The following is a 54,038-nucleotide window of genomic DNA, read 5'->3' as shown; positions in this document are numbered from 1 at the left end:
GGTTACAGAGATCATGCAAATTCACTATTCTTAAAATCCAAAAATTCACAGATCTGGTTCATTTTCTCACTGCACAGATTATGTATAAAGCAATAAATAACCTGCTTCCTGACAATATTCTGAAACTGTTTTTTAAAGGGGAACAGAGAAACAATTTGAGGGGGGAATTAAATTTAAACTTGTAGTAGTAAAATGTTTATTTTTAAAGATGGGGTTGATTTACTGTCATAAAACAAGCATTTTGTTGCTGTTTCTCCCTCTCATGTTAACTTTGGGCAGACAAACAGGCTGTCTGGTCAATCAAATTTAACTTTCAGTTGATCTCCAGTGATTACCAAGGCAAAAAAACTTGAGATAAAATGATCATAATGCAACATTTTGTTTTATTATGCTGTTAGTGGTTTGTCTTTCAGTGCACTGTTTCCTAGCTGCACTTCCTGCCGGGCTGTAGAAGGTTTGCTATAGAAACTAATAGGGTCAGCTGAATTATGATTATGGTACAAAAGTTCCCTTGTCAGAGGAAACTTTCAATAAATCTGACTTTTGTCCAACAAATTACTATTTTTCATCTGCCTCCATCTCACCCCATCTCTAGCATCCTCCCACCACATCACACCAACCCTCTGTCCTCCTTCATTCACAAACCTCCTCTGAGGTTGTCTTCTTTTACTCCTGCCTGGCAGCTCCATCTTCAACATCCTTTGACAATCCTTCCTCTGCACATGTACAAACAAGCTCAACTTTGCCTCTCTAACTTTGTCTCCAAACCGCTCAACCTGAGCTGTCTATTTACTTGTACTTGCTTATAATCCTGTTTCTCCAGGTCTCTGACAAACAACAATCATAGCATCTTTAAATCTGTAACCTCCACACACCCACACACACACACACACACACGTGGTCACTCTACAGGACATTTAATCTAGGCCGTTAACTTTTAATTTTAGCATGTTGGTGAATTTTAAAGCACAGAGGCTTTCATTTCTGAGAAAACATTTTCTGCTGTTTGACAGCAGCTGTTTGAAAGCTCAGTACGCTCCCTTGTGTTCAGGGCATAGACCCCTGCCTTTCCCTAGATTTACATTTCACCTTACTTTTGCACAGCCTACTTTATCTACTCTATGAATACAGTGTCTACCCTTCTCTTATCCCCCTTTACACTGAAACAATACATGAGAAACATTTCACTGAGACTCTGGATGGGACCTGATATTAAATTGTATCAAGTATGTGATGGTTTATAAGCTAATTTGCATGAAAAATAAAAATTAAAACCACCTGAAGCTGCATCGCTGTATCACTTTAGTAAAAGTTCATGCAAAACCATAGATAGAGGCTGTGCCCTGAAATGAGGCGCCATCTGGTGGTTAAAAGTGGGTCTCAGGCTCAGAAAGGCCCCTGCAAGATTCTGGGTGGAGGCGGGACCTTTAGACAGACAGGCTGTGTGTGAGTACTCTGCTGCAGTCCAGGCTGAAACAGTGGACACTTTCATTTGTCATGTCTGCGAGGTTTGTATTTTTATTTACTGACTGAAAATTAGTTTGTTTACTCCAACGCTTCACTGGCTGATGAGCTGAACAGGTTTTATGCTCGCTTCCACGCTGCAGCAATGAAAACAATGAAAACAACAAACGGCTGGGCGCGCTCTGAGTGCACCAGTGAAGACGATACATTCATCATCACAGAGCATGCCGTGAGGAACACCTTCAGGAGGGTGAACACCAGGAAGGCAGCAGGACCAGATGCAATCCCTGGCCGGGTCCTGAGAGCCTGCGCTGACCAGCTAGCACCGGTGTTCACTGAGATCTTCAACCTTTCGCTGGCCCAAGCAGTGGTTCCAACAGTCCATCATTCTCCCTGTTCCAAAGAAACAACAGCCCGCTTGCCACAATGACTACCGTCCAGTAGCACTGACTTCAATTGTAATGAAGTGTTTTGAAAGACTGATGAGAGATCACATCACTTCCTGCCACCATCGACTCACTTCAGTTTGCTTACCGGACTAATCGTTCCACAGACGATGCCATATCTCACCTGCTCCACACATCCCTGAGTCACCTGGACACTGGCAGAGGGAATTATGTTAGGATGCTGTTCGTGGACTACAGTTCAACACAATGATTCCCTCTAAGCTTTTCACCAAGTTGACGGATCTAGGACTCAGCTCATCACTGTGTCAGTGGATCATCAACTTCCTCACAGACAGACCCCAATCAGTGAGGGTGGGAAAACAAATCTCCATCTCACTCAGCACTGGAGTGCCTCAGGGATGTATTTTAAGCCCCCTGCTGTACTCACTGTACACTTATGACTGTGTAGCCACATCAGACACCACCTCCATTGTCAAGTTTGCTGACGAAACTGTTGTTGTGGGCCTGATCTCCGACAACATTGAGACGGCCTACCTGGAGGAGATTAGGAACCTGGAGACCTGGTGCCAGGAGAATAACCTCCTCCTAAATGTCAGCAAGACTAAGGAGCTGAACGTGGACTTCACTACAAAGCAGGCGAGGAATTACAAGCCCCTCATCATCAGTGGCACGCCAGTGGAGAGAGTGGACAGTTTCCAATACCTGGGTGTCCACATCACTCAGGACCTGTCATGGTCCTGTCACATCAACACCCTGGTTAAGAAAGCCCGTCAACATCTCTTCTTCCTCAGAAGATTTAGAGACTTCCATCTGCCACTGAGGGTGCTCAAGAACTTTTACTCCTGCACCATCGAGAGCGTCCTGAAGGGAAACATCTGCACCTGGTTTGGGAACAGCACCAAGCAGGACAGACGAGACCTGCAAAAAGTGGTGCGCTCGGCCGAATGCATCATTCAATCAGAGCTCCCTGACCTGCTGTCCATCTACACCATAGGTGTCAAACTCTGGCCCGCGGGCCAAATTTGGCCCGCAGCCTAATTACATTTGGCCCGCGAAGCCATACCAATTTACTATCAGAGCTGGCCTACTGGTATTATACAGCTAATGTATATATTGTTTAGTATTAAGCTTTGCTTGTTCCATATTCAGTTTTTCAGCAAAACGTCTTTGAGTCCATAAGAAAAGATTCATTCTTATATCTGGAGGAATAAATATATTTCAATAAATATTAACGTTAGCCCGCGACTTTGTTCCAGTTTTGAATTTTGGCCCACTGTGTATTTGAGTTTGACACCCCTGATCTACACCAAGCGGTGCAAGGCCAAAGCTAGGAAGATTATGATGGACCTCTCCCATCCCAACAATGGACTCTTCTCACTGTTGAGGTCTGGGAAGCGCTTCCGCTCCCTAAGGCCAAAACAGAGAGAATGAGGAGGAGCTTCTTCCCCCAGGCTATTTGGGCCCTGAACCAGGTGTGGGGCTGGACTCTCCCACACACATCACATCACTATAAGACTGGACTCTCACACACATCACATCACCACACGCACTCTGGTTTTTCTTCATGCACACTTCCTATAATTTTTAATCTCTTTCTGCTATTTGCACATTTTTACTGTAAATTTCTAAGTTAAATCTGTAAATTTTGTAATAGCCTGTAAATTGTAAATACTGTAAAACGACTGTCATTTAATGGTCGGGCATTGCGCAGCTACAAGCATTTCACCTCATGTCATACTGTGTATGGTTGTGTGTGTGACAAATAAAATTTGAATTTGATGCACGAGCAGCTGAATACAGGTCAGAACATTGCTGCTTTTCCCATGTATAGAAAATGTTTTTACATCTGTTATATGCAGGTTGTTCTGTGGATTTCTGCTCCTTGCAGTGTTCCTCAGTGGACTGAATGGATCAAGGTACAGTGGTATAAACCAAACTCTGCTGATGTTTCCTCTATTTGTGTGTGCATGCGTCAGATGTTTGCATAGCCTCTGTCTGACACTTTCTATAACCGACCAGCTGTAAAGCAGGAGCTGTCAGCTATTCTCAATGAGCTGTGGAGTTTATGTGTAAATCACATGACACCTGGGATAGACTACACAATCTCTGTTCAGGTGACAAACCTTTTCTAGTTTATTTAACGCCTGCTATGTCTTGTGCTTGTACAAAGACGTGTTCTATGTTTGAACTGCCTAGGGTAGAGCAAGCTTTTTAAGTCAGGGCAGCCTCACGGTGCAGGATCACGCCTCCCAGCCGCTCTTCTCCAATGTTAATGAGAACAAACTGAGAAATGTAACCACTTTCTTTAGTGTGTACTTTCAAACACTCTGAGCTTAAACATTCAGAGTTTGCAGTCATCACTGTAATAAATAGGATTTGTGGGCTCGCAGGTTACATGGCAATCCTGGACAACTATGAGCGGTCTACATTAGCAATAATTAACAGTATCAATGAATTTTATGCATCTTTGTTTTTGTGCAGTGACAGAAAAACAAATAAACTCCCTCTCAGCTTGTTCATGGCCAAAATGGCCACCTCCTGTTTACGTACACAAAATGCTATCAAATTAGTATATATTAAATCATTTTCCTACTTTCATTGACTTGATTTTTTAAATTTGCAACGGTGCTAGTCATGAAAACCAATATATAATTCAAATTCAGAAATTATACCCTTTGAATACCAGTCAGATTACATATTATTACTACATTTTTGGGGGGGAAATGGCAATAAAGTTCACATTTTTTCATGATGAAACATGTTAGGCTTGTCTAAGTACAAACCTTGTTGGAACAATTGAGACAACCTACTGCAACTAGAAAAAGCAAGATGCAAGGCAACAGAGCAGTAGTGCTCCTGAACCCGAGGAGCTTGTTTCTCCAGTCTCAGAACCATCTACTGATGTGGTCCCGACACAGGAGAATCTTGGTCCTCAACCTGAAGAGCTTGATTCTCCTGTCTCAGAACCGCTAGTACTCATCATCAGCGGTGATGCAGTCAGCCTCTCTGACCAGATCATATAGACCAGGGGTAGGCAACTCCAGGCCTCGAGTGCCAATACTGTGCCGATACTGTCCTGCAGGTTTTAGATGTGTCCTTGATCCAACACAGCTGATTCAAATGGCTAAATTACCTCCTCAACATGTCTTGAAGTTCTCCAGGGGGCTGGTAATGAACTAATCAATTGATTCAGGTGTGTTGACCCAGGTTGAGATCTAAAACCTGCAGGACACCGGCCCTCGAGGCCTGGCGTTGCCTACCCCTGATATAGACAGTGCTTGAAGCAGTTATGACCTTCTTGCCATATTGGCAGAATAAATGACCTGGAAGCTGTTGCACTGTCTATACCTGTAAACTCCAGGACACGTTTACAAACAATTTTCGTTGTTATTTGCGCTGCAGCTGCAGGTTAGGATGGAGTTACTGTGTGTGTGTGTGTGTGTGTGTGTGTGTGTGTGTGTGTGTGTGTGTGTGTGTTTACAAGTAGTTTTAAACCTTGTGATCCACAAAACAGCATAACAGTAAAAGAAGAATTGACTGCGTTACAGTCAGTGCGGGAACGGCGGCTTTGCTCGTGCGCGATTCATTTGCAGTTTGGGCGCACGTGAACATCTCCTGCCCTGATAGCGGCTGGAGGAGGACTATCCTCCGCCTGTGAGCGCTTTGGCACGAGCGAGGTGCCCATGGCAGCACCCGCTGCTTGTTGAGAGTAAGAGCAACAAGCGCTTTCACGTCAAAAGTTGTCATAAATAAGCCTCCAATAACACCAGAAAAAGTCGCCAGATTTGTCGCTACACTGTAAAATCGAATTAGTTCCCAGAACTCAAAAAAATTAAGGAAACTCGTTGCCTCAAAAAAATTGAGTAAAGCTTAGCTAAAAATGACTAAATTAGGATAACTTATTTATTTTGAGTACTCTGTACAAGTTCATTTGTTCCCAGAACTCAAGAAAATTGGATCAAGTTTATGTAAGATGACCAAGTTAGGGCAACTTACTCATTTTGAGTACACTGTACGGCCTTGTTAGTTCCCAGAACTCAAAAAAATTAAGGAAACTCGTTGCCTCAAAAAAACTAAGTAAAGCTTACTTAAGATGACTGTTAGGACAACAGCCATCATTGCAAGTCTGCAGTATTAAGAATAACTTGATATTTCTGACTATACAATACTAATTGTTTACTTACTGACAAACATTTCAAGTTCAACTAAATGAAAAAACAATTTGTGGTAACCTGAATGTGATTAAAAATAATTAACAACACTTTTTGTAATGATGTTAAAATCAGCCCAACTTTTATTTTCAAACACAACAAAGTATAACAGCCAACATACTGGACACTGTTCTGCTGAACAACAAACAATTATATTGCCATCATGGTTATAATCTCACAATGAAACAAAGTCTCAGATGTAATTATTCTGAAAATAAGTTTAGGCCTACCTCAAGTTTGTTTTGTACTTACATTACTTATATAATCAAAATAAAATATTTGTTTTTCTGTCACAAGTGCAGTCTCTAATTTAAACAACACATTTGTTTTGCATTCCAACACATGAGCTGGAATGTTGTATTATTTTAAGGATGGCTTGTTTCCAGTCCAGGCATTACTGCCTAAATGACTATCATGGATCGAGGTGATCCAAATGTAGGTGCAGAAGAAAGTCTTTAACTTCCCTTAAGTACAGTGGCAGTGGATGTGGGTTGGAGATGCAATGAGCTTGAACCTGCAGGCGACCATCTTCACTGACCACACCATCTGTGACGGAGGACTCATCTCTCCTGTTGTCCTGCAAGCAAACAATCATATTTTTTGGAACATGAACTGAATTGCTTTCTTAAAACATTTTTTTCTGCATTTGGTATAAAACAGACTCCAATTTACACAATCTCAGGCACCCTCCCCACCAGAGAGGTGACATTCAATGTCCCACTGTCAGTCTGGATAGCTGTGACCACCACCCAACACACAATAATGTCATGAAAGCATCATTTTAAAAAGGGCTATGCAAACATGGCCAATAACTTTCATTCTAATGATGTGCAAAATGATTTGGGCACAAAACAAATTTTGCTGTTAGAAAACTTGCAGACGTCACTATATACAGTGTAGACCCTCTAAACTAAGTTTGGGGGATGTGATCTTTCAAGAAATGCAGACCAAACTGTTGTTGTTTGTTTACTTACACAGCATGTCTTGTAGAATTAACTGGAGTCAACAGCAACAGCATAGTGCGGTCATATCTCAAGTCTAATAACAGAAGACAGGAAAAGATCAGTAAAGAAACAACTTCCCCAAACCAAAGCACAAATAAAACAATAAGTAAAACAGGCTGATCTAAAGTATGATTAAAGTTCAGCCTGATTAATATAAATGTCACTGACAGTTGCTAATATATTGGAAAACCAAAATACTTACCACTGAGTTGATGTCTTTCTGTCCAACAGCAGGAGTGCTGGTCCCGAGCCTCAAAGACAGTAAGAAGCAAGCAGAGGGAGAAAAAGCAGAACATTTTTCAGAAACTGATTTGATCCTTAATGGCTGTGCAATTATTGTAACATAGAGTTTGCTTATGTTGTTAAATAAAGGCTAGATTTGACATTAATAGATGCCACAGATGTTCAAAAGCTGCCACAAAGCATGAAAAAATGGATATCTCTGAAAACGTTGGAGCATTTTTACAAATATGTGATGTCTTGATAAATTGAGCATATATTTGAACTTTACACATCTACATTGTCGCCTGAAAATATCTTAAAAGTTTATTTTGTGACCCAGAAAAAGTAATAAGTTTTTTAGCCGTGCTCCTCCGCCATTGCCTACAAATGGATCCGCCTTTTCCCCAGACTACCCTTTCTGGGTCACAAAATAACCTTTTAAGATATTTTCAGGCAAGAATGTAGCCGTGTAATGCTCAAATATCTACTTAATTTATCAAAATATCACATATTTGCAAAAGTGCTTCCACATTTTCGGAGAGCTCTGTTATCCACCAGCGGGATAGCTGACCGGGAGGTCAAGGCTCAGAGTCCGCGAGCACAGCTAACTCATGGCTTATTCTTTTCAATCCCCCTGCACTCTTTTGCTACTCAGGTTAAACATGATATATATATATATATATATATATATATATATATATATATATATATATATATATATATATATAGTTAGTTATGGCTATGGATTGAAAATACCCCCCACACCCCACCCCTAATGGCTGCACCTCCCGAAGAATTTTGTCTGGGCCTTTATTTCACTTTTTTATTTCAAACAATCAACAGAAAATTTCACAGACATAGTTTTATGTAAGGTTTTTAAGGCTGTGGTGTTAATTTTTAAGTAACATGAGCCCAGCGGCAGCAGCAACGCTAGGCTAACACTAACTAGCTAGCAAGATTATAAACCTGGTGCTAAACTAAGAGAAGCCACAAAATCAGTTTGAATAAGAGTAAACATTTACTCACCAAGTCAGTGTATCAGGTAAAGATTCACAGCAATGAAAACAATAATATCTTGAGCTGACGCTTTTCCAGGTTTGCTCAACATACTCCATAACAAATGCTGGCACCATAAACATGCGGACTGATCCAAGAGGGAGGAGAACGGTAGTGACGGGGCATTTTCAAAACACACCTTTCATCCTTCCGCACTGAGAAACAAAACGTCCATCTTACTTAGTTTCTCTAAGTTAAGACAACTCAAATAAATTGAGTTTATCAGCATTTTTGCATAAAAAGTACTGGCAACTTATTTAAATCGAGTTATGATAACAAATTGATAAAAACTGAGTTCAGCCTATTTAATATTTTTAATTAAACACAATATTACATTTTACAGTAGTCGCTTTTTAGAAAAAAAAACCGACGCTAAGGGGGTTTGAAAACTCCCTAATATAGCGACAAAATCGCTAAGTTGGCAACACTGTTTTCAGGGTATTTAAAAAAATTCAAAACAAAACAAAACAAAACCGTGCATCTCAATGGGCATTCTCTGAGCATGCGCAGAATTACGCACAGCTGTCCTGTGATCCTGTGATCGAACAAAGGATCAAAGGCTCAAAGAGCACTGACGTCAAATTCGCGGCCACAAAAGTCCTTAAATACCCCCTCTTCACCTTCGCAAACACAGTTTTACTTGGAACATTTTCGGAAACAGCGAGTTGTGTTTTGCAAACCAGAAACCTTTCAGAAAGGGACTATTTTTAAACTTAAACAATTAAGCAAACATTTTTTCTTGTCGACACTTTGCATTAAACCTTTAAAGAAATGTCACACGAAACATTTAATAATTCACAGTCTGACAGAGAGATTCGAGAGGAATCACAAAGACTGTATGGGTTGATGGAGAGAGAAATACCTGACCCTATGGAGCTTCAAATGAAAATACAAGAACTCCAGTTGGAGTTGAGCACCCTAAAGTGCAAAAAGAATTATTATAAAGATCATTTCCATCAGTCAAGAGATAAGCTTAAAAACATGAAGGCTCAGTTGTCTCAGATTGAAAGTGAGAGAAACGAGCAAAAGAAAGAGAACACAGATCTCAAGGACTCTTTAGAGAGACTTGAGCAGCAAGTGGGAGAAGCTCACCATAAAACAATAAAAAAAGAAGAGATAATAGAAAAACAACATAGGGAAATATTTCAGAAGACAGAACTCACAGTTGAGCTGAAAAGAGAAATTTGTACTCTTCAGCGTCAGGGGAGACAGGCACTGGATGAAAAACAGTCACAGGTGGAATCTCTGGAGGCTAAAATGCAGGAGCAGGTAAGCACAATTCAGAGGATGCACCATGACTTTAAAGAGAAAGAAGAATATCTCCTTAAAGAGAACAGCAGCATTGCTGCTGAGATAAAAAAATTAAAAACAGAGAACACAAATCTCAAGAAACATTTAGAAAATCTTGAGTATCAAGAAAAGACAACAGAAAGTCTGACACTACAAATATTTCTGCTGGAAGAAAAAGTCAAAAAGCAGAATTTCAAACTTGTTCATAAACAAGATCTCATAGATGAACTTTATGAACATCTTAACACGAAAAGAGAAATAATTAATAATCTTAAGGATGAGCTGACAAGGGAGGAGGAAGAAAAAGTATTAGCTGCTGTTCACAACATCACTGGTGAACCTCTGCAGCAGGAGAGTCTTGCTCATGAACTTGAGGGGCTTGTTTCTCCTGTCTCAGAACCATCTCCTGATGTGGTCCCGACACAGGACAATCTTGGTCTTCAACCTTAAGAGCTTGATTCTCCTGTCTCAGAACCATCTCCTGACGTGGTTCCGACTAGTAGTGGTTCATGGCGTCATGGTGCCAAACGCCTACTTAAAATAGGTTTAGGTGTTGCCGCAGTAGGCCTTATTATACCTGCAGCTTACTGGGGCTTTTCAATGCTTTACAGTGATTGCCTTTTTAACTCTGCCTATAGCCTCCTTGAGCCATATTGCTACCTTAGTGATGGATTAGTTCCCCTTTAAAGACTAGTAATGATGGACTGCTTTTCATCCACAGTCCAGAAAACCATACGTTGTTCATGTTAGACAACATGAGCAACATTTAGCTAACTCGTGCTCTCATTTTTCTTTTCTTTTGCCTCTCACCCCCAACCAGTCGTGACAGATGGCTGCCCCTTCCTGAGCCTGGTTCTGTCAAAGGTTTCTTCCTGTTAAAAGGGAGTTTTTCCTTTCCACCGTGCCTAGTGCTTGCTCACAGGGGATCATTTGATTGTTGAGGTTTAATTTGCTTGAACTAAAAAAGTTCAACATTCTGGTGAGGGGTTCACATAGTAGGGAGCACTACAAAAGCTACAAATCTTTTAAAAAGATTTGTTAGCGGCAAATAAAAATAAAGAAAACAATTTTTGAAAAACATCTCTTACGGCTCTGTTTATTTGCTTAAATGAACACTTGTATTTTTTGTCATAGAAGAATATACATTGTCTTAAGTAAGTTTAATAATTTTAAATTTAGCCCTGTCACGGTTCTGGGTCAGTTTGACCCAGTACTTTGAGTTGTTATGTTTTGGTGTGTTTTTGCATTATGGATTGTTTTCTTATTCTCTTGTGGTGCTTTTGTTGGTTATGATGATGATGATGATGATGATGATTATTATTATTATTATTATTAATAATCCATGTTTTAGTTATTCTTGTTTAGGGATTAGTTCTTAGGTTTTGTGTTCTCGTGTTTATTGCTGGTTTAGTTCAGTGTCTAGTCTGTCTCTCTCTGTCCAGTCCGTGTCTTAGTTTAGTGTGTATTGTTTCCTGTTTTATTTTGAAGGATTGTGTCTTATGTCAGTGTGTCCAGCTTTGATCCCCTGACTCGTTAGCCCCAATCTCTCCCAGCTGTGTCTCCCTCCTGTTTTCCATTCCCTGATTACTTCCCTGTGTATATTAGCCCTGTGTTTGCCCTTGCTCAGTGTTGCGTCGTACCATCGGGTTATACTTGTGTGTTTTCGTGTTCAGTATTTTTGTGTTCAGTTCATGATTTGTTTTCTCCAGCAATGAAGTTGAGGTTTTGAGTTACAATTCTGTGTTCGAGTCCTGCATTTGGATCCTCATCTCCGCCTGCCCGCACACATAGCCCTGACATTACCAGCATAGAAGCATTCACAGTCATTACACTGTTTGTACACCATATGTGAAAAAAAGAAGAAAAACAGAAAGCCAAATTAGAAATACCTCTAAGCAGTAGAAGGTTGTTGACAGTAGCAAGCTACAGGTCTATCAATATCTTACTGTTTAACTTTTGTGTTAACTAGATTGATATTAATGAAGTCAAGGTTAAGTTCGTTTTTAAATTTTAGTAATGGTGGTTTCAACATATTTTCAATGCACTGATAGGTGATCCAGAAGTAGAGGAGTCATCAGTGAATAATGAAACTGGAGATGTCACTTCTAGAGCAAGACATCTGACTTAAGTCTAATGAACCACGTGCCATTCATTTCTCTTAAAATTTTATCACAGTAGTTCATTAAAGAAAACACGAGAGTGCGAGATCAGAGAGAATATGAACTTAGATTAAATAAATGAATCCAATAAGACAGAAAACATTTTAAAGTCTCATTGTACTGTTTTTTGCATCGCACAGTTACTTTTTTGTGACGCAATCGTGAGTAACTGTGCGTTACAATACAATATTATATGAGGTAATTTTTAAAAAGTAGAACGATACAGTCCTTTTGAGTTACAGAATCGGAACGCTTTTCTTGGTTCCGGTCGTACGGACGTTTTAGAGTGCAACACAAAGGAGTCACGCTTGCAAGATATCAACACTGACAGTTGGTACAGGTTTTTGTGTGTTTGCTGTTAAGCAGTGGAGTAAGCAGTGGAGTAAACCATGGAGGTCCTGGGAGGACAGTTTAGCGACATGACTCCACAGGAGCTGGCGGCTCCTGTCAACACCGTCGCTGTGAGTATGAAGACTGGAAAGGACCGAAAGTGTAGCAGCACGAGCACAGAGATGCTAACGCTAGCGTGGAGGCTGTTAGCTCATAGAGATGCAGAGTGAAGGGGAACGTCCTGTGTCCCAGTTTGTTGTTTCTGACAGATATTTTTTCTAGTGTACAATTTGGAGAAAGTGCATAAGTATGTACACAGTTTGAATAGTTTTCGCGTTATGAATAAAAACGGACTTGTTGTTTATTTGCTCTTTTTCCCTTTTTAACAGGAAAAATGGAAGTTGTTACCAGCCTTCCTGAAGGTAACAGAACACACCAGCCCTTACACACTTTTACTAAATTTTAATGCTGCTTGATTAAAATATGTTTAAAGTATGGTAGAAACTATAATAGTGTGCTGTCATGTTTATAAAAACAGTTTGAGGTGATCTGAGCTCTGTGAGATGGTGCGTTACCCTGCTGGAAGCAGCCATACTGTGGTCAGCACCAATCCTCAGCAAGCCTTGGTGTTTAAATGGTGCTTAGTCAACTGGGGACTGAAGTGTGAGAAGATAATGTCCCCCAACCAGCAGCCCCATGCTTTCATGATGTTCACACCAAATTCTGAAATCAAAACTCATTAGACCAGAAAACCTTTTTCCAATCTTATATTGCTGAGTCTGTGCAAAATGTAGCCTCAGTTTCGTGTAGTGGTGTAGTAGTAATTTGACTTACTGTTGCCTTCCTATCACTCCAAAGCAGTCAAACAATAACAATGACATGTTTATTTAAATAGTACAGGTCATTACATAGAATAGAATAGAATTCAACTTTATTGTCACTGCACATGTCACAGGTACAAGGCAACGAAATGCAGTTTGCATCCATCAAGAAGTGCTTTAGCCATAATATAGATGTATTACAAATATTTATTAGAAATAATATAGATATGTATGTATATTACAGAAATGGATCTATTATGGTATGTCATAATGTACACGGTATGAAGGTATGTTATGAATATGCTATAACTATAAATATGTACAGGCTGTAGTGAGTACAAGCTATGTACAGGCTATGAACAGGATATAAATATGAAAATCTATACAGAAATATGAAATTAAAAAAACTATACAGAAATATGAGATATACAGCTATACAGAAATTTTACATATTTTACAGAATGATTATTTATACAGAATTACATGACAGCTGAAAAAAACCCTTTGTAGGTTTATGATGTCTTAAGGCATTAAAAACAATTAAATAAAACAACAGCATCTATTAGCTGTGGGCCTGTGCGGCTAAAAAGGTTTTGAGTCTGTTTTTCAATGTACACAGAGATGTAACTGATCCTAGGTCAGCAGCCTGCTCCAAGGAACAGAGCCAGAATATCTGAAAGTACCCTCAACACACTAAGATACGATTTTGAGAACAGATCTGAAACTGATGACCTGAGATGTCTGTACTGGGTACCAAATCATCAAAAGCTTTGTGATTTCTGTGTACCTGTAAGGATTCCAAGGCTAGATTTTAAATGAGTAAGGGAAATCCAACTGATAATTTGGGGAGTCCTGAAACTAGAGCGCTGCAATAAACTAACCTCCCCTGATGTCCAATTTCTCACAGTCAGTTTGAGATAGGGATTTTCTAATCTTATATTTTTTAAGTTACATAAAGCAGTTTTGGTAAGCTTATTGATGTGGTTATCTGGTCATTTTTCTTCTGATTCCTTAGCAAGATATTTTTGGCCAAAGAAATACATTTAGTAAAAAGTGAAACATTTGAGTCCAGTATGGCCATGAAATAATGAAATATTGCCATAATGACCAAATATACCGCGTACAGCGTGTCTTGTTCTGAGTCCAGTATGGCCATGAAATAATGAAATATTGCCATAATGACCAAATATACCGCGTACAGCGTGTCTTGTTCTTTTACCCTGTCAAAGTTTTAAGTCATGGACCTTCTTTAAATTACTTTTCTTTGTCATCAAATATCAAAGTATCCTCCTGTGTGATGATGACAGAACAGTTGGTGGGTCTACATCTGTGTGAGTAATATTATTTGGGAGAGTAAACATGTATATCATGTGTGTTTTGCAGGTGAAAGGTTTGGTAAAGCAGCACATCGACTCATTCAACTATTTCATTAATGTAGAGGTAAAACACGAGCATGTCTTTGTCTGTTGCTGCTTTTTCATGTACATTTGGATTTTGAGCATCAATGTCTCATTTGTTCTTCTTCTAGATCAAAAAAAATTATGAAGGCAAATGAGAAAATCACAAGTGATGCTGATCCAATGTGGTACCTCAAGTAAGTCACTGTGTGCATCCACCATCACTGACTTTAACACTGCAGACATGCACAACAAGTTGTTTTTTTGTTTTGTTTTTTATTAAAAGAGGAAATAATGGATTTTTAAATATTTGCAGATACCTCAATATCTATGTTGGCATGCCGGATGTGGAAGAAAGCTTCAATGTGACCAGACCAGTCTCTCCCCACGAGGTGAGAGTAGCATGTGTTTCTGCTGTTAAATATGAACCATTGTTTACTGTGGTTTAATTAAAGTTGAATAAAGCCTTTGAGTAATCAAAAACACAGCTTTAAATGAGTTAAAATAATAATAATAATAATAATATATATATATATATATATATATATATATATATATATATATATATATATATATCATTACACATTAATTCTCTACACTTTGGACAGATAATCACACATTAAATACAGAGGGAACATGTCTCACTCAGGCATCTCTAGACTCAGCTAGCATTTAGTTGTAGCCCTCAGAGGTATTTCTTAATTAATTATTTTTGTTACTTATATTTGAGTGCCTACACCTCCAATACTTTCCTTTAAAGATGATGAGATATAGCTGAGAGTCATCTGTTTCATCCCAAAGTGTCGTCTCAGAGATATGACCTACTCTGCGCCCATCACAGTGGATATAGAGTACACCCGTGGCAGTCAGAGGATAATTCGCAATGCGCTGCCCATTGGAAGGTATCTTTTTTTTCCCCCTCCCCTGCTTCTTTTCTGTGATGCAGACATATTTATGTTACATTTATATCAAATCTACAAATTTAAAACCTCTCCAGCAAAGCTCAGTAAGCCAACAAGTGCTAAAAAAAGATTTAGCTTTTGTGATTTTTAAGCTTTGTTTGCTGATAAACTGACCTTCTTCACTCATTTGTGCTGACGTATTCTGCTTTATAACAACACTGAAGCAATATTCATATTTTATTAATGAAGATAACTCTGCTTTTCTCAGGATGTCCATCATGCCGCCGAAGCTCGAATTGCGTTCTCACGGGAAAGACGCCCATGGAGTTTTCAAAACTCAACGAATGTCCCCTGGATCCAGGCACGTAACCATAGCACTCTCATTTTAACTTTTTCCCCCTGAAGGGCCTCACCTGGACCCTTAATGATGAGTTTTGGCATCTCAGTATATATCAGTAAAATGTTTGATGACCATTCAGGGCTCTAGAGTGCGACTAATTTGGTCGCAAATACGACCAAATTTTTCAGTGGTGCAACTAAAAAAAATATTTGGTCGCACCAGTGTGACCAACTCTTCGGGTAACAAAAAAAAATCTCTGCAACTCTCTGTGGTCAACAACAGACACACAGTATGCCCCTATCGTGGACTAAACCATTCAGAGATAGTCAGGGGCGGGACCTCTCTGATTGGCCGTGGTCCAGTTGAAAGTGCAGGTGGATAGAGAGAGGTGAGTAGCTTGAATAAAGCGATATCGATTCATTAAATCCTGAAACGACTTTTAAATAGAACTGTGTTTTGCCAGAAACGCCAGATTCTCAGATTAAAGCTCACAAAACTAATTCAACAACCACCAAACAGCAAATGAGAGCAGGTACACGGATTCCACACAAAGACGTAAACACAGAGCGGACTCGATGCATCAGAATCAGCTTTCTCTTTCTCGGCTTTCTCACCTGATGGCCTGTACACGGACACGCTGTCGGAGCTCACCGATTCTGATGCGTCGGGTCCGCTCTGTGTTTATGTCTCTCTCTCTCTCTCTCTCTACTTCAAACACCCATCTCAAATCTCTGTTTTCTGCATTATTCATTTGCTTATTACCCACAAGTCTACCATTTTTTACAGCGCTGTCGGCCGCTGTCTTTTTTTTTTCTTTTTTTTACTTAAATGACCTCGGACAAGAAAGCCTAATTTCTGCTGTTCAATACTGAAGAAACTAAAACTTTTTAAAATTATGCAAAATTGCAGAATCTTTTTAAGGTTGTCTGCTATAAAAATCCAGGCAGAAAAATCTCCTTCATGTTTTTTTGTTTTATTCTCAGTTACTTTCACACAAAGGCATCTGCTGTGATGTTCACAATTCTGATGAAAACATCACAAACATAAAAAACAGACCAGCAGACTCATATCTTCGACTAGCAGCTGGTACTTAGTTGTCACCCAGTTGTAGTCCAGCTTTCCCTTATTGTCCTCCTCTTCTGAGCCGAGGGCCTGAAGAGCCAGCTGGAGCTTCTTTCTGTGCAGTGGCTGTTTGATGCCCAGCTCCTAAACATCCACAAGTTTGGATTAAACACACAACATTCCCCAGTTACTGCACAGGAAGTTCAGGGCAGGAATGCTTTTCTTCCAGTGTTGGTAAATTTATTAAATTCTTCTGCTTCATCGCACCCTCTCCAGGTCCAGCTGCGAGGCCTGTAGCAGCGTCTGTCCAGAGGAGATCCACACGCGAGCCATGTTTACATAAAGACCAAGACCCTGCTCCTGCAGCCAGTCGCACACCTGATCCTTCGGCCAGCGTGCAAAAGCTGTTCTAATTTACTAATTTCTAAACTGCTTTTCTGCCTGCAAAAGCAAAGTGAGTGAAATCCAACTTTGTCAAAGTGTTAATTGAGCAGCTTAACCATGCACTGAGCAGTATACTGTGAACAGCAGCCGAATCAAAGCTTGCAAGGATGTTAACCAAGGATCCAAAGATGGCTCTGATGTTATAATTGTGTTAACAAGAGAGTGTAATTAAATAAAAAATGTACATTAGTACCCCTGCACATTACTGTAGCTGATATTATGTCAACTATTTCTTAGTTCTAGCTTCTAAATTATATTGACTTTTGAATTCGTGCTGCTTATTAGCAAACCAAATTCTTATATAAACTAGTATGATTTGTATAATTAATCAATTAGTCAGTTTAGTTTAGATTTTAGCTGACAACCATTCAAAGGTCATCCCTTGCAGGGTTTCTAATGGGTTGCAATTGTTTTTTCGGGGTGTCTACACACACAGGCATGAAATATTTATGGATATATGTGCAGAAATATTTGTATACCAGCCCTCGTCCTTCCATGGAAACATTGTAAAATGCTCGAATTCTGCCCTGCCATTTCTAAATGTCAGGTCTTTTGCAAAATGTGTAGTAAGCAGCTACTGTTGTTACTGAGAGAAGCATCTTTACACACATTCAGGATTTTACTGTTGGAAACCACCCAGCACTTTACTGTGGACCAGTGGCATGCTGGGTGCTCATCTCCTCTCAGTCTGCTGTGTGTTGTGTCGAGTCTTGTGTTTTAGTACGTGCTTCTTTTACACATAATGGAAACTGTGACTACAGAAATGCTTAAATAACAGTGCTCAGTCTGTGGGTGGTTTCCATAAAGTCTGAAACTGGTGGAACGTCCCAGTGCTGGGCACTCCCAGGATTGAAGGTAGCTGAATAAAGAAGAGGTGTCAGTGGATGTTTGTGTGCACATGAACATCTCTATTTGCATGCTTAAACATGTACAAATATACAGCAGGGTCTTTCGAACATCAGAAGAGAAAGGGACTGCTGTGTTGTTTGGGCAAATGTAAAGACTGGGACACGGAAATGCATCTTTATTTCAATCCAAACAAAGTTCCCACTGTCCTGTTGATAGGACATTCAGAACACCAGTGTTTTAGATATTGGTTTAATTTAATATTAAACAACTGGCATATCAAAATATGCATAACATCAGATCGAAATCAAAATTCTTAGCAAAACACAATTTTTATCTTCCAGCACTACGGTGCGCTAGGTTTCTGCCACTTTGCTGCCATCCATAAGTCAAAATTTGTAATCATTATCCCAACTGGGTATCTCACAATTTTGATTTGCCTCTGCTAATCAGGAAATTTTATTTTGTTTCGTTTTGTTTTTTGTGGCTTAAACAAGTTTTTAAAAATATATGTCTGGTTAAAGCTGTAACATTCAAAGATCATCCTGCTCAAGAGTGAACTGGAAATACATAACAATAAAAGTTTATTTTATGTTCATGAGCAAATGAGCAGACATGTTTGGGGAAAAAAAAAAAATCTGTAACCTGTAAGTTGAAATGTGAACTGAACTGTAGTTTAAAAAATAGTTTTAAAACATTTACTGTGTTTCGGGGCTAACCCTTTAAACTGGTTTTATTGGTCTTTATAGGTTTGTCAGTGACTGAAGATGATGTCTGATGCCAGCGACATGTTGGCTGCTGCTCTTGAGCAGATGGATGGAATTATAGCAGGTAAACCTCTCCCGTTAAAAAGTATCAGCGCAATATTTTACCATGACTTTTAGTACTTGTGAAAGCCTAAAGCAACAAAGTCTCTGCAGGTCTTCCAGGTTGAGTCAACATTGATAAGCCCTTATCTGGTGTCTTGTTATGGCTTGTTGCACAGCTGACATTCAAGCTGTCATGTGATATCTTGTGCTCCATCTAGCCTTTATTCTTTGCACTTTGAGTCTGTGTAACTCTAAACCAGTGGTTCTTAAACTTTTTCTACCCCTTTTAAAAGCTGGGAAAAGTTAATGCCCCACCCCATGTATTTGTCAGTCTTTACCAATAAAAGAATCCAAGTGAAGGTCAATCTCATAGCATCATTTTTTTTTTTTGGGGGGGGGGGTCGTCCCTTCTTTTTTTCTTTTTTTCTTTTTTTTACCTATGTAAATCTCATTCAGTCACCTATATGCATTACATTTCTCTCCATATCCCTTCCCCCCTCAGTGGGTCTATGCCCAGATGTCTGTTCACCTGTTCAGAGTAATGTTACAATGCTGGTATTTGTGTGTGTATGTGTATAACACAAATGACTTGGCATGACATCATTTGACATGAACTGGTGAAAAGTCGAGAGAAAAAAAAGTTCTTTAGTCTGATCAATCAGTATTGATGTGACGAGGTGTATTAGTGCTTGTGACATGGGTAACATGCAAATCTGTAAAGGTGCTATCGATGCTGCAGCATAATTGTAATGTGTTCTGCCATCCAGACAATGTCTTTAAGATCTTTGATTATGTTAGCAAGATTATGCCAAACCAGATTCTACTTTAATTAAAGTAGCAAAGGTCTATAAGAAGGGTCCAGAAAGGAGAGGCAAACCTGTTGTAAGGATGGAACATTTGTGACTTTGCCAGCCTTTTGTGTCCTCATCAGAAGGCTTAAAATGTTGCTTAAAAAAGGAGGTGATGCAACACAGTGGTAAACATGTTCCAACCTTTATGAAATACACTTTTTTTTTTTTTTAACATACGCTTTTTCTTTTAATGACAGTTATTCAGTTTCAACATTTTTATAAATTGTGTATTCAGTGTTGGCTTTAAATAATGTGATTACATTTTACACAGCATCCCAACATTTTGGAAAATTATATTGTGTTCTTCAATTACTGTTAGTGCCTGAGCCACAAAATGATTGATGTCCTCTGTAATCTAGCAGATGAGAACTTTTACTCACTAAAGCTTGTCAACAAACATCACATGCAGCATAAGATGACACTGCAGTCTGTCTCTGGACTAATTTTATCCTCATATTTATTCCTGTTGTGATTCTTTTGTCTCAGGTTCCAAAGCTATAGACTACTCCAATGGTTTGTTTGACTGCCAGTCGCCTACGTCACCTTTTATGGGTAGTTTGCGAGCGCTTCACCTTTTGGAAGACCTAAGAAGTGTCCTAGAGTTGATGGACTCGGAGGAAAGGGAGAGTCTACGATGCCAGATCCCCGACTCCACAGCTGACAGCTTTGTTGAGTGGCTCCACGGTCACATGGTAAGACCCTTACTTGTGGATGTTAGAAATATCAGTTGGATTCATGGAAAGAGATAAAGTTTATTAGCAGGTCTTTAGAAATTAAAGCAAACAGACCACTTTTTGCTCTTCTGCCATCCAGAAAAGTGTAGCCTCAGGGTAAACCGTTGTAGCGCTCGTGTTGCATTTTCTGTTTTTGAAATCGGTGCAAGTTGTGTAATCTTGCCAGATCTCTCTTGGAAATTAGATTTTTAATCTCAATGAGATTTTTTTACCTGGATAAATAAAGGACTAATAATAAATCAAAAAATCATGGAAGGAGTTTCTCCTGTGATGGCTGGGCATGACGTCCTTCAAACAAACTGTAGCACAGCTGGTTTGATTCTGATTGTTGCGTGTGCCAAATTAAAGCTGTATTAATACAGAACAGTGTGGGCAAACAGTCTTGTATCCAAGTCCACAAATGGCTTGTTTGCTAAGCGAAAACGCAGAACAATTGTCCTGTACTGCTGGGTTCCCATGGAATCCAAGATGCATTAGCTGTATTGGTGTCACAGTTGATGTGCAGCAAGAAACGCACAGACTTCTTGTGAATCAGAGCAGTGACTGGCTGCAGGCCAGTGAGAGTTTTTGTGTAATACTGTAACCCACTCTGTGTACAGCAGTCTGAATGTGAGCTCTCCATTTCAACCATGTAAGGTTTTATTTGTGCAGGGTGAAGTGGTGTAGCTGCTCAGGCACTTTGATGTGAAGAATTTCAGCTGAGAACATTAGTAGACATTAAAGAGTTCTTCTAATAATTTATTTTTCTCTCCCCAGTCTAACGGACACATTTCATTGGGTGGAGGTGACCACTACCAGGAGAGGCTTTCACGACTAGAGAGTGATAAGGAGTCTCTTGTGCTTCAGGTACCTGTCTAGCAGTAATTCCATAATTTTACCATCTCCTCCACCGTCTATTTTCTGTAAAAGTCCTGTGAAGCTCATCGATGTTACTTCTCCCTCTCATCGACCAGTCAAAAACAAGAAGGGGCAGGACTTGCGTTATCAACACTGTAAACAATGGCGGGCGAGAAAACCATTTTTGTAACCTAGCAACATCAAGCATTGAAAGAATGCTTGAAGCTCTAAAAATTAAGTCAGGGGTTTGACACACAAAAAACACTTACTGATAAATATTGTTTTACTTAAGAAAATACTCCTAGTACTTAAACCAACGCAGAGTTAAAAGGTGAAAATGGAGCACAGCCTGACGTCCTTAATAAACTCAATAAATCTGCTGCTGCTCTGAAAACGTCAAGAAACCGCAAATTTCTGAATAATAGTTCACATAATGCTTTATTATTGAATTCATTTTTGTTTATTGATTTTTAATGAATTTCCCTGGGGTGGCAAATGGTTACTAATGTAATTATTAGCCAGTGTTTGTATAATTTATGGGTAGCTACAGGTGGACTCTCCAGGATCTGGAAAGGAACTGAAACATTGTAAAACCTAACTGGAGGTTTCAAAGCTTGCTCGTGTTTCTGCCCCACATGCAAAAGATTTATTGCACTTGAACTGTGATCAGATTTGTTTAGTTCTCTCCCTCACTGTTTTTAGGAGCAGGGTATCTGTATATGTTGATTGCATGATTCTAAAGCTGCCGCCACCCCTGACGTACTAAGAGAGATTTCTCTTCTGACTTGAAACTCTTAAAAATCTATAATAGTACAAAGAGTGGAACTGATAACTTTGGCTCATCATGTTCTTTAATAACTTGGCCCTTGGTTTGTTTAATATCAGGCTTTGCTGTCCTTTCTAAAAATGTGTTACCTTGTGTTCATGCAGGTGAGTGTACTGACAGACCAGGTTGAGGCTCAGGGGGAGAAGATTCGGGATCTGGACTTGTGTTTGGATGAGCACAGGGAGAAGCTCAACGCCACAGAGGAGATGCTGCAACAGGTCTGTGTGTGTTTGTGTGTTTGTCTTACACTCTGAGGACGGGAAAGTTTGGGTGGTGCTGACTCTCAACTGGAAGAGCTGAGTTCACACCCTCCTGTCAAGTAAACATCTACTGTGTGCACTGCTGTGCTAAGTTTATAAGTGGGTGTAACAGGGGCGTCTTGTTAAAACTGTTACTCATTGAGGCTTTGCAAATGACTTTTTGTGTCTCCACCTTTACACAATAATTCCTGTACTACCAGTGTTGTTTACACAGATTATTTGTTTGTTATTACAGGAGCTTCTGTGTAGAACTACTCTGGAGACTCAGAAGCTTGAGCTTATGTCTGAAGTGTCCAACCTTAAGCTGAAACTCAACAGTATGAAAAAAGAGAGGCTTGACTTTGATGACGGATTTAGGGACAGCGAAGTGAACTAATCCTCTTTGTTTCTGAATGTTTCTTTTCTATCTCACTTAACGCACACAGACACACACACACAGACACACACACAGGCTCAACAATAATGAAACACTCATTTATTTTCTCCTAAATCTCGGGGAGAGAGGATCCCGTCTTATTATCAGTCTCAAAGTCATTTTTATTCCTTGTTAGTATTTGCTAAACTAGCCATTGACGGTATACCCACATTATTGTAATATTAATTGGATTTTTTTTTTGTTACTTTATTAGACAAGATTTTTATAAAGATGTTGTCAGTCATTTGTTTACTAGAGATGGGAAGCTCTCTGCTTCCCAGATAGACCGAGCAGAATGTCTGGAAAGCTTTCAAACACGTCATGGTCTTGTTGTAGCAGCGCGGCCATCTCTTCCACCCCGCTGGAACAAAAAGCTGCTGTCCGTGTTCCGCCTCACAGCACATAAATCACTTCTTTTCTACAAGCAGCTTCCCCTCATTTTGTCACTGCTGCTGCTTGGAAGCACTGATTTGCTGCTTTCAAATGCATTTGTAGTCACTTTATAGAACTTTTTGCTGATACAAGTCACATTTGCAAGATGGGAGCAGTTAATGAGATGTTAAAATGATTCACTTAAATTTCATTTTGGAATCTTAGAGTTAAATTTTTATCTAGAGGACAAAAAAATGTGTGTGGGGGGGGGGGGGGGATTATCCTTCAGTATTTAAGGTGTGACCTGTTCTTTGTTTCTTTTGTCAGGATTTGATTCTTGAAATTAATGAGCTGCGGTACAGACTGACTGAACTGGAGACTGAAAAACTACAGTATGAAAAGAAACTTAAATCCACTAAGGTGAGTCATCCCAGAGCACTTTACTGGCTGTGTATGTATCTTAAGGACTAGTTTTACCCTTTTCTAAACAGCCAAAATCCACCATTCTGTTTAAAGTCAATACTTAACAGCTGAAATGTTCTTTTATGCCCTTTAAAAAAATATAATATCTGTACATCTCTTGTTACCTGGATAAAGTTATTCATGCAACCATTTCAGCTGCTATTTGTCTAGTATTATGCTGTAGTCACAGTAGGGAAAACAGTGGTTTGAGACCACAGCACAGCCAGAATTTTTGCAACTATGCAATGAGCATTTGGATCTTGTTGCCTTGGAAATGGTTCCTTTGCAGATGTGGACGAGGACTGTGATCACTCAGTCAGCTGGTATTTGCAGAGCGGCTTTGATGGATCAAAATGGTGATAATACAGTGTCGGTTTTAAATTGAAATGGGGTTGAGTTGGCATTTACAACCCTAATTCCTAAAAAGTTCAGATGCTGTGTAAAATCTGAAGGGGAGGGGGGAAACTGAATGCAATCTATTCATCCATCCATCTATGTTTTCTTTCGTTTATCCGGGGCTCTGTTACACTATTGGAGCAGCAGCCTAAGCAGAGAAGCCCAGACCTCCCTCTCCCTGGCTAACTCCTCCAGCTTTTTCAGGGAAATACCAAGGTGTTCCCAGGCCAGCTGAGAGATATGTCTCCAGCATGTCCTGCATCTGCCCTGGGACCTCCTCAAGGTGGCGGATGTCTCACCCAGGAGGCGCCCAGGAGAGATCCTAGTCAGATGCCCAAGCCACCTCAACTGGCTCCTTTCAACATGGAGGAGCAGCGGCTCTAATCTAAGTGTCTCCCGGATGGCTGAACTCCTCACCTTATCTCTAAGAAGAGGCCAGCCACTCAGTAAAAGCTAATTTTTCTGCCCCTTGTATCTGCAATCTCGTTCTTTCAGTCACTACCCAAAGTTCGTGACCATAGATGGGACGTACACCGACCGGTAAATTGAGAGCTTTACATTCACGCTCAGCTCTCTCTTCACTACAATGGACCCGCACAGCATCCGCGTCACTGCACCCAGAGCACCAATCTATCTTTCGATCTCCCACTCAATTCTCTCCTCCCTCATGAACAAGACCCCGAGATACTTAAACTCCTCAACTTGGGGCAGGAATTCATCCCTGACCCAGAGTGGGCATTCCACCCTTTTCCGCCTGAGGACAATGGCCTCAGATTTGGAAGTGCTGATTCTCATTCCCACTGCTTCACACTCTGCTCCAAACTGCTCTAGTGTGAGCTGGAGGCCATCATCTGATAAAGCCAGCTTAATCACATCATCTTTGAAAAGCAGAGAGGAGATTCTGAGACCACTGAAACGAAAAGCTTCTGCCACTTCTACACCTCCTATGGACTTTCTGTCCATAGGAGTTCTAACTTTTTGGAATTTTTTTGTACTTGCAATGTGTTTGTGATTAATCTGCAAAAGTTGCAAATCTGTTGACATATGTGGCCAATCTGTTGCTGTCTACGTACACAGAATTTTACATCAAAAATGTATTTATATTCAGGGTCCAGCCAGAACATCATAAATTTGAAACAGAAATTTCAAAGTTCCTCCACAAATGGTGCCACACTGCTGCAGGATGGTGATTCAACTTCTTCAAAATGACACTGGTGCTCAGCAGCCTTCCTTTTTTATGTGGGATATAACCACAATGCAACCACTGACTTGAGTCCTCTATTGCAAAAAGGCTCATCATAGATGATTTGCACTCACTGGAACAGTGACTCTGATTGATTGCAGTGTAATGGGGTGTTATGAATTAGATGACATATTGACAAACCTTTACCAAATTGTCTGAGAAGGAGTTCAGTTATTTTGAGTCAAATTGCCTTTTGCCAGGTAACTGATGCAATTGCTTTGAAGGTGGTCAGTCAGAGGCTGGGGGATTACTAACCACCATGTTTTTTTCCTCTCTCCTGGTCACAAAGAGTTTGTCACCCTTTTGCCTCTTAATCCAATCCCATTAACAACATCTAAGATTTTTTCGTGTTATTTAGGATTTTTTTTCCTTCTCATTCAGAGATTCTCATGGCTGTTTGAATGCTGTGAATTTAGGTTTTGGTTGCAAAAGGAAACGAGTTCAAATATCAAATGGACCCTTAATTGTTACAACACAGACAAGAAAATTGTTTGTTTTACAGTTTGAAAAGAGAAGTTAACCAAGAACACAAAAAGCTAAACTAAACTAGGTGAAGGCCAGCTGACTATCAGACTGCCACCACCCTTTTATATGCTGACGTTAGAAAAGGTGAAGGAGGGACTCTGCTTACTAGAATTTTCCAGATGATTGCTTTGGATGTTTTCTATCGTATGCTTCTTGAACTGCATGTAGTAACTGCGTGTAGCTTTGGGGGTTTTGTTGTTTGTTGCGGTGCCTACTTTTAATCTGCTTTAGTGGTCATTTTCCTGGAAATTTAGATATTCAACATTTCTTGATCTCTTTTTATCTTCTCTCCTTCCCATTTCTGTTTTCTTCTTCTTTCCGTGGCTTGTCTCTTTACTGCTAGTCACTAATGGCCAAACTTTCTAGCCTGAAAATCAAAATGGGCCAGATGCAGTATGAGAAACAGAGGAAAGAGCACAAACTCCAGGCGATGAAGGTCGGCTTTTCCCAGGATGACTGTTGTGCTTGCTGTATGATTATGGTTTTTTGACCTCTCCCTTTGGCACCTCTTCTTCTTCTTCTTCTTTTTAATTTTTGAGGCATAAAACGATTAAATCTGGTTAGATTCTGTTTTCACGCTCAAAAATGTATGTATTTTTGCAAATAATTTACTTGACCACGCATTACTGCATTTTGCTATAATGCATGGTTAAGTCAAGTGCAATCAGAAACACCACTTCCTTAAGTCTGCATTTACTAGGCACCAATTTTATAATTTCTTGTCCTGTTTAGTCTCTCATCCAGATGAAACTCTTAGAAAGAGGCTGAAAGAAAAACGTAAGGGGGGTTTTTATGTCCGTGATTTTATTATTGCACTCACCTCCACCCCTATTTGCATGAACGAGCATGAGCCATCTGAACTCTGCTTGTCCATTATAACCAGTTGCAGTGCTAGTACCCGACCACAGCGCGCCACATCTCAACTTTTTTTTTTAATGGCACGAATCTTGTCACTGAGTTTTTAATGCCCGGCTACAACAGCAACAAGAACAGTTTGCCTTGTGTTGTTAGCAGGAATGAAGAATGAACTGTTTGTTGTGACCCTTCAGACTGCTTACTCCACCTTCTGACTCATGTCTTCCAACGTTAATCACCTACCTCTCTTCACCAGCAACCTGTGTGTGCGTGTGTGCGCACCCTGCTAACCTGTCCTGCTGTTGTGCTTTTCAGTTTCTTTCATGTACAGCTGTCTTAATAAATGTCCACTTTCCCATCAGTTATATATACTATACTCTACATTCATCTGTATAGAACAGTTTCATTTTTCATGCACAGCACACGCACTCTCCATGATTCTCTATATTGAAGTACAAATTACAAGTGTCCATTTTAAGAATCCTATTGACTAAAGCAAAAACACAAGCTACCTTCATGTCTTGAGCATACCTTTTAAACATTTACAGTGCAGGTGAGGAAAAATAAGCGAGGCCCCCGAGTTTAATAACTAGTCAAACTTTTCTTGGGTAGAAGTAACCTTGAATAAACATTTGTAGCTGTAGACCAGACCAGTTTAATGTTTAACAGACAGTTTATCCTTAGGACTGCTTCTGCTCAGCCAGATTCTCAAAATGTTTCAGTATAAATGAGTTTCTTGAGGTCATTCTGCAGCTTTTCTATCAGGTTCACTCCAGAAGAAGGATTTTCTTTGTTTGTAGTCATCCTTGAGTAGATTTATCTCAAAGTTTTGGCCTTTTGTTTCACTGCCAACTAGGGATGCAACGATACCAATTTTTTCAAACCGATACTTGGATCTGAGTACTTGCCGATACAGAGTACAAAAAAACGATACTTCTACCACACACACACACACACACACAAATACAATTAATTGGAAGACAGGTTTTATTATATTCCCTGCCGATAAAAAATAAAATCTTAATAAAAATGACCACAAAAAAATTTCAAGTGAAAAATAAGCACTTCTGTTAAATTATTGCAGAGTCTCCACTTTGTAATTTTACAAAATATCACTGAACTATTGGCACTGTCTCGAGCTTTCAGAATAATAAATAAACACTTCTGTTTGGAATAAAATAAATACAAATTAGGTTTGCGAATAAAATAAACTTTTAAATTATTGCAGAGTGTCCATATTGTAAACAAACAAACAAAATAATTATTATTAAATAAATAATAAAATATAAAAAATTATAAAATAAATAATAAATAAAATAATAATTGGCCCCCTAGTGGCCAATCTAAAAAACTACAACAGAAATGACAAGCCTCCCTCTGATTAATGAAATAAGTTGGTATCGGTTCATGGTATCGGTTAACTTTTACGAGTATGAGTACACACACATTTTACAGTATCGGCCCCTGATACCCGATACCAGTATCGGTATCGGTGCATCCCTACTGCCAAAAATAACAGTTTGAGAGATATAAGCATAATTTGCAGTGTAAAAAAATTAGGAAACTGAACAAGTGGAGGACAAAAAAAGTTCTGTTCATCCATCTGTTTTCTAAAGTATCAGAAATGTTCTCAGTGAAAGGGTGGCTGTGAAGAAAGAAGGGAAACTGGTAGAAAAGGCTGAGGTATGCCAAAATACACAAGTACTGAAAGGGACCGCTATCAGAGTGTGTGTCAGTGTGTTGAAAAGTGGAAATGTTTGAGCAAAGGTTAACATGTAAAACACCCGCTCACACCAACACTGTGTGTACGTTTGGTTTCTAAAAAGCAGTGTGGCCGTGATGTTGCTGGACTGACAGCCTGTAATGTTGCATCCTGTATGTTTAAATTTTACATATCCTCACATTTTAACACCCTCAAACTTCACACCAGGAACTCTTTCATTAATCTTTTTCTCTCCTCTCTAGATGTGGAAGTCCAGAGGATGAAGAAGGCAGTGGAGTCTTTGATGGCAGCAAATGAAGAAAAGGTACATGTGACCAACTAGGATTCACCGTGTATCACATCCCAGCTACCCAAAGCTGCTCGGGGGGGGGGGGGATAAACTGACCTCATTTTTCTTTTTCATTACCTTTTCCTTTGCAGGATCGTAAAATTGAAGAACTGAAACAGTCACTGCTGCGGTACAAGAAAGTACAAGACATGGTGATGTCCGTGCAGGGAAAGAAAGGTTACAATCTAAAAATTTAAGTATTTTGACAAATTTACATAAAATTTGATTCACAGCATTTAAAAACTTCAGTCTATCCAACTCTTAAATCTTAATGTTGATTCAGATTCACACTACAACCTGGGTTTGCATCTTATCTGTATTTAATTTAATAACAGTACAGTACTTTGTTTTTTAGTAAGCATTGTTCTTAATGTAAATATGTAAAAATTGTGTGTGTTTCAGTTCTGTGTCTTGTGTACTGTTTGTTCGTATGTGTCTTTCTTGCTATTGTTACATCCAAATTTCCCCTTGTGGGACAATTCAAGGATTATTCTATTCTATGTCATTTGTTCTCAGCCTCTCCCAGTCAGAGCTTTTCTCCATGCCTGTCTTACTGCACATGATGTTATTAGCACAACCACTTTAAAGGTGATAATTTAGGACTTCATCAATAATACAGACAGCAATGTAGTTAAACATCTTACACTTCATTTTATTGGGAATGAACTTAACCTACATACACATTGTATTTATCACTGCTACTCATTACAATATTCATTTGTTAATATAAATAATTAAGTTTGCTCAAATGTAATTAATACTTTCATTTTTCTAAAAATACCTCAAAACACAATTGTATGGAAGTAATAAAACGCAAACAAATCAGTAAAATATGTATTTTACAAAATTGTGCTAGATAACATTCTGCAGTATTGCACAAACTCTTTCCAATGACAAGTAAAATAAACTATTTTGACCACTTTTTTCCATTTGACTGCATAAAAATGAACATTTACAACACATCTGCTATATCCTGAACATTTAACACATCTACACAGGCATTTGAAGAAGGAGCTTGAACTGTCACATGAACTGTTAATTTAGACTTCATCATTATGCAATGCATACCCTGCTGCATCTAAGCCCAAACCAGTAACCAGGCAGAAGTACAGAACAGTATCCCTGGTAAATGAAGAGGAATCAAATGGGGCTTGTGTTTGTGTGTATTTGTGTTTTAATACATGTTTGTTAAGCATCATTTTTAAGACCCAAAGGGTTACTTTGGATATTTAGAAGTCCGCTTTACCTCCAAATGATCAAAATTTAGATATCTATACATTTCCAAGAGATCATAGTCATGTTTCCATAGTCAAGCGACTAGTCTAAATTATGCGTGATGACACTGCACTATTTCACAGAACCAGACTTCTAAAGGTCCAAACTAATCCTTTAACATTATATAGAAACATATATGCACATTTACAAAAAACAACAAAAAGGAAAACAAAACAAATCAAGAACTCCAAGGATGTCATCTGACTTCCTGAGGAAGGCCAGTGGGCCGGAAAAAAAACAAACCCTGTTTTAAAAAAATAAATAAAAATGTATCCCATCCAAAGAGCACCTCTGAGCAGAAGTAGTGAATCCAACAAGCGCTCCTTTACAAACCCTTTTTTCCAAGTTACACATACAGAACATTCTGTTCTTACATCCCGTCATTGTAAGCATGAGTTCAATTTAAGGGCAATATCCCATATCCCCAAAATAAACTAAAAACACACAATCCTTTTGCACATTTTAGATAACATGGAAGGCAAACTCATGTTGTAAATATTATTTTATTGGGTGAGGAAATTGTGCAATATAATTTACTTAAGCTGGTAAAAAGATTGAGCATTAACCCTTTAAGACCTACCATAGAACCAAGTCCGCCAGAGCTTGTATTATATTTTTACATGCTGTAGTGCCATTTTTGGGAGCATTTCAAGTTGCTATACATCAATACAACCATTATAGCCCAGATTTTAATAATATGTCTGCATTAAGTGCATAGTAATTACATAAATTGCAAAAAAGTGCAATAAACTACAAAAAAAATTGAAAATCATTTGTTTTTTTAACATATATTTCTAGTTAGAGAAATTTAAGAGGCTTATCCCTCAAAACTGTAAATACAAAAAAGTTGCACAAAATAGTTTCCCACCACAGGAAATTTATTTTGAGTGTCTTCATAGTTTTATTTTTGAAATACACCAATTTTATATACTGCAGGAAAAACAAAAATAAATCTTATAATGCAAATTTGCAAAAAAGCAACATATGCATCAAAATAAACTATTTCCAGCAGAGCAATATGAGTCCTAAGCATCCCAGAAAGTCATAAAGTCAAACATAACTTTTAAAAACACAGTATAGGCTCATGAGGCCCTGATGGTAAAAAACTACATTTCCACGAAAATGACATCACTTCCGGTTTCGGGCAGGTCATGGCGGACTTCACGCTGACGTCTATTCTTACTAGGAAGTGTTACGAACAGCTGATCGGATCGGCAAAGCGTGTTTCTGGAATATTATGTTTTTGTTGCTGCAAGCGCTTTTTATGCAGTTTTTGCAAAGCTATATGTGGAAGGAAATGTTGACTGAGGACAAGCTGATGGCATAAGATGTAAGTACAACTCCTCTGGTTTCATATGAAAAAATTTTTTTTGCGCTAGCTCACGTGGTTGCAGTTCTACAGGGATTTAAAAATAGTTGCGCAAAGCAGAACAAAAGGGTTAAACTGGCTGGTGTCTTTTGGGTAAGAGGGTCTAAGAGGGGAGAGATGATATAGAAACATGACGTCGTTGGCCTCTTTAATAAGGAACTGACCTGCCTAATGTAGAACAAAACACATGTAGATTTTAAGGATTACTGTAACTTCAATGGCTTCAAATAAACCTTTGTTTTACAGATTCATTTATGTCATGTCACATTTTTTCATACTGCTTAACTTAGTACAAGTTAAGCTTTGGGGTTGTGGAAGATATCCTTCACAAAACTAAAGTGTAAAGTATATCAACACACACACACACACACACACACACACACACACACACACACACACACACACACACACACACACACACTGAGGGGGAGAGGGAGTCACCTTTATCAGTCAGCAAGTCTGGTGAACCATGTGAAGGAAAAGCTGGAATGCCTTTAAGGACTAAAAAGCACTGACATTACAGCCTCTGACAGAGAAATTCATAAATAAAACATCCTCACCTTCGTAAACACAGTTTCACAGCGAGCTGCTTTTGCAAACCTGGAACCTTTGAGAAAGGGAATACTTTTTCTTTCAACACTGCATCAAGCTTTTAAACAAATGTCCCAGGAAACATGAATTAATTCATGTTTCCTGGGACATGAATTAATCAAGATTTTCTAAACATTTCCTGAGATTTGGTTTCCCTCGGTTATGAACAATTTTGAAATTCTGCTTTTTGACTTTTTCTTCCACCCTAAATATCTGTTGTGTTAGACTTTCTGCCGTCTTTGCTTGATAGTCAAGATTTTGTAAACATTTTTTGAGATTTGTGTTCTCTGTCTTTAACTTGTTTCTCTCAGGAAACATGAATTATTCATGTTTCCTGGGAATTAATTCAGACATGAATTCATTCACTGTCTGACAGAGAGATTTGAGAGGAATCACTGAGATTGTATGAGTCGGTGGCGAGAGAAATATCTGAGCCTATGGAACTTCAAGAGAAAATTTAAGATTTCCAGCTGGAGTTGAGCACCGTTAACCTCAAGAAGAATTATTATAAAAATAATTTCCATCGCTCAAGAGATGAGCTTAAACAGATCCATTCAGTTTGTCATGAGAACAATTTAAACATTAAGGAAAGCGCTTAAAAGGGAGACAGTTTAGGACAGTGGTTCTTAACCTGGGTTCGATCGAACCCTAGCCGTTCGGTGAGTCGGTCTCAGGGGTTCGGCAGAGCCTCCACCGTGACATGCACGGCTCATTTTGTGCACCAATATCCCATATCTATGTCTTGAATTTGAAAAAAATCATATTTTATTTTTCACTAAAGAGGGGTTCAATGCGCATATGAAACTGGTGGGGTTCGGTACCTCCAACAAGGTTAAGAACCACTGGTTTAGGATGAAAGCTGGCTTGTAGATGGTGTCAAAAGCTCTTTCCAATGAGTTTGGCTGTATTGTCGATCTAAGATGAGTCGCGCCCCTGAGCATCATCATAACCAATCACTAATCAGATGTTGAGTTGAAGCTTTCAAGCTTTGAGTGCATTTGTTAAAAATATGCTCCTCATTATTACCTGTCAGGCTTCGCTAGTAGATGTGCATGAGAAGATGGATGAGAAAATTTGACGAAAAGATGGAAGAGTTTAAAAGAATGACTCAAAAGTCAGATGACATCAAAGATCTGATCGTGGCAGAGAACGAGAATTTGCGCGCAGAGGTTAAAACCATTCAGAGGATGCACCGTGACTTTCAGGAAAAGGCAGGATCTCTCCTTGAGCAGAACAGCAGCATTGCTGCTCAGTTGTCTAGGAATAATGGAATAGGACTCCGGTTCCATTTTGTGGGTTTTCTCTCTGAACTGGGGCCATGATTAAGTAGGCGTTTGACACCATGACGCCATAAACCACTAGTCGGAACCCCTTCAGGAGGCTGTTCTGAGACAGGAGAAACAAGCTCCTCAGGTTCAGGAGCAAGATTCTCCTGTGTCGGGACCACATCAGGAGATGGTTCTGAAATAGGAGAAACAAGCTCCTCAGGTTCAGGAGCAAGATTCTCCAGCTGCAGAGGTTCACCAGTGATCTTGTGAACAGCAGCTAATACTTATTCTTCCTCCTCCCTTCTCAGCTCATCCTTAAGATTTTCAGTGATCTCTCTTTTCATTTTTAGATGTTCATAAAGTTCATCTATGAGATCTTGTTTATGAACAATTTTGAAATTCTGCTTTTTGACTTTTTCTTCCAGCCAAAATATTTGTAGTGTCAGACTTCCTGTCGTCTTTGCTTGATACTCAAGATTTTGTAAACGTTTCTTGAGATTTGTGTTCTCTGTTTTCTTAATTTGTTTATCTCAACAGCAATGCTGCTGTTCTCTTTAAGGAGATATTCTTCTTTTTCTTGAAAGTCATGGTGCATCCTCTGAATTGTGCTTACCTGCTCCTGCATTTTAGCCTCCAGAGATTCCACCTGTGACTGATTTTCATCCAGTGCATGTCTCACCTGACGCTGAAGAGTACAAATTTTTCTTTTCAGCTCAACTGTGAGTTCTGTCTTGCGAACAATTTCCCTATATTGTTTTTCTATAATCTCTTCTTTTTTTAATTCTTTTATGGTGAGCTTCTCCCACTTGGTGCTCAAGTCTCTGTTCAACAGTCTCTAAAGTTTTCTCGAGTTTTGCATTCTCTTTCTTTTTTTCGTTTCTCTCACTTTCAATCTGAGACAACTCAGCAGCAATGCTGCTGTTACGCTCGAGGAGATATTCTTCTTTTTCCAGAAAGTCATAGTGCATCGTCTGAATGGTGTTAACCTGTTCCTGCATTTTAGCCTCCAGAGATTCCACCTGTGACTGTTTTTCATCCAGTGCCTGTCTCACCCTACACTGAAGAATACATATTTCTTTTTTCAGCTCAACTATCTGTTCTGTCTTGTGATCTATTTCTCTGTTCTGTTTTTCTATTATCTCTTCTTTTTTTGTTATTTTATGGTGAGCTTCTCCCACTTGGTGCTCAAGTCTCTCTCTCTCTTCCTTGAGATCTGCGTTCTCTTTCTTTTGTTCATTTCGCTCACTTTCAATTTGAGACAACTCAGCAGCAATGCTGCTGTTCTGCTCAAGCAGAGATGCTTCCTTTTCCTGAAATTCATGGCGCATCATCCGAAAGGTTCTAAGCTCTGCTTGCAAATTTTTATTCTCTGCAACAATTAGAGCTTCGATGTCATCTGACTGTTGAGTCACTTTTTCAAGCTCAACCATGCTTTCCCTAAAATGGAAATTCCTTTCATGCGCATCTGTACCATTCTGTTCACGCTCATTTTTAAAGCGATAGTAATTTTTTTTGTAATAATTCTTTTTGCGCTTTAGGGTGCTTAACTCCAACTGGAGTTCTTGTATTTTCATTTGAAGCTCCCTAGGCTCCGATATTTCTCTCTCCATCATCCCATACAGTCTTTGTGATTCCTCTCGAATCTCTCTGTCAGACTGTCAATTATTAAATGTTTCGTGTGACATTTCTTTAAACGTTTAATGCAAAGTGTCGACAAGAAAAAATGTTTGCTTAATTGTTTAAGTTTAAAAATAGTCCCTTTCTGAAAGGTTTCTGGTTTGCAAAACACAACTCGCTGTTTCTGAAAATGTTCCAAGTAAAACTGTGTTTGCGAAGGTGAAGAGGGGGTATTTAAGGACAAAGGACTTCCTAACTTTGACAACCCTGACTTCTTTAGTAAAATATTCAATCTTGTCTCACAATACAATGACCATAATATCATTGTCGGTGGTGATTTTAATTGTTATTTCGATCCATTGTTGGATAGATCCTCTGCGTCCCTGGCCCCAACCTTGAGAGCTGTTTCTGTACTCAATACTCTTACTAAATCTTTGGACTTGGTTGACATTTGGAGGCACCAGCATCCGTTAGAAAAGCAATACTCTTTCTTCTCCCCTGTCCATGGCAGTTTCAGTAGAATTGACTATTTTCTTATTGATTCCAGGCTTATTTCGAAAGTGGTTAGTTCCACTTATCACAGTATTTTAGTTTCGGACCATGCACCTCTCTCAACGGTATTTGACTTTAACCTATATACCCCCCAATACAATTGGAAATTTAACCCCTCTTTATATCTAAATGACTCTTTTACGGTTTACCTATCTACTAAAATCGCAGAATTTTTACAATTCAATGATAATGGTGCAGTTTCAGACTCGGTTTTGTGGGAGTCCTTTAAAGTCGTTATTAGAGGTCATATTATTGCTTATCAAGCTTCTCAGAAAAGGGACAAACTCAGGCTGCGTACTAATATTGAGGCAGAGCTGGCTGTGTTGGAGGAGAAGTATCGCGACACCGGGGCTGCTGACACACTTGGTACCATTCTCAAATTGAAATATGACTACAACCACATGTTGGGGGAGCAGGTCATGAATTGTATTCGTAGATTAAAACAGAAGCATTTTGAGCTTGGTGAAAAGGCTGACAAGGTGCTTTCCAGACAGCTGAAGGGCATTCAAGCTGATAGGGCGATACACAGAATTCTCTCTTCAACTGGCCAGTTGTTGTCTGATCACAAACAGATAAATGACAGATTTCGCAGTTTTTATTGTCAGTTATATACGTCTAGTACCACGGCCACAGTTACTGAAATCACTAATTTTCTTAATGCTTTAGACATCCCGACTCTTCCTGAGGCTGCACGGGGCTTACTCGATGCAGACTTTACGCTGGAGGAAATTAGAAAAGCAATCTGCTCCTTTCCTAACGGAAAGGCTTGTGGTCCGGACGGTTTTGGGATAGAGCTTTATAAGACACATATTGACGTTATCGCTCCCCTGCTACTTCGGATGGTAAATTGCGCAGTGTTAAACGGCTCATTCCCTCATTCTTTCTACGATGCCCATATATGTCTCCTCCTGAAAAAAGACAGAGACGAAACTAATGCTTCATCCTATCGTCCCCTAAGTCTTCTCAACTCAGACCAGAAAATAATTGCTAAAGTCCTAACCAACCGGTTAAATAAGCATATAGGCTCTTTAATTCATCCTGACCAATCGGGTTTTATCCCCAATAGATTCTCTTTTTCTAATACTAGATGTCTCTTAAATGCAATGTACTCAACGACACTGCCCAATTCTGCGGTGATTTCACTTGATGCCCAGCAGGCTTTTGACCAGGTGGAATGGAGTTATTTGTTTGCTACTCTTGAAAAATTTGGTTTTGGGTCGAATTTTTTGAATATGATTAAGTTGCTTTACGCTTCCCCTCGTTCCTCGGTCTTTACCAACCATGAGAGGTCGCTCCCGTTCCTCTTACACCGTGGGACAAGGCAGGGTTGTTGCCTCTCTCCAATGCTTTTTGCTTTAGCTCTTGAGCCGTTGGCCATTGCCATCAGAGCCAATTCCCATATCTCTGGTATAAATTGTGGCGCGTCAGAGTACACCATCGGTCTGTATGCGGATGATATCATATTGGCTCTTTCAGACTTAAAGATCTCCCTTCCTCCACTTCTTGAGCTGATTGACAGCTTTGGCCACCTATCAGGGTTCACCATAAATTGGAAGAAGTCTGTTCTTATGCCGCTGTCGTCTGGTCTGGGCCCTGATTTCCTGTCGAGTTTGCCCTTTAAGGTCTCCCAGGATTATTTTTCATACCTGGGTATTAACATCCCTAGGAACTCAAAACTCCTCTTCAGGCTTAATTATTTGGTTCTAACTGATGAGCTCAAGTGTATGATAGATAAATGGAAACATCTCCCACTTTCAATGATTGGCCGTATCAATATAATCAAAATGGTTGTGCTCCCTAAATTCACGTACCTATTCCAGAACGTTCCTATTTTTCTCAGGTCTTCCTTTTTCAAAGCGTTGGATGCCATTATCATGCCTTTTGTTTGGGCCTACAAGCCCCCTCGCATCTCGAGGTCTCACTTGCAAAAGCCCTCGGACGAGGGTGGTCTGGGCCTTCCAGTTTTCAGACATTATTACTGGGCCTGTAATGCCAGAGCCTGGGTCTTCTGGAATCTGCCTATAGTTGGTGAGGCTGTGGGATGCGGGTCCAGCCCTAAATGGCTCGAATTGGAGCTTAGCACTGCTATCGAGCACACTGGAGCATCCTTGCCAGCTATCTTATTCTCAAAATCGGTTATTAAAAGTACACGTGATGACTTTATTCTTTGCAACTCCATAAAAATATTGAATCAAATTAAGAGAATCTTGAACCTCCCGGTAGTGTCAGCTTTTGCCCCGATCTGCCACAATCCTAGCTTTCCGCCTAGTACGATGGATGCTGCTTTCAAACAATGGCCTGTCAAAGGATTGATTGCTATAAAGGATCTTTATATTGACAATCATTTTGCCTCTTTTGCTCAGCTTCAGACAAAGTACAATCTCCCTACAAGTCATTTTTTTCGGTATTTACAAATTAGGAATTATGTCAAGCAAGCATTCTCAAATTTAGATACCATCCCCATACAGCATGTCTTTTACAATATAATGAACGAACCTCCCACCTCAAAACACTTAATTTCTCGGTTTGTTAACCTTTTTTCTTCGGCACCCCCCTCTTGCCATATTAAAGAGGCTTGGACAAGGGACACTGGTTTGGTTATCACTGACGATTTATGGGCTGAAGTGTTAAGCCGGATAAAACTATGCTCTGTTAACGCCCGGCTTCAGTTAATTCAATTTAAGGTTGTCCATAGACTGCACTATTCCAAAACCAAATTGAACAAGATTTTTCCTAACGTTTCCCCCATATGTGATAAATGTAAACTTGTGGACGGTACTCTTGGCCATCTTTTTTGGTCCTGTTCTACGCTTACAGCCTTTTGGACTAGTATTTTTAGTTTCTATAGCACTGTTTACGATAGGCAACTGTATCCTGACTGTCTTATGGTGATCCTGGGCTGCTCCAGCGACTCCTTGGCACTTCCCTTTGCTGTTCAACAGGCCCTCATGTTTGGTATGGTGATTGCCAAACGTCTGATTCTGGGGGAGTGGAAATCTGCCTCCCCTCCCTGCTTCAAGAGGTGGCTCGAGGAGATGGTCTCCTGTTTATACCTGGAGGAAATTCGGTTCTCTACATCTGATTCCATGGAGAAGTTCAGGATGATATGGGGGCCCTTTATAGACCACATTAAGAAGGACAGTTCACGCCCTGGGTCCTGAACACGTTGTTTTGACTGCTTTCCCATGCCCATGACTGTTATTGCATAATTGTTATCGGCTCCTCCTGGCGCTCTTGTGAATTTGATTTTGTGGATTGGACTCACTGGATTGTGAGTTGTTTGACATGTATACCAGTTGCTTTTTTTTTTTCCCTCTCTCTGCTGTCTTAATAAGTGCTGGCCGTGTACCCTGTTGTGGGGTGTGTTCCTGTGTTTTGTTTTTGATTTTTTTTGATTTTTTATTTTTTTGTTGTTATTGTCATTATTGTCTGTGTTCTTCTGTCCCGCTGTTTGTGAATGTGTAAAAATTTTGAAACTTGTATAAATAAATACATTAAAAGGACAAAGGACTTGGCAAATGCTTTCGCTTTCATCCGTCTTGCGGCACAATACGAATGCCCACGGCCGTCCCTCTTAAAATAGGTTTAGGTGTTGCCGCAGTAGGCCTTAAAATACCTGCAGCTTACTGGGGCTTTTCAAAGCTTAACAGGGACTGCACAGGTGGAATCTGCTGTGATAAACAAGTTAAAAACAGAGAACACAAATCTCAAGAAACGTTTACAAAATCTTGAGTATCAAGCAAAGACAACAGGAAGTCTGACACTACAAATATTTTGGCTGGAAGAAGAAGTCAAAAAGCAGAATTTCAAACTTGTTCATAAACAAGATCTCATAGATGAACTTTATGAACATCTAAAAATGAAAAGAGAGATCACTGAAAATCTTAAGGATGAGCTGAGAAGGGAGGAGGAAGAAAAAGTATTAGCTGATGTTCACAAGATCACTGGTGAACCTCTGCAGCTGGAGAATCTTGCTCCTGAACCTGAGGAGCTCGTTTCTCCTGTTTCAGAACCATCTCCTGATGTGGTTCTGACTAGTGGTTAAAAGCCACATGGTGCAAAACGCCTACTTAATATATGTTTAGGTCTTGCCACAGCGGGCCTTGTTATTTCTGCAGCTTAATGGGCCTTCTCAATGATTTTCAACTGAAGTGAATTTCCCAGTTGTTTTCTGTGGAACTGAGCTTATGATCTACTTGAGGCCTACTAAAATTTTGGACTTGAACCAGTTATCCTTTACAAAACGGTAATATTGTTTTCCAACCATGGCCCACCAACCATACCAGTTTGTGATAACTATACTGTGATCTCCTTTACGTTAAATTATGCCCCCCCCCCCGGACTGAGTGTATCTCGTTTAGTTTCTGTTCTTTGATTTAGTAGTATTTTTTGTTCTGTTTCTTGCCTCCCATGTGTCAATGTTGTTTGCGTAGTCTGTCGTGTCTCTCATGCCGGTGCAGCATCAGGGAGTACGTCCACGTCGCTCCAGAGGCAGTCAAGCATGTCCATGTTGTCCACGTCACCACCACCACTGCCCACATCATCCACGTCGTCCACATCTCTGTCAGGGCGGGCAAGTGAGCACCTCCACATCGCCTCGACCTAACCACTCTTTGACTGCCTCCTTCCTAGCTGGATTATGGTCAGAGAATGACGAGGCCACCGCTTCATGATTTCAGCCTCATATGAACAATTTGGCTATGATGATGTAAATAATGTGTCTCCTGAAGGTTTTCATAGTTCTGTTTTCAGTCTAGAGAAAAGTCTAAATAAGTCTGGGGTGGCTGAGACAGCCAGCCCAGTTTGTTTTCTGCCGTTTCTGTTCTTGTGGAGTTCACTGCGTGCTCTAGGGACAACAAAAACAAAAAACAAGAGAACATTTTGAATTTACTTCATTAAACAGTGGTTGCACACAGACGTTTTTATTTGGCAGCAAATTAAACTTATGTTAAATTAACACAAGGTATTCATATTAAAGTAAACGGCTGTGAAATTGGACGGTCTAGCCTTCAGATTTGTGTCACCACTGTCTGCTCCTTGCTATCTAAAATATAGTAGGACACTAGTGTAAATTCTCGACCATGCCACACTTCTGTTTAATCAGTTTTCTGTTTGACGTTTATTCAGCTGTGTGAAAGCCAAGGAGGAACCCACCCGTTGGATTAATAAAGTTTTATTTTTATCTAATCTAATAACTAATAATAAATAATTATTATTTTATTCAATTAATTTATTATTTATTAAATTATTAAAATAATCTCAGTCAAACCGATTTACTCCGGAACAAATAAAACACTGAAAAAAATAATTTTTTAGATGATCTAAGTGACGTATATATTACGTTTAACCAGTGTTGGTAAGTTACTTTAAATGAGTAACTTAGTTTTATTACTTCTATCAAAAGTAACTCAGTTACTTCAAGTTACTCGTTACTTTCAACGCAACTAGTTACTAGGGAAAGTAACTTTGGTTGTACTCAGAATTCTCTTGTTAATGTGTTGCTTCCGTAACTGGATACCCAGCAAGATTGTCAGTCTTCTAGCGTTCTTACTTGCCACAAGTGCACTGTGCCACCTACAAATAAAAAGGAAAAAATAATGTGCATATTTCTACAAGAGAAATCCCACAACTGGACCACAGTCGACTGCTGCCGTGATTCTAGCCTACGTCACAACGTCATGTGCGCTTTTTACATTTTAAAAGCGCCCCCCTCTTCCTGTTAATGCCCTACCTGGCCCCCTGGCAAAACTTTGCTAGACCTGCCCCTGCACAGTTACCAGCTGTCAGCTACGTAAAAAAAGGATCCTGGTGTTATTTGTCTCTCAGAAACAGTTCATAACTTTCCTTCAACTCATTCATGTCACCTAAAAGGTAAACCTGTTTCTCCATCACCTGTTCAGCTCTGATGATTTAGTAAGGACGTCTCCTGGCTTCATCTTCATGTTTCCCTCTCACCACATATCCAAACCGATATAGTGACCAGCAGCTTTTACAGCTGTGGCTCCAGCAAACATCAGCTGATACTAGAAAGTAATATTAAATAAATTCTAACAACAGCTGATCAAGCTTAAACGTGCTGCTTTTGTTTAACGCGACCTCCGCTGCTTTCTTCTTTCTGGCGCAAAGTGGCCGATACACAAACAAGAGAGACGGCACTTGGACAAGCCGATCAGCTGATCATTGATCAGTTTCATGAGTGAAGTAGAAACAGAAGAGACGATTCCGTTTTTTAGGGGACGGTTGGCAACTCTAATAATTAACCTTATACATCATAGCACCCACCCAGCTGTACAGAAACTCCATCATGCTAGCTAGTACCCAGTACGAAAAAGTCAGCATAACGAAAAATAACATCCAACTAAACTTGGTTTATATCTGACCCAGATAGACTGCAGGTCATAACTTCTTACCTGAAGTTCAGTTCACCTGACACTCGGACAGGTGGCCGCCTGCTTCTCCTGCCTCCCCTTTCCCTCATCCACCTCCTCGCCTCCACCACTTGCTAATGTTACTGAATCTGTGGAAGCTCCGCGATAGCCACCGCAAGAAGTAACAAATAACAACCCTATTTAAATCCCAGTAACGATTAACGCGTTCCTGATTTTGGCATAATAACGTAGTTACAGTAACGCATTACTTAATAACGCGTTAGTCCCAACATTGCGTTTAACCTGAATAGCGAAAGACCGTTCTCGGCGGCTCTAGTGACCCTCGAGCACCCGGCTAGCTATCGAGCTGGTGGGTAACAGACGTCTTTGAAAACGTCGGATCACTTTTGCAAATACAGTGGCTTGCAAAAGTATTCGGCCCCCTTGAACTTTTCCACATTTTGTCACATTAAAGCCACAAACATGAATCAATTTTATTGGAATTCCACTTGAAAGACCAATACAAAGTGGTGCACACGTGAGAAGTGGAACAAAAATCATACATGATTCCAAACATTTTTTTTACAAATAAATAACTGCAAAGTGGGGTGTGCGTAATTATTCAGCCCCCTGAGTCAATACTTTGTAGAACCACCTTTTGCTGCAATTACAGCTGCCAGTCTTTTAGGGTATGTCTCTACCAGCTTTGCACATCTAGAGACTGAAATCTTTGCCCATTCTTCTGTGCAAAACAGCTCCAGCTCAGTCAGATCAGCTGGACAGCGTTTGTGAACAGCAGTTTTCAGATCTTGCCACAGATTCTTGATTGGATTTAGATCTGGACTTTGACTGGGCCATTCTAACACATGGATATGTTTTGTTTTAAACCATTACATTGTTGCACTGGCTTTATGTTTAGGGTCATTGTCCTGCTGGAAGGTGAACCTCTACCCCAGTCTCAAGTCTTTTGAAGACTCCAAGAGGTTTTCTTCCAAGATTGCCCTGTATTTGGCTCCATCCATCTTCCCATCAGCTCTGACCAGCTTCCCTGTCCCTTATGAAAGAAGCACCCCCAGAGCATGATGCTGCCACCACCATATTTGACAGTGGGGATGGTGTGTTCAGAGTGATGTATGAAAATTGTAGTTTTCCATGTTTTTGTTTTGTAAAACCAAATTACATTATTTACCAATTTTTTTTGCCAAACAAGCAATTCCATGTAATATTCTTAGTTTCCAATAGGGGCCTATGACGGCTTACCGCACTCCAATGGGCCAAAAGAATGACACAATTTTGATATAGGCTTGATCTTAAGGAAGTAATATTTTGCGTTTGTGAATGACATTGCCGCAAAAATATGTATTTGCGAAATAGCCTGAAATAAATTACGACGCATCAAATATCACAATGGCTGCAGTGAATTTCTGTTGATGCTGAGCCAAGACAGAAATGGACTGTTACCTCAGTGAGGAGATCGTAGATGCAGAAGAAGATCCACTGGCTTGGTGGAAAATGAATGAAGAACATTTCCCGTTAATGTCCCACATGGCACGGAAATATCTGTGTATTCCAGCCACAAGCACACCACCAGAATGGATCTTCAGCACCGATGGTAATATTGTTAATCACCTGAGCACGCAGATGAAACCTGACAAGGTATACAATACATAGGAATATAGGATTAAACAAGTTAGGGCTGTGCGATATGACCAAAATCTCATATCCTGATATAAGACATCTATCGTCCCAATAACGATATAAATCACAAACACTTTACATTTTCTGTGAATCTGTTTTGAAGTGTTACCAGCTGGGCGTCGTGTACCTGGAGTCTAATGTTTTAACCGATGCATGAAACTATACATTATTAGACATAAGTTGTAACAGCCGCCGTTTTCTATGTGCTGCGGGGAAAAGCCTGTTCTAACATTTGAGTCTAAGGTTTACTTTTTAGCACCTGACGACTCTTTTTTGCTTCTCATCCACAAACACTCTGCATACTCTTTCATGTGATTCAGTTTATTTTGAAAAGTCTCAACAGGATCTTGGGCTTTATTCTGAAAGGTTTATGTGGAAAAAAACAAACAAGCGGTCACGCAAGGGTTTTACCGTCGTTGTTGCTAACAAAAACGCATAAAAACAACGCATAAAAACAGGCTCTTGTCCGTCCATAGTGTGGTTATATTAAATATTAGAGAAAGAGAGAACTTTAAGAAATTAATATAGCCACTACAGTGACCATCAAAACGGTGAAAAAAAAATATTGGCACAAACTGTTTATTTTATGATACCATAAAACAAACAATAGCGTATAATGAAATGATAGATGTCTTTATATTGTCATCTGATATATACGTTATATCGAACAGCCCTAAAACAAGTGTTACAAGATAATAATAAAATGCAAAGATTAGTGACAACGCTTGGAACCATAAGGCAACAGATTTAAAAAACTGTGGGAAATAAACCAAGCTCTGCCTGTGACTCACTCACTTTGCTTCTCTTCCTCCTTCCATCGCTTCGTCTCATCTATCACTCTCCACTTCCTGTTGATCTGAGAAAAAGGCACAATTTACTATTACATTAACCTATTATTTAATTATCCACACTTAACAACTCTTGCACCTAATCCATGAAAAAGTAATGATAAAAAATGTTACAGAACCAAAACATTGCAAATGTGTTTGCTATTATTATTTTTACACTTGAATACCTCTGCAGTTCAACAACTGGTACATGTGTTATTGTTGCCTGTGGTCTGGTGATGGATCCACTGCCTTTAGCAGCCTCACATAGCTCCTTTTGCCACCGTTTCCTCCTCATGTCCCTACAGGACATGTCTGGACATTGTTATATCATGAGTAATAATTTTAAAACATCTATACACATCAAATATGCACACACTGTGCAGAGTACTATACATACTATTGCCACAAGTGTTCATCATGGTGGTGATACATAATACTTCCCTCATTATTTAGTCATAGTGCTATAATAATATATAACATATATAACAAGCACTCAGTGACACGTCAAACACGTGGTGCAACGCCACATGGACTGCCCCGGATAATTTAAACATATACGTGCATTAAACAGCATGCTTCACCGCTCTTACCACAATTTAGTGTAAATTTACACTTTATTTATAGCGTAAATTGCAGTGAGAGCTTCCAATACTCAGATTTTAATGTGAATTTATGTAATTCCTGGCAAGTTACAACATTTTAATATAAATACAAGACACATGCAGGCAGAATGAGCACCATTTCACTGTGTTCGTCAGTGAAGAATATGAAAGAGATTCCACTAGGATTGGTGGTTTGCCATGTTTGGATTTGCTGTTTGTTTGGTTCTTTGGCGTCTAGTGTTCTCCGGTTATTTGTTTTTTAAATTTGTAAATTAAAAATATTGTTAAAAGAAAAACAGTCATGTATAACACATAAAATCTTTACCTTTCTGCATCTGCCGGTTCAGATTCTGACATTTTCTCTGGATCAGACGGGCTGGGTGAAGGCGAGGGCTCTTCACTTAGTCCACTGGGGCTTTCCATCTGAGTCAGAAAGACAAAAGAAGATTTAAATGCATTAAAACTGTGACTTAAAAACTCTACAGAGTCCCTGAGAACAGTCTAAATCTGCATACAGAGATCTGACAAAAGATGTTATTCAACTAATTGGTTGTCCAGCTCTTCAACACTCATTTCCAAAGGAGTGAAATTAATGTGAAGTTTTTGTGAGAGTGTTTTACTGAGCACTTTAGAGTTTAATGATATGTGAAGTCGCTCCAGGGGAGGAAAAAGAGTAAAAGCAAAATTAAAAATATCTCATGTTCTCTGCCATTTAAATAGTGATACCATGGGTACCAGTTTAGCTTAGTGGGTGAACAGGTGTTACGGATTCAAATATTGGGAATGGATACAGGAGGAAAACCAAAATAACCACACTGGTCCGGCCGGGTCAAGTCAAACGATGATTTAATGAACACACGCGTGGGAGATGGACACCATACAGCAGACAGCATCAGATCTCAAAATGGTGGAGCCTTGATCAAACTCTTATAGCCTCTAGTGGCCCCCACCTAATCATAAAAGCCTAAACATTCACATCTTTCTCACACAGCGCCTAAGCTACGACCTTGGCTCCCTGTTTATCTGCTCCTGATGAGATGGGGCAGTATGCTCTGTTCTCTTCTAATCAGACAAATAAGGCGATGACTTTCTGTGAACAATATTTCTTATAACTCAGCAGTATAATGCATCATAAAACAATATCATCCATTCACAATAAATCAGCAGTCTAATGTAATGCAAATCAATTTACCAAATGTAATAGTTATCACCTTCTTCTAATTCAGGAGCATAATGCAAACTAAAACTACATAATAATTCACAATCTTTAATTAGGGGTCTAACATGGCATAAAATAATATTATAGTCCGACAATTCCCCCTGTTGAGCTCTTTAGACTTAAAGAGCTCACTTACACCCTGCAATCCAGTGTTGCCAGGTTCATTTCTCCTTACTCCTGAGGCCCTTTGTCCCCCTGTTGGGTGAACCATATGTGAGATGACCTCTGTGTTTGCGCAGTTCAGATGCAAGAAAAACTTTTATTACAACAACAACAGTAGGTACAGATGATACTCCCATCACTCCCCAGTTCTCCCACAGCTTTATTTCGGTGCTACCTTATACCCTCCAAACGTACTCAGACTAGAACCTCTGTCCGAGGAGCTTTTAACCTTTATTTTATGGCTGTAGGCACCAGTGTCTTCCAGTCGGGTAATCCTCTGCTCTTGTTTCCTTCAACCTCAGGGGTTAGACAACCCTTCAGTCGTTGCACAGATCAGGGGATTATTCTGCCCCGATTTCAAACAATGATCTGTGTATTCTGGGGTCCCAGCTGTGTTCCCCAGGAAAAGGAACAGAAAGGTGTTCCCCTTTCGCCCAAGAGCCTATCGAACCTTGTTAGTCTGGTGTTCCCGGATTTCCGTCAACCCCTTCATGATTATTGCTGTGTTTATGGGATCCATCCTTTTGAGGTGACTAATTGGAGCCCAAAATGCCATGACACTTGAACCCCGTTGATGTTTCAGCAGTCACCGTATCTGTCTCTGCTGCGAAGGATCCTCGTATATCTGTGACCTCGTCTGGTGTCTGTTCCTTTCTCTGTAAGAGACAGAAAACCAAAACACCTCTCTTCCTAGCTCTAACAATCTAATGTTGCTGTCTACTGATCTTTTCGTGGTTCAGAATTTGTTTAGAATATTCAGAATGTCCCAAGGACTTATCCTAATTATAATGTATGTATGTGTGTAAGCGTGTTTGCATTTAGCCCGCTGCACTCAAGGCATTTCCTACACTTTATCAGTCCGGACTATCGCCGAACGAAGCTTATGACCTTCAAAAAACCGAGTGCCAACTCATTATAAGCACATTTGCAAGATATGTATAAAAATGATTAAACCCACTCATTCTAATAAAAGACATCAAAACAAATTAGCCATTTCTAATTCTAACATGTGTCAATTCAACCAAGCTAGAAAATTAAAAGAAAAGGTTAGTGACCTCATATCTTAGAAAGTATCAGACTTTCTCCTATCCAGTGTCGTTGCTCCAGTCTTGTTATCCTGTGTTAGGGAATAAAATCAATTTAATTGTCATATTAGATCTGTTCAACTCCTGGCTCCGCCCAGAGCCTGCGTCTTCACAATCGTCTACAAACAAAACCTGTATTATTATGAACTTCACTTCAACATGAACTTGTTGACTACTTTTGACACCTGTAGATAGAAGATTAACATCCGGTTATAACAATCACTGTAATACAAATGTTAATATGTCAATAGCTTCAATAAATGTTCAATGCAATGCTTGTTATATGATTCTGATGTAACAATAATGCTAATGCTAAAATAACAGTAAAACACACCCTTTTTATCCCTTACTAACCACATCACGGGAATCTATGTTTTAATTCAGCCATCAAGCTCACCTCATTCATCACTGAGCCCCACCGGCACTGGCATTTGACATGGTGGCGCTGCATATTCTTCCTTTAATGTCACTATTTTCAATCTGCTAATTAGAGTGTTTAAACATGAAGTAGACTGCGTCCACAACAAGTCAATACAACTGTGAATGTGGCCAATTATCAATCTATTACCAATCAATAACAAAAAATAGCTTTAATTTTATGCATGCTTTTAGTCAACCACTCACCCACAGGATCTCCAATCCCAGAAAATTCCTTCTCCTCATTTAATGAGTCTGTCCTCCTTCCATGCCCTGGTAACTGGTCCATCCAGAGCCATATCATCTTGAAATATACATACAACAAGCCAAACCACACCTTGGTCACACCAACCCTTTTCCGCCCTAAAGATGTCCAACGCCATCTTAGTCTGGACTGTCAAAGGTGACTTTAACGCTGACTATTCCGACAATCCATTTATAACATTTCCTGGTCAGATTAGCCAATCCCTGCACACTGGAATAAACATAATCAACATGATCAACATTTTTCCTGCGTGTTTTTCACCATCTTATTGATTCCAACGCTCCATCCTTATGTGGTTTGCTACATTATGTTTATCTAGAACTCCACTCTGTCTCTAAATGTTTGAAGAATTTTTCATATTTGGGTCAAGTTTTAAGAATTTGACCATACGTGAAATTAATTATGTTATCACCCCCATCGGGGCTTACCTTTCCCACTTCTGATGATATTCCTCCCTATTCTTTGCAATTCCCCATTTTTTGTGGCGAGAAACTGTTGGTGTGGTCAAGTGGGTGCTGTAAAAACAAAAGCTCAGGACAGAACAGTTATCAGTCATGTACTTCATACAAAATTAGCATATATTAAATTTCATATTGATCCTCTGAGTGTAATGGTACATTTTAATTTGAATTTATCAAAGCTAAACACAATAATTTTTCTTTATTTTGCTCTTGTTCTTGTGCAGCACCACATCTCAGCACATGCCCCTGTCGGTTCTATCTTACTTTTCTAAATTATTGACTATTTCACTGGAGAACCTAAATGACATGGACCAGTGTTTGTTATTACATATCTCTATTTTAAATGTGACAAGTCTATCATTCCCCTGTTATTCATAGACATTAATAGAAGTCTTTTTTTACTTTTTTTCTATCAAAGTTAATTGGCTTTTCTACAGTGGCCTGCTATGGTTAATAATAACATATTCAGTCTTGAATGAAATCAAAGCTTCTCTTCACTTTAGCATTTAACATTCCCAACAATATAATGTGCTGCATTAATCGAAACACAGCTAATAAAACACAATTTTCTTGATGGAAACATCAGTAACTCAAAATTAGCAACCAAAGGGTTAAGTCTGCAGTTCACACTCATGTGAAGCTACAGCCTCCCCCTTTAGTCTCTGTCCTCCTTCTACTCCTGCAAAAACAAAACAAAGCAAGACAAAACATCCACCCTTCTGTTACAGGCTGGGTGAATTGTTTGTGAGCATTTACTAATCCTAAAGTCGGTATCGTTCTTGTCTCAGTATCAAGTCAGTTAAAACTTTTAGTCGTCAGTCCATCACAGTCCAGTCACATGCATACATTCACACACATTCATACCAGATATTGCTGATAATGGAGTCTCACACGCAACCTATTCGAGGCTCCATCACCAGCAAGATGACGTCATCATTTTTAAAGGAAAACAGTTCCTTGTTTTTTTTGACTGGATTGACTCGCTGCAATCCTTTTAGCCTCAGGACTTCTCATGTGATCAATGTCCCATATAAGTGAATTTCTCCCAAGCCCATTATAATCATGGAGAAAAATACTTTGCAACTGTTTTCAGTAAGAATGTTTTATAGCGCTTTAGAGTTCAATCTCTCAGGCCTGGATTAAAGAGCTGATTTGTTAAATCAGGAACTCACAAAATACTAAAATATCACCACCGGTGGATCACTCCTCTCAGATGTTCTTATTTCAGTGCACTGTAACAAAAGCAAAAACAAACGTAACCAATAAAATACTCATATAATAACAAATACTGGGGCCCGTTGGAAACATGTCCAAGCATAAAACCATCTTTCTCTCTCTTAGAGAAAGAAAACAATCCAAACCTCACTGATAAAATCAACCTAGTGTTAAGCAAAACCCAAAATCAACCAAAACTTCACCAGAAAGTTTTTCTCTGTCCAGGGACAATATTGTGCAAGCATACAGGTACCGTAACTTCTTTTGCACTGACAAAAACGTGTTGGACTTATTTGATTCAATAGTGGACACCAGTTGCACACAAATGTTTTGCTTTGGTAAAAACTTAAACAACTGAGTTAAATCAACACAACCTTTTCATTTTCAGTTAACCTGTGCATTTTGAGTTCATATTACACGATTAAGACATGTTCAGATGGAGTAAGTTGAGCTCCTGGAATATTTTAATCCTTCACAATTCTGTCATTTTATTTCAACACTATTTCAATAACTTTTATCCAAATTCTACTTGGTCCCTTAAATACTACATGTTGTCTTCATATTGCCTACGGTTCAACAAAGTCTAAATTCTGATTACCATAAAAATTGAATGGGTCTACAACAACTACCATCCTCCTATCTTTATCCTAATTGCACGAGGGCTGGGAAATAACTCTAAAGTGATAGGTTACGAGGCAGGGTGCACCCCGAACAGGTCACCAGTCTATCACCTAGAAACAAACAACCATTTACACTTACATTCACAGATAATTTAAAATCATCAATTAACCTAGCTCTAACAGCTGCATGACTTTTCACTGTGGCAGGAAACCAGAATACCCAGAGAGAAACCACTGCAAACTAACCAGACTGTGGACTTGCACCCAGGACCTTCTTACTGTGGAGCAACAGCACTCACCAGCATGCCAACAATGTAGGAAATACAGGGAAGCTATGATTTCCTGTTGAATTTTGTACAGATCTTTAAAGCCTGAGGCAATTGTATTAAATACATGTGGGATGCTTACGTAAATCCAAGGGCTAGCCCCCTTTTCTTCTTTTTATTTTATATTTTATTATTGTTATTATTTTTATTTTTATTTATTTTATTTTATTTAGTGTGTTCCTCCTTCAATTAAATCTCAATCACAAAAATGTGGCGCTCCGAAGTAAGGCCCACACCGTTAATTCATCATTTTCACTCTGTACCACTGCTCCTTATCAGGCTGTGCGAAGCACAGTAAACAATTCAGTCGAGGCCTTGAGCCATAAACAGACATCACTCACAGACATTGTTTTCATAACCAAACTGCTCTAGACCCTGTCCCCTAAATCTACACAAATGCCCTCTGGGTGACATGAAATGCATTTAACCAATTAACAATCAATGGCTTCTTGTTGTTGTAACAAATTCTGTATTTGGACGTTTGTGTGCAGCATTTTGCGTATCAGCATAGCATTTGTTAGCAAAGCATTCTTCATTGCATCAGCGTGTGTGTATCACTCTTCATTGTACAAACATGTGTATGTATGTGTGTGTGTGTGGATCACTTCTCAGTGAATTGAATCAGCATTTCGATTTGTGTGCGTGTGTGTGTATCATTTCTCAGTCAATCAACAAGTGCATATGTGTTCATATGTGTGTTTCTCTTGCTTCTGAGTCAGTGTATGTAAATGTGTGTGTTTGTGTTCATCACTTTCCTGTTCTGGTGTTCTGGGTAAACCATGGCCTGAAGCGCGCTCTGGGGTCCTGCCTCCCCCTTTTCAGTCCGTTTGCGTCCATTGGTGCTGCTGCCCAAAGTTCTCTCCATACTGGTTCTGGCCCCAATTGAGGCAGTCCTTTTCTCCAGTGTCCTGCATCTTCTCCTTGTCCAGCTTCTCCTTAACTTGACCCTTTTTTGCTTCTGTAGCCCCTTCAGGGTTTGCTCCTGCTGTTGGAGCTTCTCGTCAGGTTTGGCAACCTCCTGCTCCAGCAAGCTCTGGCCTGATTTAAAGTCCTGTATCTGGGACTCTAAGCCTGACTGATGGGTTCGATTAGCAGCCAGCTCCTCCTGAGCCATGCTCAGTTTCTGCTCTGATGTCTTGAGCTCTCACTGAGGGCAGAAACCTCAGAGTCTTTTCCGTATATGTCAGATTGAAGTTTGTTGATGTTTTCCTTGCTTTGCTCCACGGCCTTCTGCAGCTCTGCTGTTCGGCTCTTCTCAGAGGTCAGCTCCTGGCTGAGCCCCGACACCTGTGCCTTCAGCTTATGTTCTTCTGCTGCTTTTGTCCAATCTGAGGTGCCTTCTGACCTCAGTTACTCCTCGTGTCTCTGGCACGCCCTTTTTGCTGCCCGATCTTCCGTGTTGGTCCGTCACTGTCCTGCACAGTTTTAATGCAGAGTTGTTAAGGTCAGCATTCTTTTGCTCGGCCTCACTTTTCATCCGGGCTTAACAGGCGTCTCGTCACAGCTCTGTCAGCTGAAGCTGTCTAGAAATCTCCCCCGTGTAGTGAAACGGGCCTTGGGTTCTCCGTCTCCGCTTCATGAGATCTTTTCCTGCAGCACTGTTGACATTTTCAGGTTGTTGTTGTGGGTCCAGCTGCTGTAGCATTTGGTCAGGGTCACATCAAAGATGGTAGAAGGGAGAGCAAAGATGGTAGAGGGGAGAGCAGGAGTCCAGGTCAGCCTCGGCTTTCCGGGCCGACAAAGCAGCCTGTAATTAAGCATAAAGAGAAAAAACAAAAACAAAACAAAAACAGACGAACAGGAAAATGATGTTGTTTTGGCTGTGTTATTCAGAGAGGGGCCAGGCCCTGTGTCAGCCTTCTCCCCCCCCTTTTTTTTGTTTTTTCTCACTATATAATCAACTCCTAACCCACCAAATTGACAGGACAACACAGGTATACATTAAAATTCTTAAGATCATGTTTAATAATTCAAAAACGAATTTTATTTCATTCAGTAATCTCTTGTATTAATCAATCATAGGAAAACATGTCACAATTTGACTCTTTTAACTACTAAATTTGTTGTTTCATCACTGGTTTGTGATTTACCAGTGTCTGTCTTTTTGAAGTCAAGTTGTTGTCCTGCAACCCAGAGAGTTTATTTGTTAGTAGTGGATAGACTTTATCATTTAACATCAGGTGTATGTTAAGTTTTGCTGCTTTAAGCTTCCTGGAAAATCTTCACGTGTTCATGAATGTAAGCTGTTTCTTCATTGCGTGTGTGTGCGTTTGTGGGTGGGTTATTTTAACTTTTTCTCAAACAAGGCATTTCTCTAATTGTGTGTGTTTTTAATTTTGTTTCCCAAATTTTGATTTCCCACCTTAAATAACAGCATTCCATGTCTTCAGCCAGGAATTAGAGCTTGCTTGTGAGATTCAGGGACACATGGTGCCAAAAACAATTCAGTGAAAAACTTGCCTGAAAATTTCCGTGATGGTAACCGATAACTGGAGGAGAAGATGTCCTTTAAGCTTCTTTTTCGGGTGGGGACAAAGTGAGAGATCAAACTGTAAAATTTTGAGCCAGAGCTTGGCCTGTCTGTCATCCCAATTTTGTTAATCTATCCTTTTGCTGCTGTACTCAGGTCTCCTGGTTGAGAGAAATCCACCTGTATTAAGAGACTAAAACATTCATTTACTATTTTTCTTAAAACATCCATTTGGTTCATCTGCCTAGATTTTACTCTCTCTCTTGGTGCATAGTTCACACAGTCAGGCAGTTGCCTTTTATGGGCATGCAAGTTTCCGGTCACTTACCCCCAGCAGCTGCGAAGCCGTCTCTCCCATATCAAAACTCAGCCAAACATTAAACATTCACCGTAGTCATTCAAAACTTTATTTATAATATTATAATCAGCAAAATCAGCGTTTTAATTACAGGCATGTATCATTGTTTGCAAATCATACGTATATAAAACTCAATAACCCGCTAAACAGGAAGTCCTCTGTGGGCTTCACAGCAGCCACCTCATTTGCATGTTCACACACTATCTAAAAATAGCTCGCAGCGCACTGTCGTCACACACAACCTCGTTTCACACTCAACTCTCTATCTTATTTTACAAAGACGTCTTATATTTACAATCACTCTCAGGCCTGAAAGTTTTAGCGCCTACACAATTTTGACAAATTTAAGATAACGGGTCCAACCGAAGAAAGTCCAACTTTTTTGTAATCAATTAACCAGTATCAGCCTCTAACTGTATCTGGCCTCATCTCTAAAGTCCCTAACTCAATTTAAAGTGTCCAAAAAAGCGCAGATAAGGAGACTCTAACTCCTAGCTTGTTCCAGGATGCCCTGTACCCCACAGTCAAGCCAACTGAACTAACCCTGTTCGCCGACAGGTCAAGGTCGCGCGTCCGCGGCCAGGAGGGAGCGTAACCTCCGGGCTATGCGCCTCTTAGTGGACTCTAACCACCGTTCTAACAAAATTTATAATACTTTTAAACAACAGACAACACCCAA

General features: G+C 39.7%; 2 protein-coding genes and 3 long non-coding RNA genes across 5 annotated transcripts; 4 read left to right on the top strand and 1 right to left on the bottom strand.

Moving 5' to 3' along the window:
- Window positions 1–6,054: 6,054 nt before the first annotated feature.
- Window positions 6,055–8,542, bottom strand: LOC148101924 (uncharacterized). Its single transcript, XR_015719225.1, has 4 exons — window positions 8,335–8,542; window positions 7,289–7,337; window positions 7,057–7,120; window positions 6,055–6,659 (listed from the first exon to the last, which is right to left on the bottom strand). It is a non-coding gene; the product is annotated as an uncharacterized LOC148101924 (long non-coding RNA).
- A 224-nt stretch (window positions 8,543–8,766) lies between these two features.
- LOC148101923 (uncharacterized) lies at window positions 8,767–10,267 on the top strand. Its single transcript, XM_087842996.1, has one exon. It carries the CDS (start codon window positions 9,136–9,138, stop codon window positions 10,102–10,104), a length of 969 nt encoding a protein of 322 aa, XP_087699122.1. The 5' UTR covers window positions 8,767–9,135; the 3' UTR covers window positions 10,105–10,267.
- Window positions 10,268–14,490: 4,223 nt separating this feature from the next.
- LOC148101922 (uncharacterized) lies at window positions 14,491–15,264 on the top strand. Its single transcript, XR_015719230.1, has 3 exons — window positions 14,491–14,558; window positions 14,678–14,753; window positions 15,163–15,264. It is a non-coding gene; the product is annotated as an uncharacterized LOC148101922 (long non-coding RNA).
- Window positions 15,265–15,570: 306 nt separating this feature from the next.
- On the top strand, window positions 15,571–22,648 carry LOC148101921 (liprin-beta-1-like). Its single transcript, XM_087844595.1, has 7 exons — window positions 15,571–15,624; window positions 16,942–17,119; window positions 18,705–18,786; window positions 20,102–20,307; window positions 21,106–21,195; window positions 22,117–22,230; window positions 22,508–22,648. The coding sequence occupies exons 3-7, from the start codon at window positions 18,723–18,725 to the stop codon at window positions 22,646–22,648; spliced, it is 615 nt and encodes a 204-aa protein (XP_087700721.1). The 5' UTR covers window positions 15,571–15,624; window positions 16,942–17,119; window positions 18,705–18,722.
- A 3,767-nt stretch (window positions 22,649–26,415) lies between these two features.
- LOC148101920 (uncharacterized) lies at window positions 26,416–28,768 on the top strand. Its single transcript, XR_015719231.1, has 3 exons — window positions 26,416–26,462; window positions 28,506–28,567; window positions 28,684–28,768. It is a non-coding gene; the product is annotated as an uncharacterized LOC148101920 (long non-coding RNA).
- The last annotated feature ends 25,270 nt before the right edge of the window (window positions 28,769–54,038 follow it).

The sequence above is a fragment of the Neolamprologus brichardi genome, chromosome 7 (genome assembly GCF_056152115.1).
Source record: "Neolamprologus brichardi isolate AB-2024 chromosome 7, ASM5615211v1, whole genome shotgun sequence".
NCBI classification, from domain to species: domain Eukaryota; kingdom Metazoa; phylum Chordata; class Actinopteri; order Cichliformes; family Cichlidae; genus Neolamprologus; species Neolamprologus brichardi.
The sequence above is the reverse complement of the archived record's forward strand: the minus strand, read 5'-3'. Positions and strand labels throughout refer to the sequence as shown.

Coding starts and splice junctions, on each gene's coding strand:
- LOC148101921 (XM_087844595.1), top strand. CDS start 18,723: ATGATGTCTGATGCCAGCGACATGTTGGCTGCTGCTCTTGAGCAGATG. Junction 21,196..22,116: donor AGGAGTCTCTTGTGCTTCAG/GTACCTGTCTAG, acceptor GTGTTCATGCAG/GTGAGTGTACTGACAGACCA. Junction 22,231..22,507: donor CAGAGGAGATGCTGCAACAG/GTCTGTGTGTGT, acceptor TTGTTATTACAG/GAGCTTCTGTGTAGAACTAC.
- LOC148101923 (XM_087842996.1), top strand. CDS start 9,136: ATGTCACACGAAACATTTAATAATTCACAGTCTGACAGAGAGATTCGA.